Below are 72,089 nucleotides of genomic sequence, written 5' to 3'. Positions count from 1 at the left end.
ACCTTTTTCTTCTACTCTTTGTAGTACAGCTATGGGTAGAAACCGATTCTGTTTTTTTCTTTTTTTTCTTTTTTTTTTCCCCCAGTATAAATAGAAACACATGTCAATGAAGTCTGAGAGGTACTTGTATAAGATCAGAATTAGCCCCAGTATATTTACCACTCCTTTTTAAAAAGTGGAGTGGGAAGCGGGGGGGTAAAGCAGGAAAAAATGTAAGGTGCTGGACCTGCTCTCCCTTGACGAATGGTATCCAACATCTGTTGGATCTGTGGAGGGAAGCCTTCTCTGTTTGCATCTTCACTTTCACATGAAAAGAGAGCAGCCACAACCACATCACTCCCTGGTCCTGCCTTCACCAAGGTATAAATCCTGTCACTTCTTTTGAGCCCCTTCATGCAGTTTTTAGGCCTTGCAGAGATCCTTGTATATTCTCACCCAGGCTGCTCCTAGGCTTCAGGTAGTTTATGGCACAAGGGAGAATTGTTGCTATTTGGTAAATCCTCTGTTAAGTATATATATATGTATATGTGTGTATATTTGAGTGTGTGTGTGTGTGTGTACATATATACATATATATGTGTGTGTGTGTATATATATATATACACACACACATATATACATATATATGTGTGTGTGTATATACACACATATATACATATATATGTGTGTGTGTATATATATATATACACACATATGTGTATGTATGAAAACTCTTTTTTGGCCACTGTATCTTGTATGATGAAGGAAGGTAGACTAGGGGAATGGGCTGTTTATCAGGAGAACAAGTACAGGGAAGTTATCCTGAAGGAATGTGCTCATTACTCAGGTTCCTAGAGGGATCAGCGCTCCAGTGGAAGATTACTATGGGAAATTTGGGGTATTTTTTGAGTATTTTTGAGTATTTTATAGAGAATGGGCATCCACTTCTCATTCCCTACTTCCTGTGTCTACTCAACGTATGCAGTCTCAGCCTGCTGTCTCCTGCAGTGAAGAGTGATCTGAGCTGTGCTGAACCTATTCCAAAAGGTTTTAGCTTCCTTTCAGAGCTTCCCCTCCAGCCTTTGAGGTAGACAGCAGAAAGCAGAAAGTCTTTTGAGGGTCACTTCAACATTCAGAACCTGACACAGGCACATTAATGCCGAATGCCTCAGGCCAGCCCTGAGGTAACATGTGGTTTCATGATCAAGACGTCTCCATTAATTGCTACCAAAGTCAGAGATTTTCTGTGGATTTACCTTCGATGAGTTATATTCAGCAAAGGATTGTAAGTGTAGCTGGTGTAACTTAATTCACAGTGACTCCCAGGGAGCGCTGGAAAGATGCCAGAGGTGTGATAGAGAACATCTTAGTTTCATGTGGCTTTCTGAAGCTCCCCACACACTGAAAAGAATCCAGTTTCTTTTTATTGAAGACAAGAAATATTCTTTTTCCAGCTGTGAAAGCAACTGCATAGGCCAGAACAGAAGGTGTTTGTGGTAAGAAGACACACAGTTTTAGATGAAATATTTTGATCTTTTTTAATCCCCGAATTCTTCAGTGAGCTGTAAGCAGATCGCAAAAGAGAAACCCAGAGCTTCTACCTGATTTCTTAGTTCTGATGCGTGCCCTGGAAGTTGAAGCCATTTTAATCCTGCAAAGCACTGGAGTGGAGATGGGACCTCATTTCCTAGTTAAAAAATTGTGGCAGCCATGGTGGTTCTGGACCTCTTTTGATAGGCAGCTCTCCTCTTCTCCAAATGCTTGAATTTTGGGTGCTGCGACTGCTTTTCCTCCTTCCTTGCCTCCTGCCCTGGCTTCATGCTTGAGCGGGGTTCATCAATGTGGGTGCCAACGGCATCCAAAGATGGCCTGAAGCTGTCATCCTACTGAGTAGGATGAAATTGGAGGGGGAACCCTGTTGTAAGGGATGTTCCTGGGGGAAAGTCTTAATGCATCTCCACATGCATGACAGCTGTTGTCCTCTAGGCAATCAGAGTGTTCCTGGGCTAATTTTATATCTCATCAGTGCTTCACCCAACCTCTTTTCCCTATTGCACATACTTCTCTCTACATCTCCATATTCCCAAAGCATTTCCTGCCAAGAACCAGGGTTGGCTTTACTTCACATTCAGTCTGGCCTCAGCTCGCAGTAAGAGCGCACCCCCATGCATCTCCACTCTAGGTGGCAGGTCGTTGTCTGCTCTACTGCATGCTGCCAGTGGTCCTGCACATCGGCCTTCTGCAAGGTCTGACTGAGCCTGCTCACCTGCCTGGTCCTTGCCTCTGAAGTAAAAAACCTGCTCTTGCTTCTGTCCAAGAGGAAAATAACGGGGCATATTTGATCCTTACTAAAAGTAAGCCGTGTTCACAAGAAGAAAAGACCTGTGAAAGCCTTCTATTCTCACAAGCTCTGTCCTTCCACAGTAAACCGCCTTGTGCAATCAATGATATCTCTGCAAGAAGTACAGCAGAGTGTCTGAAGCCATGGCTTGCATTTACTTTGTGAGGCTGCTAATGACTATGGGATCAAAATAAATTGGGTCCTCCCTGAGGAGATAACATCATTTTATTCTGAGAGGCAAGTCATAACTTAGGAGGTACATGTGCCTTCTTGTGAGCTCTTCACATTTTTTTCTCTCTTGTTTTCTTATGAAAGCTAAGTCAGGAGTTATTCAGACCAACTGACAAGGGAACAAATATTCTGTTTGGGGGGTTTCATAAGAGAGGAAATGGGAATCACACTCATCTTTCCTTTCCTGTAACTCACACGAATAATATCACGGTCTCTTGAGAAAAGTAGTGGCTTTCTTCCAGATGATGGATGCATTTTTTTAGAAAGTTGCAGAATCGTTAGATGCTCAAACTCAACAATAGCAATTTGCTATTGATAAGTTAGAAGATGGGAATACTTTGAGTGATTTGGCAGCATAAAAAGAGCTTGCAGCTTATGGGGATTCTTGTTTCGTTTCTTTCGTCAGCTTGTACAGAAAATGGACAAACATTCTTTTAGCAATTTTGATTCCGTATTAGAGTTCTATGGCTCCATATTTCACAGATGCAATAAAACTGCATACTGCAGTGATGGGAGCCATATAAGTACCTAGCTTGATGATAAAAATATTCTTACTGAGTCCTTCAGGGTGTGCTTTGTGAGGGAAGACACTTAATCTAAAGAATAAGGGGTTGTTAACTTTTACTATATAGCATATGCAATACTAGAATTTATTAGTCTATTGTTCAGTACAGTATCTGATGCACTGTTTAGGTAATTTTTTTTAAAATCCATGAGATAAAAACAGTTCCCAAGCCTCCTATCTCAGTTTTCCTTTTTCCAATATGTCAAGGCTGGTGATACTAAGTGAAAATGCAGTAAATTAAAAACCAGCATACATACATGGCACACAGGTGGAACATGATTCATGTAGGTAATTGCAAAGGTCTGGGTTTTTTCCAGATCAATAAAAGATTGATTCCTAGTTTAGATATGAAAATGTAACTGCTTACAGTGAATATTGCTTACAACACTGTGCAATTACTGTATTTGGAAATATGTAAGAGAGTCAAGCTACGTTTGGGTCAGCACTGTGGCACTCTTCAAGCAGTTTGTAACACAGTTAATAATAAACCCCACCAAACTTATCACCAACAAAATAAACTGCATGAAGGATCAACATGCCCACTTTTTGTGTTTACAGAGGTCCTGAAGCATGCTAGGGCTCATAGTTGCCAGGTGTGGCCAATATAGTGGAGAGCTTACAGCTGGGTGTATGCTGCAATAAAGAGGGGTAACAAATAGAAGGGAGAAAAAAAAAACATAAGGGTCAGAAGAAGGCATTACCCTGCTAAGATGATTCAGCAATGCAATCTCAGAGATCTGTGCATTATTTGTTGTCATATTTAATAGTAATTAGTAGAAAGTGTTACCAATTCATCCTTTCTTTTTTTAATTCAAACACATTGTTTTATTTTTGCATCTACACTTAGTTTCTTGTTTAAATCGAGTGTAGAGTCACAGGTTCAGCTTGTGGTTGCTTTCAGCACCCTGGGAGGGGAGAGATCCACTTCTTTACCTTCCTGCAGTCAGAGGGAAAAGCAGTCGTTCTTTATTACAAAATCTGCATCAGTGGTGGGTTTTAAAGACTCCCTTGCTTGATACCCAAATTCATTTTTTGAAGATTTTGAAATGCCAGCTCTTCTGCAAAACAAGCTGCTTATGCATCAATTGCAGGAACTTCAAACAGTTTACTGACAGCATCTAGACAGCTCCAGCTGAAATAGCTTGAGATGGAGATAGCTTCTTCTGGCAAGTGAGGGAGATTAAGAGCAAAATCCTACAGTGACGAAGATCATTACATTTTAGTCCCTTTCTGCTGTAGATCTCTACACGTCTCGAGGCATGATCGCCACTTCTCATATTTTTTTTCCACTTTGCAGTGAGCGTAGATTGTCAGGGTGCTGATCCACTGCAGGAGCAGTTTGCCACTCTGTGCTCGCTTGGCGCTGGCTCCCGCTGGAGCCAAAGGGCAGCCTGCGCTCTGCCACAGCGCTTTGTAGTGGTTTGCAAAGCCGAAGTGGCTACTTCACTATCTTCAGTTTCTGACGTTAATTTGTCCCTACTCCATGACTCCAGAGCACAGTGCCTTTATACTTTGTTAAATCTGCAGACAACAGGCAGTGAGATGCATTTTAATTATTTTCATCTGAGTATGTGCAGCACAGAGGGACAGTGTGTGGATGTACATCAGGGTAAGACTTTCTGTTTGTTTTCCCATCTCTGAATGAACAAGTGTTTCTCACCCAGCAGCTGTAGGCTTCGAAACTCATGCTCACAGATATTTGTCTTTCCCACTTGACTCCCCTCTCCAGCTTTCTCTTATCCGTTTGCATACCATAGCAATAAACTTCCTTTCTTCATGGCACACAGAAGCTTGAAATTACATAAACATTGAAGTACCCTGTTTGCCAGGAGGAAGTCACTACAGAGTAGTTAGTTAGGAAGCTAACTCCTGTGAGTACAGGGTGTGCTAAGAGGCTAAATACCTTGGGAAATATGAACCCTAGTGACTGCTGCAATACCAGCAGGAGGGACTCTGACATCTCGGTCTGAGGCACTGGTGTTGCCACATCTGCAGCAGCACACTGTGATCATGCCAGTGCCCTAAGACAGACACACCTTCTGTACCTAGGTCCATCACTACCCAGTGCCTACAGAAATGAGCAGTCTGTGTGTCAGTAGATCTGGGCAAGGAGCTTTTATTGAGGAAAGAGTTTTTGAGGGGCAGCTTTTAGATACTGAGCTGCACATATTAGGAGTGAGCAGTGCCTGAACTGACATAATGGTTTCAAGCATCTGCTTGCTGTTGGTAAAGCTCAGATCCTTTTCTGTCTTACCATCCTTGCAGTGGCTCAAAGGAGTGTACATGTACAAGCAGTGGGTATCGTACAAGTATTGCAGGTTTGTGGCAAGCTTTTTGTCTCTTTTTTAAAACAGTACAAGCAGTATCTTAATGCTGCATGTCTAAGGAAAGGGAAGCACCTTTCCAATAACCAGGTCTGTCTCAATGTATTGTCTGTGCAAGTCTCTATTCTTAGGAACTTTGTTTTCCACCTGGCTCAGGGGAAGGTTGCTTTGCCCCTGCAGGTGTAATCTATATAGGTAGTTTCACAAAGCTCCTGAGAATTGTAGGTAGCAGATAGACTGAGGCCACCTCTGACTGCAGAAAAATAATTCTCAAGAGGGATGAAAACACATATTTTGTTTTCTGGGCTTGAGTTGGTAGCCCAGGCTCCCCACTGTCCCCAAAGCCCTGTGCAAACTCCAGCAGCCTCCCCATGGGCTATCTCTTTAAATTTGGAGGAAATGAGCACCTGCAGCCTTTCAGGGCCCATTTTATAAGGGGCTGCTCTTTTCTGGGGCCTGCTTTCTTCTAACTGGTAAGTACTCTTTCCTCTCTGCACCGATGAGTTTATTTGAATTCCTTCCTTTTGCCATTTTAATGTCCTCTTTGACTTAAAAGCACTTGGTCATGAGAAAAGCTGTGTAGGGGAGTTTTCCCTAAGCTCTTCTTCATATGGGAGCATACTGGGAAATCTTTGTAGAGCCCTTTAGCTCTCTCAGAATAAGGTTTGTAAGCACCAAATCCCACTGTTTTACCTTTCACTACCCTTCACGTACTGTAGGGTCCTTGGCATGAAGCTGTACTCTGCAAGCAAAACCTCTTTGCCTTTGTGCCTTCTTTGCCAGCAGCCCTACGTGCAGACATTCCCATGCACGGCACAGCTGGGGCCAGCGCGAGGGAATCTCTGCGCTTGCAGAAGATGGTTCAGCTGTGGCTTTCCTTGCCAAGGCCATGAGTGTGCCAGTCACGAGGGGAAGCTAGCTAGGTCCTGATGTGTTTTCTTCTCTCTTTCTGCCAACTCAGCGTAAGAGATGGTGGTACTTCATGATGTTTTAGAAGCTAGAGTCCTTCTGTGCTCACTGTGAGAAAAACTCTAAGGTGAAATGAGCTAGATGAGCAGTGTATGTCTTTACACATGTAGGTCTACCCTTTTCACTTTTTGTTGTTGTTTTTTGTTTTCTTTTAAGAAACCCATGTAACTGGAGTGTAGCAGAGGAAAAAGGGACAAGCTGAGGAGAAATAAGAGAGGGAGAACTTGGAGTCTGTGGTCATCAGAGCAAAACAAAAAGGTATGGCAGCAGGATTATGAATCCTTCACCTTGTCCGTGAAATCACCGTTGGCCTAGTTTGTGCCGATGTCCAAACTCCCTTATGTGACCCTCTCTCCCTAAAAGTGGAAGGGGACATTAGAAAGCTCCAAAAATCAGGGGGATGAGAGCCAGATTAAGCTAGACTTTAGAAGGACAGTACTCCAAAGGGCTCAGCTGCAGGCAACCAAGAGAGGGGTGGTACCACAGTGTGAGCAAATTAGTTCGTGCAAGATGCCAATGAGCATTATGACCCCTTTGAAAACAGCCCAAATTAACCACCACCTTGCAAACAAATACATGGAAAAGAGTAGCAAACTCTGCATTTATCTGCTGAAACAGCTACCTGCTTTGTGTTTAAAACTGCAGTTTCATCCCATAGTATTATATGGCAGTATGGTGACCTTTAACAGTCTATAAATCAAAGTTGTCAGCTTTTCCACTTTTGTCATGAGCCTTGTGTTTCTGGCCATGTGTTTTAGTTTCTTGTGGTTAGTTGCAGCTTTCTTGCAAATTTTTCCGGTTTGGAAAGGGCCATCGTTTCCTGCTCCTCTTAACTCTAGAGGGCCTCAAGCCAAGGCAACCTTTCCAGGCAGCTCTTCCCTGCTGGGACTGAGGGTGCACTCAGGGAATGGTTGCTGCCTCTCATTGTTTTTAAGAGGACTGAAGTGGGCCTTTTCTTTACCTCTTTATGCTGGTTCCTGCCAGTTGTGGGGAAGTAAGAGATTGGGAGACTAGAGGGGGAAATCAGCCTGAAAACCCGAAAACGAAGAGAAAAAAAAAAGCACAACTTTTTCTTCAGTTATTGAAAAACATCTTATATACTTATGTGGAAATTTTCCTATTATTGTTATTATTTCAGCTTTTAGTTGGCCATGGGAACACTTCCAAGGAAACCAATGCTCTGGGAAACCTTTTGTTTTCCAGAAAGGCTGTTATTCAAAAGCAATTAACATAAAAATATGAAAATTCTCTAGCTTTAGAGACAGAAGAATGGAGGAAGGAAGTGTTTGTGTGTGTGTTTTGTGCGTGCTTGTGTGTATAGGAGGGGATATGGCCATCAGAGTCAAGAGGCAGGAGAGAGAGAGCACGGGGGGGCTGGGTCTGTGCAATGCGTTGCCAAGGTCCATCGGGACAGGAGAGACGCGTGCAGAGAAAATGGGAGCAAGGAGGGTGACTGGGGGCTGCTGTGAATTTTAGAGATGAGGTAAGCTGAGGAGGCAGCAATTGGAGAGGAGAGAGGTGTGAGGTGCATGGCCTGGGATAGTGGGGGAACAGAGATGCCCAGATGTGAGGGTGGAGATGCCCAAGGTCTATCTCTTCTCCAGGCCAGGTATGAATGTTGTTTTCTATGTTTTGACTGTTTTGAGTGCCTGTTGTCAGCCATTGCCGTAAGTGCAGCTTTCTGCATGGGTTTCAAGATCAGACTTGTATTTTGGCAGCCTGTAGCAATACTTCTGCGTCACTTTGCTTCCCTTAAAGCCACCATAGGCACAGGGCAGAGGCAAAGGCAGCAACATGTTGTTGTATTTATTTTATGCAGTTACAGTATCTCTCTTGTCTACCTCTTTCCCCAATGGGCTTTTGACCAGTTGGCTAACTTCAGTCTCACTTGACTCGGGGCATGGGGTCCCTAGGTATTAAGGTACTGTCTAGATTTGTGAAAATTGAGGTTGACCAGAGAGATTTTTGAGCTGGGCCCTAGGCAGGTCTCTGCCTTTCTCAAAGGACACGACTATTTCAAAGCCTTAAGTGCACTACATACAGCCTAAATAAGGGACAACAGTAAACAGGCAATAGAAGTACTGAAGAAGAGTAACTACTGATGAACTGCAGTTACTGAGGTAGAAGGAAGGGATGCAGAAATTGATTTTAGAAAACAAAACAAAAAAAATCCCCCCCAAAAAACCTAGGCAGGATTCCTAGGATTTTCTGCTGCTCTTGGAAGAAACCCCCTACTTCCTAGAAGCATATTTGAAATAGAAATCCACAAAGACCTTTGCTTAAATAAAAGCTTGAAATTAGAAAATTTGTTCCGAACTAGACAGTGGTCTTTCACTCCAAAAAGCCTGCATATGTCGGTAAAGAAACATGACACAAAAAATCAGAAGAAAAGGGAATTGCCGGACCACATTCAAAACAAGTGGAGGCTTGGAAGCGCCACATAGAGATGGCACAGGAAAAAGCTGTCTGGGACTGCTCTACTCTTACTGTAATATGAGACTTCGGGGGTTTTCAAGGCAGTGTTTCTGTGTTGATATTTTCCTCCAAACCTTCTCTTCCATTTAAAGAGCAACAAACTTTTGAGACCATCAGTAGCCTGTACTATCGTGCCCACCCCTTTCCATTCTTCTGTCTCATTTCAAGATCAAATTTTAATTGAAACAAGATGTGGCAGACAGGATGAATTTCTATATACAGATTGTAAGATGTCATCTTAAGAGGAATATATGTGACCCAGTTCAAATACCAATTTAAAGAAAGTGTTAAACACACAGCCCCATTAGACACAGAAAGGTCTCCTTGTAAATTGTCTTGTTCTTTGACAGAGATTTATTTAGGCTGGTTTCAGCAAATGGTAACATTTTCTGATTTGGTGCACAGTAAATGCATTTTGATAATAGTTTCATTCATATTGTACTTTGAATTACAATTGAATTTGTTGCACAGATAATGTGCTCTCTTCTTTCTTTCATTATTTTTTAAAAAGTTTAAGTAATCAATAACCTGGTACAAAGAAGAGGGTTTTTTTTGTTTCTTGTTTTTGTTTTTAAACCAAATCCTCAATTAAAATACCTAAGTTGGCATGATACAATGTTCTGAGTGTATCATTTATTTGAGAAACCTTTTGGCATGTTGTAGAGGTTGTGATGGAGAGTTTGAAAGCCACATGAGATCTTTAAGCTTGTACTTGCATTTATATAACAGAATATTTCAGTCTCCTCAGCCTGCTCAGAAGTTTACCTATGTAAGTAACAGAGGCAGCCAGGATTCAGCTTTTGTTATTTAATCTCTTTCAGTGTATGAAGTGCTCTCAAACAGCTGGTTACGTAAGTAGAGGTTTGGCATGGTTACGTTTTTCAGTACTTGCTTATATATTCTTTTTTTTTTTTTTTTTTTTTTCCCCTCTTGCTTTCTGATGGGTTTCATGTATCATTCTTACTGCTGGTGTTCTGCAGCAGCGTGTACATTTTGAGAAAAATATGTACTATAAATGTAAATGTGTTTTCATTATAAAAAATACTAATTATAATACTATTATATTATATTAATATGAACTGGGATAAGAGCCCAATGTGTCTATTTTTAAATATGCTTATGTACATTTAAATAGAATTACACAAAATCACAAAATGGTTGAGGCTGGAAGGGACCTCTGGAGATAGTTCAGTCCAACCTCCCTGCTGAAGCAGGGTCACCTAAAGCACATTGCACAGGATCCTGTCTACCAGGATTTCCAGGTCCTTCTATGAAAAGCTACTTTGCAGCAGGTCAGCCCCCAGCCTGTACTGGTGCATAGGCTTATTCCTCCCTGGGTGTAGGACTCTGCACTTGCCTTTGTTGAACCTCAGGAGGTTCCTCTCCGCCCAGCTCTCTGGTCTGCACAGGTCTCTCTGAATAGCAGCACAGCCCTCAGGTATGTCAGCCACTCCTCCCAGCTTGGTATCATCAGCCAGCTTGCTGAGGAGGCACCCTGTCCCGTCATCCAGGTCACTGATGAGTTGAACAAGACCAGACCCACTATTGACCCCTGAGCTTGCCTGTGAGGATGTTAGGGGAGATGGCGTCAAAAGCCTTGCTGAAGTGAAGGTAGAAAATAATTAAAACATACTTTAAAACATTATCAGTACCCATTGAGGTTAATGCATTATTGCTATAGGCAATAAATTGAGCCAAATATCACTTGAAGACCATCAACAGAAGGACTAGATTTCTAGGGGGATAATAAATAAGTTGTTAATGAAGTTTTTTTAAAAAAAATTTAGCTCCTACTGCAATGTTAGCAGTGCTGTTAACTGCAGAAGTGCTGTAGAACTTCTCAATTGTTTTCAAACATGCATTATTTCTATGTGAAAGCCAGGTGTTTATATTAAATCAAGGTTAAGAAATGGCACATTCATCAGCCATAAATGCAGAGTGCAAGCTTTATCACTCAAAATATAGGCTGACTTTTTGTTTTTTTTTGTTTTTTTTTTTTTTTTTCCTCCAGTTGACTGATGGGTTTAGACGTACATAACTTCCATTAGTATAAGCAGTGTGACATCCTAGGCTGTCTCTAGCAGGAGAAGTCACAGCTTATGTCACAGAATTGAATATAAGGATTTTTCAAGCCACAACCCACAGACCACCAGCAGTGTGTGTTGATGATGTTTCAGGGGCAGACGGTGGTCATATCTGACAAAATTGATAACGCAGCTCATTGTGACATTTTGATACTGGCTGAATTTGTGCACTAATCTTGCTTTTTTTTTTTTTTGGATACATCTTAAGACTTGTTTTTCAAAATGCATCATCCTGAGTAATAGGAAATCAGGAATAAGGGGTTGCAGTTCTGGAGGAGCAAAAGAGAGGTCTTTAAGGGCACGTGTTGCGTCTGCTGTCCCTACAGCACTCAATCCATGTTCTTACATAGTAAAACACCAAGGGTGGTTATGTCAGAAGAAACTTGTATGTGCATCCTAGGCCACCTGCTTGGCCTTCCAGCGAGTTTTGAGACTTATTTCTAGCCATTCATATACTGATACATAGTATGAGAGATGTGCTGTACAGAAGAAAGCATCACTGTGAACCCTCGAGTTGGCATTTAGATGGGAAAGCAGATAAGTGAGCTGATCTGAGTCTCGCCCGTGCCTTTTGCAATAAAAATTTGAAGGATATATGCACATGGAGAGACTTTGAGTGGATGTGCTGAGTGAAATACCATCTAGATAAGACCATCTGCACATATAGAAAAACACAGCTTTTAAAGTCCAAACTACATCTATGCAACCTAATGTAATGCACTTTCTTTCTCAGGAGAAGAGAAGATTCCTGATTTTTCTAAGCTTGCCTCTCTCATTTAGTACCCTTATATCCCCTTTCAGTGCCTTTTTGATTTTTGCAGCTAATTCTGGCTGTTATCGGAATCTGGTTGGGGGCAAAAATCATATTGTTTAATATGGATGATTTGTCTTGGTGTATTTGAATCCTGAACAAAAATACTTTGAAGTATTTGTACTGTTCAGCAACCCACAGGCAAAACTGTTTTCCCTGAATCTTTTCACTACATGGTTATAAGAGAAGACTCTTAAAAGTGTTTGTGACCATTTGTGGTCAGAATAAGTATCAGATATGATAAGTTATTGTTACTGAATATCTCAGTAATTGGACTTAGAAGTGAGTTTGCTTTAAGTTCAGAATAGAGCTGCAGTGAAATCTTTAGCAGAGATGTAAACCAGTTGTGTAATGGCCTTTTTGCTGCTCATGCATAGTCTTGCTCACAGTCACAAATTCATTATTGCTACTAAGAAACGTGTTCTGTCAAGGGAGCGGAAAATTTAAGTGGCTCCTAAAAGCAGAAGCCAGCACAGCCACTGAGCTATCTGGGATGAGAGCACCATGACACAACTGCGCTCAGGCAGGGTTTGGCCAGGGGATTGCGTGGGAAACCTCTCCGCTGCCAGATTGGTGATGAAAAGGAGAGAGGGGTGAGCTTGTGCAAGCTCCAAGCGGTGAATCACTGCTCACGTTAGCCAGCGGCGGTTTGAGTCCACCACAGAGACAGGAGGGAAGCGACCAGTGAGCTTTGCAGAGTCTACGTTAGGAGCAGGAGCAGCTTCTGCCATATTGGTCAAGTCAGTGATGGGTTGTCGTCTTCACACCTGATGGAAATGGGCTCTCCGGCTAATTTTATTCAGAATAATAGGATTAGCTGCAGAGAAACATATATGGACTGCCAAGAAGAGGAAAGAGCTGCTATTGTTGAAAGACTGACTCGTTTTCTTCTTTGCTCTCAAATAAATATACTTAAGACATTGAACTTTTCTCCCAGTGAAGCAAAATAGCACCAGAACAAGAGAGGGCAGTGAACACACTAAAAATGGGTTTTATTTAAAAATAGATTAAAAAATTGCTGAGGAAGAGAAGTTTAGAACCGAAACTATATGTATATTTAGATGGCATGTCTTTTGTTCCAAAGAGCAAATCTTGTAACCAGCTGCTTTGGAAGTAACTTCCTATTGCAAAAGAAAACATATCTGCCTAGTTCTGTGCTAGACTCAAATGTTTTGCAGTTTAGAGTCAGTTGGAAAGGAGATTTTGACCGTGCCTGGACCTAGTGGAATTGGATGGCAGCCCCAAAGAGGATTCCGAGTCTAGGCTGTAATTTTCCTCAAGTGTTGTATAGTGTTGAGATTTTGTATCTTTCTGTTGCTGGGGCCTGTAGTAATTTATCAAGAAACACTGAGGAGCCATGCAGGTACTGAAAGAATGAACTTAAATCTAATTTAGCTGCAGCCAGGAGCCTGCTTTCTGGACTCCTGAGAAGACAACTGGGGGATGTTGAAGGACTGATTGCCAGAGGTTTGACCCTGTGTTGGAATAGATGGCACCACCTGGGTCTGTGTCAGTGTGTCCACATCCAAGGAAAACAGCTCGCTTCCTGGAGTCTCCGATCGGGGAGGAATATCACTGTGCGTCACAGCCTGGAGCGGAAATTGGATAGCGCTGCCGAGAGCCCACGCTGTGACCGGTTCACGTTTGGGCTTTAATAGTGTGAGCTAATGACAGCTGTTTGCTCTTTCCTGTAGTTGACAGCAGGAGAGAGAGGGGGAAGCAGGAGGGAAGAGGGACAGTTTTTCCCCGGAAATTTGTATTTGTCTGGCAGCTATCAAGTCAAGCATCTGTGTGTCCTGGGAAGTACAGGGAGACGTTTTCCCCGCACTGATTCAGCCCCTGAACTGGCCAGCTGCTTGGCTTGAGGTAGCTTTGGCGAGACAGCCAAGCTACTTGAGCCTGTTGAAAAATAGAGAATTTTTTTTTCGCTGTGTTCCCCAGCTCTGTGAAACTCTACCAAGTCTTGGCCACCAGGAGAGAAGAGGTTTAGAAATATGATGGTAAATAGAAAATGGATGATTCCTACAGAAATACGTAGTTGGCAGCATGTAGGTGAGAACAGATAATGATAAGGCAGGCTGATGAAGTTTGTAAGTCTCTTCAAGCAAGATCAAGGCTCTGCTGTGCACTATGATTGTGGCTTTAATGGACTGTGCTGCCTCTGGGTTGAAAGGAGTGGATTTTGTGGTTCTTCTGGCTGTCCCCTCTTCAGCAAGCGTGGCTTGTAACAGGATAACTTCTTTCCAAGGTGTATGAACAGAGGTGCCACAGCCTTCCTTCTGCTTCCAAAGCTCATTAGCTGGCCGACTTTTTTTTTTTCAGCTTGAATGTTCAGAAAAACATTCTTAAACCGTGGTGTCTCCAGAGGTTTCTGGTAAGAAAACAATGTTAATTTGCCCAGTCTAAATGCAGAAGATGAAAAAACGAATAAAATACACTGTCTTCTTTGTTCTCAATACCTGGAATGAATGTCGCTGTTGGAAAGAAGTGATGTAAATCACTTTAACGTTTTCTATTTTATTTATGGAGTTGTGCAGTATTGCTGCCACAGCGTGGGTTCACTGCATGGCACAATCCATGTATTTTCACCCTTTAATGAGCAGTGACTCTAATTACAGCAGATCTCCCACAGGGTGTGCACCCATGCTTTACTGCATTTGCCTCAGGGGGATTGTGTCATATCAGCTTCTGGAAAAGTTCGGGTGCCTGTGTCATGGAAAAATAAGGGTTGATTAATAGAGGACCTAGGAAGCCAAAGTAAATACTAGAAATGTATACAGTACTTAAGGTGGTGTAGATTAGTGTGTTCAAAGGGGTGTGTAAATCTGAACATTTAGCATGATTATTTGCTTTTGTAGTAAGAAGGAAGTCATTATATTACTACATCCTTAGATGGTGATCCTTGCTCTCAGCCTTGGATTTATTTTAATGTCCCAGTCAACTCAGTCCCAAATACCATGAAGATTTGGGCCCACATTTAGATTTTTACTGACTTGCAAATATGGAAGGAAGGAGAGGGAGATGTGAGACTTTAGAGAGTACACCCATCAGCAAAGAACATTGGTGTATACATGCTGCAGCTCATGACTGAATCAAATACTAACCACTTAAAAAATATCCCCTTGATGAAAGTACCTGGAGTAATAGGACTGTAAAAGTAATAGAAGTCTCTTCATCTCAGGTTTGTGTTCAGCAGCTGATAGAGGGTATAATTCTGTGAATTCTTGCCTTAGTACTGTGTTTACCACTTTTTTCTTTAATCAATGTGTTGACACACAGCACTGCAATATAAATATTGGAGACAAAAAAGCAGGTGACAAACAGTAGTTACGTAAATTAGTCATTGAGGCGCATCCAATGACTTTGTTATTGAGAAAGCATGAGTTATCATTTTCTTGCCCTCATTTGAAGATGTTTTACAGCACAAACCCCATCATCGTGTGTGTATAAATTAAAAAAGGATTTTTACAGCAGTCATAAGGCTTCTAGACTTCCTAAGAGGTGGGTCCAACTTGTGGTTAAATCCTGCAGACGATAGTCTTGCTGATCTCAGGATTTTCCAAAGATTAAAATGCGGATGTCTGGATTTCTCAAAACCCCATGAAACTTCAAAAACCATCAGACCCATTTTACTCTTCTGCAGATATTCGAGATGGCTGTAAACCAGTTCAGCATCCCAGCAATATTTCCTTTAAGAGAGAATCTGTTGAGTAGTTCTTTGTAGCCCATTAACAGCTTTAGGTTTTACATTTTAGCAAGTGAAATTAGTTTATCCTTTAGCTTTTGCTTAACTAGTAGAAATTATTTATAAGGTGCACCCTCGTGCGTGTATAGTAGTTTTTTCCAGTTGTGGTATTTTTATAACCTAAAGTATTGTTTAAAATAGGTATGTGTATGGGGTGTTCTCTGTGTATAAGTATATAGGTGTGTGTATGCGCGTATATATATGTATACACACATATATACACACATGGGCATATATATATGTGTGTGTGTATACGCACACACACACATATATCTGTCTTTCTATTTATGAAGTCTGAGCCAATAAAAATAAGGAAATCTCCAGGTGGAAGCTGGCACTCCTGTGGTAACGGTCATGCTGTGCCCGGCCCTGCTCTCAGTGCTGGTTTTCCCAGTAGCCTGAGGCCGGTGTGTAAGGATTGGTGCCTACCTGCTGTGTTGTCCTGTATGTGGCTTTGCCTAGATAAGAATTTCTGTGAATTAAAACTAACACACTCTAAATTCTTGGAAAAATCTTTCCAATGCTTGTATTTACATTAAAGGTTTGAACATTTATATAGTTAGTATGGCAAATGTCCCTAATCTATGCGAGTTGGCAGGAAAGAGGAAGTGTTAAGAAGAGAGGATGTGCCAGTGTTGTTCCTGCCTGAGCAGAGCCTGGAAGGGCTGGTGGGGCGTGTGTGTGTGTGTTTTTCTCATTTATTTAATTGTTTTAAGTTTCTCAGGTGGGAACTGCTTAGTCTAGGGTAGTCATGCAGTTGGGGAATCAGAAATAAGCTTGCTGATGGAAAACACTTTGCATATTAGGATGGCTGTTTCGATCTGTGGCAAGTCATTTGTGTTTTTCTAGTAAACTCGTTCCCTTCAAAGCTTTGCTCCAATGGCCCTTTTGATGGAGGGCCTGCTGTAGTGGATGCCTCTGGTTTTGGCCCACCCTGGGGTTTCAGTCATCATTTGCAGAAGGCTCCTTCTTTGGCAGCAGGTACCATTAGATATCCTGTTGTACCTTCAGCTTTCCTTTGTGTTTTTCCACTTAGGGTTTTTCTTCTTCTAGTACTTCTTTTCTGGTTTCAGTAAGGAGCTTATGCAGATTTGCAGGTGATTTTTAATGCTTTTCAATGAACACCTTCTTTTTGACTAACATACTTGTTTATTTCCACACCTAATTTTTAAGGTTAGTATCACAGGGTTTTAGTGGTTTGGGGAATTTATTTTTGATTGGTTGGTTGTTGGGCTTTTTGGTTGGTTGGTGGGTGGGGAAGTAGGAGGTAGGAAGGGATCTGCATCCAGGCATAGTGGTTCCAGGTAGATCCAGGAACTTATTTCTTAGTGGGTGTTACTAACTTATTTCTTAGTGGCTCACTTGTAATTGCTACTTGATCAAATTCATTTGTGGTATTTAGGATGAAAGCAAATGTAGTCTCTGTGTTTGTATGACCGGGAAAAAGAAGCTGTAGCATTATGGGGTCAGGAAATTTCATCTGTAATTTTTATGCAACCTGCAATGGTGTATTACAAATCTGTATGTTTATACATGTTGATGTGATGGGAGGTACAAAGGAGGAATTTGAGGATACCTGTTACTGCTGGATTTTGGTTATGTTTTCTGAGATCTCCTTAGAAGTATATGCAGTAGGCCAGGATTTTTAAGTTGTTACATTTGATGAACAGTTTGTCCAATGTATTGGTTTTAGTTTGTGATGTAAGCTTGGAGGTTATTGTTAATTAGGTCATGAAGGTGATAGGGATGTAGCTTAAAGATGAAGTTCTGCAAGAATGACAAGAGGGCTCCTCTCTACAAGTGATTTTTTTTTCTCTCTCCCCCCACCCCCGCCCCCAATAATACATGCACATGCTATCAGCAGTTTAGCTCCAATACTGGCAGCAGTAGCAGGAAGCTTTTGGTGGCAAGAGCAAATCTATACTGGAGCTGGAGCTGGATGTTTTGGGTGTTGAGTCAAAATCCACTCTGTCGGTAAGACTTCCTGAAGTCTTCAGAGAGGAGTTGATGGCCAGAAGGGATCTTGGGCTGAGTTTAGATCATGCATGTCCAACTCTACAGTTTTCCTTATCCCCACACAGCTGCTGACAGAATCCTGGAGGCTCAGGACTCCTGGATGGTTACCCACACATCCAAAGCTCTGCTTCTAATGTGCCTGGAGACACGTCAATGTTGACGGAGCATTAATCTCTGTGTGCCCCCTTCCAGATCGCCCTCTATAAAAAGGCCACTGTAGGGCTGCCTTCACCTGAAATACAGCCAGTGCAGGGATGCTGCTGCAGTTTCTGCTCTCCTTATCCAACAGCTCCAGTGTTAAAATGCTTCCTCCTGCTATTGGATATGGGCTCAGTCTCCTCTTTCACCTGACAAATTCAAAGCCACATCTCCCATTCTCGGGAGAGCCTCTGAACTAGCACAGTTGTGGAGTTGTTTCACACTGGGTGCAATCCCCACTGCTTGTCAAGATTTCTAAAGTTAAAGGGATTAAAAGAAAGTCTGTTAAGCACAGGGAAAAGAGTACATGTGTGAGAAGTGGAGAACCAGACTTGCAGTGCTTTTTCCAAATATTATCCATATGGCTTATGATATTTTATATAAAAGATATAAACAGTCTTGGAGGTGAGGCTCCCAGAGAGGTCTGCATGTCCCAGTGGAGCTGTACTCAGGAAATTTACGGGAAAAATGAATTTTGCATTCTCTATCCCAGTGTGATCCTTCAGAGGGAAAGTCAAGGTTCATGGAGAGTTTGACTTCCAACTCATTATTAGAGAACCTGTAAGAACGTGGAGACAGCTGATGAAATAAGCTGTTTGCAGACAGGGTTTCACTGAAACCAGTGGGATTTGACATGCTATTTCCTAAGCGTTCTGGAAGCATGGGGCAAAAATCAGCACATTTACATGGAATATTTCCTATGGTGGTAATAATTCTCAAAGTGCAAAACTTATGGGAAGGGCTCATGTAAAGGGGTTGCTGGTATTTATCCCTTCAGCTCTGTTTTGCACAGCCTGGTAGGATAGATGAAGCATGACAAACACACACATTCTTGATTTTTAGAGGCCAAAAACGTTTGGCTGATTGTACTTTGCCATCAGCTTCAGTTATGAAAGCCCATTTAATGAGGGGAACAAGGCTTTTGCCTATTAACTGCTACCATTTGTGCTTGTGAGAATTATGGCAGCTATTGAATCTACATCATCAGCTGTGACATACCTTTTTGATAGGCACAATTTAAATTTGTAAGTTATGCTCTAGTTATGCTCTTTATTCCAGATATAAAACCACTATAGTGCCACATTTGTGATCCAGAGGTTTAAGAATCACCCACAGAATGTTTTTCAAATGATTTCTTTGACACAGCCTTTTACTTTCTTGACAATTGATTTTGAAATCCCAAAGCCTGTCCTTAGACCAATCTAGCTCTTGTTGAGGCTCCTAATTTCCCCTTTACTGTGGCTGTTATCAGACCCCACACTCTGCACTAGTTGCCCTCAAAGCAAAAACTGATATCCAGACTCTTTGCTAGGGGCTGCTGGCTTTTTCCACATGAGGGAGGGTGTCTGCATTTTGATTAGGAGCTGAAAGGCAGCCTCCCACTATGAGACTGCCTGCGTATATTCACCCTCACCATGTTTGCTGATGAAGGATGAAGCTGTAAGCGTGAGTTGGGGAGGCACACACTGGACAGGCAGCCCTCACCTGTTCCTGTAAGCCGCCATGGCCTAACGATTTCAAATGATTGACTGCTCTCGTTGTTCAGGTGGAGTTCAGACTGCAGGAGCACTCATGTATGTGGACGGAGTCTTTCTTTTCCTCCCTTCTGTGAGCACACAGGGATTATCAGCACCCAAGTTATCTAGGGTGGAAGATGAGAATTTGGGTAAATAGACCATTATACTAAAAGATCTTTTTCTGTCTCCTGTATCTCCTTGGTGGATTGAATCATGATACTCATGAAACCAACAAACTGAAGCACAGTATTAGGCCATGTATTTTTGTAGGATGTCCTCTCTAGACGCATCTCCACTGCCTGGGAGAAGAGAACCAAAAGAAGCTATCTTATAAATGCTGGCTCTCAAGACACAGCCAAAATCCAGACATTCCCCATTAACCCTGGTTACCCCAGTGCCCAAAGCCTGCCAAGTACTGACAAAGCAGACTGGGCCTGCAATCTCTACTTACAAGGGATTAACAGCTGTAAATTTATTGGGTATATATTGAGACACTGGATGTGCATGGATACCAATTTCATCAGGCAGGAAACACCTTCTTCCCCTGATTGGGTAGGAAGCTATCTTCAGAAATTCCTAAATCTAATACTCAGTGGCTTCCTGTATGTGTCATACAGGAACACCTAACCCCCAAACCAATTTATTATCTAGTCCACTAGTACTACAGTTTTTATGTAGAGATTGATTTTAGGATTCTGTGCCAGGTAAAGTGATGTTCTACACTTAAAATGTGATCTTATAGGTCATAAACCATGAACAATTATATAAGCAATACTTACCAGTAGCTTACACACTGTTTATTAGTTATTATTATGTCTCCCAAGATATTGCTGCTATTGCAGTCTGTAGGCTGTGATTTACAATAGCATAATCATCTGTAACAATTGGATTTGTTAATTTTCTCAGATAAGAGAAAACCAAGTCAAGCTATACTTATAGAAACCAAGTGGACTTACGCAAAATTTTTTTTCTTATAGGAAAATGAATTACTTTATTACAGCCTACCCACCCCTCAGCAGATAGAGAATAGTGGTTTATAATCAGGAACACATACATGAGAAAAATAAGAAGGCACTTCTATGAATTCTAATGTTAATGGCATCATCATCTTTGTGTGACTGAAGTGTTTGGTAGTAATACCAATACTGCCTGACTGCTCTTTCTAAAAGAGCACAAAGTTAGTTATTTTTCCCACAAGAATCTGACATTAAATCTGTGAATGTCTCCCTCCCTGCAGTATGTAACCACAAACACTGCTGGAGATTTATTTAAGAGGCCTTAAAACCTCTTGGATGGTTTTCTAAATAATAAATTGTTGTCTTAATTTATTAAAGATAACTTGCTCTTTCAGGAAAAACATTTTGATCATGTGGGGATTTGAAGCCTTTCTCTTGATAGAATGAATTTACAAAAGCTTTTTAACCCTACTAGCTAGCTCATTTTTAGCTTAATATTCTTCATTAGGGGGAAAAAAAATCCCCTTTTCTTTGCTTCCTTGTACACTGGGTAGTTTTGATATTTACAGATCTCTGTCAAAAGAGATGAAGACACATGTCCATGCATGTGCCTGCTGCTCCTGTCCTCTGTGGAGGCCTGTATGTAGTGCATCCATAAGGATCTAGACCTTTACAGTGAGAGAAGGCAAGGAAATACAGGCCCATGAAGGGGGGGGGGGGGCATTCCTGCTGTGGCCACGACAGATGGAAAAGCTGTGACAGGAAGGTTTCCATGGAAAACAAAATGTGCTGCACAAAACAGTGGTCAATAGTCAAGAGCCTTGGAGATTCAGATCCTACTCTCCCTTCCACTAATGTCAGTGGGAATTCTGCAGGAGTGTAGCAACTAGCATCCTTTGTGCCACTACTGGTGTAACAGTGGGGAATTAGAATATATTACTATAAATGTATGTGAGGCTGAAGCCATGGTTCATGTGAAGTAACACAGTCAACTAATACTTGACAGATAGTTACGGTTGTACATTAAGAAAAGTTCTTTAAAAACAGTCCATTTTACGTATGTGATAGTAGTATTAGTCAAAATCCATTCTCCTCAGGTCTTCAATGGTATTTGTCACTGCTTCTCTTTTCAAATGCCTTTCTATTGTCATATTTGCAGTTTAAATTCAACTTTTTATTTATGTTTATATAACCTTCAATAAGTACTTTTAAATATAAACGTACTTCACAATTTTCACCTCTTTTAAAGCTAGTAATAAAACATGCTTTAAAACTGCTCAGTGGCACAGACTAGCTCCTCATTTACCCATGTTTTTGACTTATATTCAGTGAAGTAGGTAATGCTCAGTTCTCCTCTTGTAGAAGCCATTAATGAGAATAGCAGGTCCACGTGTGATTTCCAAAAAAGAATCAAGTCAGACTGAATGACAGTTACATGTGTTGGCTACTAGATCTTTTCTATCCTAAGCTTCCTGCTAAAGCAAATGCACATTTTGATTGTTCCACACAGTAAACTGATGTTGGTCGATGTAATGTGAATGATTCTAGTGACTGATTTCCAAGTGAGGCACTACAAACTAAGGAAAGAAAAAGGGGGGAGGGGGACTAGCAACAAAGGGAAAAAAAACAAGCAAGGAAAGAAAAGGGAATCTAGCAGCCATTGTATGGATAGAAAGCATTGAGAGAGTATCCATTAATATTTTTGCCAATTCTAAGCATTGTTTACTTTTCTGCTTTTCATTTGTTCAGTAAGACACTTAGGTTCTGAATATTCAGTGAATAAATATTGTACAGAAAAACTGTAGCTGCGAAAAGTAACAATGTACAATGCAGGAGGGGATGGAACCTGTCTGAGCACTTCTGATAGTGAGGGAGCCTGTGCTCCTAAGTAGTCATTCACAAAGAATGGTAAAAACATTTGTGGGAGAGAATAAGGTGGTGAAATCCAATTTTCTGTGCTGCTGTCTACTTATTTAAAACAAAACAAATCTTACAGCTGTTCTATGTGTTTTCATATCAAAGTTAAGCTTATCGTACAAACATGTTTTCAGTACATAAAGTAAGTTAAAAACATCCATTCTAAACCTCAGATGCAAAGTGAATGTGGCTTGGATGCTTACTGGCATGAAGAAAGATATTCTGTCTGATTTTTTTTGTTCTGTGATACAGTTGTAGCATTATCTGGTATCTAGGGCTTTGAAGGATCTATTGTAAGCCTGTCAAAGACTTTTAAAATTACTTTGTTTTTGTAAATATTAGATCACAAAAACTGAGGAATGAATTCCCAGATACACTGAGTAAACAATGTGTCCCAGTATTAAGAGTTTTTTTTTCCTGTTTTGCAGTTGATACTAAACTAGCCTTAATAGTACTCTGCATATTCACTCCTTCAATGAGAAGAAATCTGTACTAATTATCATTTCTATAGAAATGTACATTCCAGATGCAGCTTAGACATTAACTAGTTGCCATTGTGTGCTGCCTCTGCACTGAGAGAAAAGATGTGATTTGCACAAGATGACAATGTCCATGACAGAGCTGGTATCATGCTGTGTTCTCTAGTGCTCGGAGGCTCAGCTCCTCAGTAATCAAGGCAACCTACTAATTAAAAAATATGCGACCAGTCTTCTATTAAGTACTTGGTAGTTTTGTATGCAGGAAGATAGCATTCCCACAAGTGGTAACTTGCCTAGTAGCCTTTCTAACCAATACCCACTGACTCAGAGACTTAAGTGGGATAATTACTACAACTAAAGCATGGTTTATAGAGAATGGGAGTGAATTGGCACAGACAGTGTGACTGGAGGCTAGGAATGGCTGATGCTGCAACTGGTATCCAGAATAAATCAAAACTTGCTGTGTAGCTAAGGCTGGGACAAAGGCACAGAAGTGGGAAGAAAATAAACCAATGACCTCTTGTAAGGAAGAGGACAGAAAGAATGGCAGAAAATCTTTGTCTACTTCCTCTTAAGCTCAACTTCCAGAAATCATTCAGCAAGTCAGCAAGTACTTCTCAACTCCTGACATGGGGATTTAAACTCTCCTTCGTTCTGCTTCCTCTAAAGGACAACATTCAGTTGCTGTCAGTTACTCTTCAGATACTTTGTGGTGTACAGACCTAAGAGGTCTTGCCTTGCTGAAGACCACCTATGTGGTAGAACACCATTGCATAGTGGAATTCCTGTCTTTTTAGCATGCTTTTTCAGAAGTTCTGGAAATTAGTAGAAAAAAAATTAGGTTGTGAAATGAAGCACTTTAAGTGTCACATTAGAGTTACCTTTTGATTTGATCCCTTTATGCATATTCATTAGGATATTTTACTCAAACAAATTTGAGTCTAGCTTTATTTATGCTGACAAGTCTTGTAATTTAAATATCTGTAAGAAGGTGTTCATTTCCACAATGCTCAATACCATCAATAGTCACCACAATAGCAGCACTTAGTATTTTAGCTTCATTTTACAGGTGGGACAAACTTCTCTGTAGCCAAGTAGCAAGCATATTTGCATAGCAGATTTATAAGCTGGCCTATCTTGGTACCTTTGCCTTTATTCAGATGACTTTTTCCTCTTCTGAACCACAGTAGTATCAGAGGTTAGCTATGAAATCCTGGCCCTACAGAAATTAATATAACTCAGGCATTAGGATGCAGGCCTACATCCTTAACATCTAAGTTATTTTCTTGACCAAATCACATTACTTACAAGTTGGCAAACTAACAAATATCATTATTTATCAAAACCATATGTTCTTTCATATACATGTGTCATCAACTACTTCCAGATGTAAATATGAACGAGTATTTTTAAGGCACCTCAATCGAGCAATCCGTTTCCATCATGACTCTGAGAATTAGCATTGTTCACAAGTGATATACAATAACATTCGGTCCATTTAGGAAACAATACTTGTTGCTTTCCTTAGAGCAAGGTATCCTGTAACCACGTCTGAAGGGAGCATCCGAATATAGGCAAATTCTTCAATAGTACTAAATCTCAACTTGCTTTGAGGATCTGTATAATTTGCCTGAAAAAGAAACAATGGCAAAGACACTGTTCAAAGAAAATTTCCAATAGAACACTAGAAAAGTGTCTTAATTAACGTATTTATTTTCCCTGTAATAGCACTGCTGTTCTACCATGTGAACATAAGTTAGCACTTTTTTCCTTTCTCTTCTTGTGGCACAGCTTATGAGAAGTTAATAGGTGCCTATAAAATTACATTTGAAATGCACTAAGAAGGCAGAGGGCTAAAACAGCTTCATACAAAATACAGTGCAAAAGAAATTCCACAATTCTCTAAACTCACCCTAGCAACTCTGTGTCTTGTGCAGTCTCTCAGAAGGCAACTCTCCAAAGAGTCAGGCTGCTGCCAATAAATTACCCACAAAAAGGCTGAATTATGGGTGCTCTGATGGCTTTGGACTGATTTTTCTCTTCCTGCATAAAACTTAGCTTTTAATTTACTTTAAAGTGGTTATTAAAGCAAAGGAGTCTCAGCTTACGGTTCTGTGACTGAACTGATAAGAAATTTGAACTCAACATTTTGCTATGCTTCAAATTTCTGCTTTCAGGGTAGTAGCCTGGCCAGCTAACCCTGGACTGTGCTTATATCCTCTGCTGTATTTGGCTCTTGAGTGCCTGGGAGCAGGGCCAAGTCCATTCCATTCTCTGTTGCCACAGAAACCTTGAGATCGGACTAGCACGGGGGGCAACCCAGGAGCTGGGCTGGAAGAAGGCAGCCTCCAGGGCATCTGTCTCTCCATTTTTAGCCTTCAGGAGACAGTTGTGACACTTTTAGTATTATATTCCAGATGCCTGCCAGTGCTCTAAAGGGGTTTATTTATGTTTCCTTAACAGGAGATGGTGGCAGGCTGCAAGGCACAGGCAGTATAGATCCCTTAAGAAGCTCCTACTGAAAAAAGAAAATGCCGGGAAGAACTAGAGCATTCTCTCCATTTGTAGTCTTAGTGTTGAGCCCTCTACCATTTTTATACTGGAAAGGATCTATTGTCCATGGTAAAACAATTTAGAGAAGATTTTTGTTGTTTTTCAATCCAGTTGAAAATCCAGCAGAAAATTTTGAGTATTTGTAGCTTGTTTCTTTACAAAGAAATGCTGGAATGTTACATTTAATGTGGCCAACTAACAGTCCAGTCACCACACCAAGTATAAAAATATTCTCATTTCACACTTTGTTTCACATTCTGGCCTCATATGTCTAGGAAAAAACTAAACAAGTAGACTGCTTTTCATGATTTTGTAATCAATTAGCCAGACAATACCTACAATCTGTGTTGTGTACCAGTCTAGGTTAAAAGAATTATGGCATTTCTTTACCAATCTCATGCTACTTATCAGGCAGTACCATTAGATGTTTGTACGCACTAATGTATCGTAATTAATATATAGTAAGATTTGGTAATTTATGCTATGATTTCAGTCTGAAAGCTTTACTGCTACTTTGGCAATAATTAAAACAGAAAAGTGAAATAATGCAAACTTTCTCATATTTAGAAACTAAGTCAAAGGCCACAGGTGCATGCTCTTCAAATCCAGTAATTTAGTTATCTCAGTATGTTCCTATAGTATCAAGGCTGATCTATTTTCAGGAAAGGAAGAGAACTTTAAATATTTGAAGTTTGTTTTAATCTTTCTTAGATTAAATTACTTTGTTTTGCATGTCAGTATATCTAAATACTCATCTTGCAAGTTTGGAAATAATACTTTTATTTTACGATGTCAATATAGTACATAAATAATAGCTTTTGGGTTCCAAGCTGCCTCAAATATAAATTGGCTGCTCTGCTTAGACCATTGGTGAACTTAATTTCATTTGTTTTACCACACAGATAGAAGAGAGGATTAATAGAAGTTAATTGTGGCAGTTAATATAACTGCAGATATACCGATGAGTGTTCCAATAAACTTCTCTCTTGCTCACTTTTTTTTTTTTTTTTTTTTTACTTTCTTTTCCATGGGGAATCCAGCATTCTCATAGAAAATATCTTTTTACACAGATGCTTTCAGATTTCACATAGAAAATAGGGATTTTTTTTTTTCTTATTTGATTTATAAAACATTATTTTATCCCATATATATTCCTATTAGGAAACGATCTTGAAAATAAACTTAGTGCTGCTTATGAAACATTTCTGGTATAGCAATTTAAAGGACAGGCCATCTCAGTTATTATATTAAAAAATTAATTATTTTTATCATAGTCTGAAGAAACCTCACAGGCCAGGTAAAATAGGAAACTTGTCCCAAGGTGCATTTAGAAGATGGAAATTTTTTTAAAAAAGCTGGAAGTGGAAAGACCAAAAAAAAACCAAAAAACAAAAAAAAACCACCAAACCACAGAAGTAGTGCTGAATGGAATGAGATGGAATGAGATTATTTGTACTGAGCTAGAACACTAACTATATAAATCACTGATGCAAAGGAGGAGCTGATAAAGAAGAACTGAGGAGCTGGCAGGAACACCTGTACTTCCTATGGCTAAACTTTAGCTTCTTTAGCTGGTGCAGACACAGTCTTCACTTACATTTTGCCATGTACCATCATTTCGTTATAGGTATAATGACTGATCACTTTTGATATATGTTGAAGGCCAGCTCTGTACAAGATTGGTTATTTAGAGAAGGGGCAGTGAAAAGCACTTACACGCTATGCCTCTGGCCCCATGTAAGCCCTTCAGAGGTCAGAGATGTTGCTGCAACTCTAATAACACCTACTGTGAATGTTATTTATACTTGCAAAGTGACTTTAAGAGAGAAGGATGGGGAATGGATGAAGAAATATAATTTCATGATTTTTTTGACATTTTGCTAAAATCTACTTCTTGTCCACCTATCCCTCGTTGCACCAGGTATTGCATCTTTATACTGAATGCAGATTGCCTTATTCAACTGATCCTTGTCTGAAAATGAAATGTTGTTACAACAAAGCAACACTCTTAGGAGTACAATACTGTGAGTCTATCTGGCTGGAGAGAATTCTTTTCACTGGATTTGGGAACTGTCAATCTCCCCCATTTTTTTCTCTCCCAGTTCATCTGTGAGGGAGGTACTGCTTTCCCAATCCCTCTTCAAAGCTATGGGAGCAACCCATTCCATTTCCAAATCATGCTCAGAAGCACAGGCTGGGAATATGCCATCTGCCAGATGCTTTGTATTAAGGTATTACTTCAAAAGTAAGAAAGTCAAAGAAAATGCATTTTGTCAGATCAAGAACTCAGATGTTAGGATGTGCAGAACTACAGTTGCCTCTGTAGCCATTCCCTGATCTCTTGCACTGTATACCCACTATAAGACAGTCCTTTAAGTGCTCATCCATAGTTTTCTCAACAAGGACTTTCACCTTGTTCAGTGCACAGAGTACACTGTGCTTGCTTAGATGTTTAACCCTTTCTGTCTCAACAGATGCTGTATATTGAATACTCATATTTTATGCACACTGCTCAAATTTCACTTTGAAGACAGAATTGTTTATTTTCTTATGAGCTTTTTTGTGTGTTGTATCAACATAACAGCATGTATATTTATAAATATTTCTATGAGGTGATATCATCCTTGTGAGGCAGGATAGTGCCCGAGAGATGAGATACAGATAAAGTGGGAGAAGGGACCCAGAAATTCTGCTTGGGGCAATTTTAAGTATCACAATTTTCATTAATGTAGTTATTTAGTATAAACACTACTTAATCCATATTATAGTCCAAAATACAACATTCTCATTCATTTTAATTGCAACAAATGTATACGCTTCTGCAAAATAAATCACTGGGGTTTGAAAATGAGCATCCATAAAGTGAGAATATCTGATATTATTAACCTTTGTTTTAAGTGAAATTTTTCATGTCACAAAGAAACAGTGACAGCAGGAGCAGCAACAAAATTTCTGATGGGCAGAATTTGACAACTTTACTCATCTTTGCAGAACTCAGGTGCCAAACTATAAGTATTGATACCTTTTTGAGCATGTTCAAACCAAAATCTTTCAAAAACTATTTTTTTTAACAAAAACATATAAAAGAGCTTATCTGTAACACACAGGCTATGCATCTGCCAAAACCCCAAGTTCTAGCTCTGAAGCATGGGGTATTTGAGATTCTTAAATATCCATGCCAAGTGTCTGTCTCAGGCTGATTTGTTTGAGGAAAAGTTTGAGTGCAATTACTAGAAGAATTTTTTTTTTTTTAACCTGGGCCAATCAATATAGTTTTGCCTAATCTCATCCTTGGAAATTGCAGAACCTTCTTTTTGAATCTTTCCCTAAAAGATGTAATGAAAAAAAATCATCCTCAGGCAAATGCTCAGCATGGAAAGTTTCACTCTTTGTGGTTAAAGTTTGGCAAAGTTAGAAGTGATGGAAACTATAGGCCACCAGCTCCCAATGTAACACTAGAGAATCAAGAATGATGGCAAACTACACAGACCCAGCAGCTGGGAAAGTGATGTGATACAAGCCACCTGGCAGAACAAGGTATTTAATCCGTCCTGGCATCTATTAAGATCCTTAGGGCTTTGTGGTATAAGGACAGTATTAAGGTTTTGGCCCTGAATCACTGAACTGCTGTTAAGTGTAAGGCTGAACTGGAGCCTCAGCAAGCACATCTTTTACAAGGCAAGCACCATCTTTATTTTGTTGTGGTAAGTAAGATGCCAGCTTTGATGAAAAGAAATACTTACCGGAAGTCCTGAAATGTCTGAATATTTCTTGGCAGGCTTAAAGGAGGGAGGAGCATCAATATTAAAATCTAGATAAAAACAAAAAGTTCACTTTGTGATATACATGTTTTAGAAAGCAAACCCAAAACATAAGGAGGTAACAAGTACTTCTTTAAAACATTGCCTTTACTTTACTTTCTGAGGTCTCTATTAACTAGCAGCACTAAGGCAATAAACATGAAGCAGAATTACCTCTGAAAACATTTAGCCTGCTGGCATTGTAACTAACAGCCTAATTCTGCTCACCTAACTAATAAGAGTTTAGCAAGCAGAGTTGCTTTCCCTGAAAGGAAAATTTCAAGAGAGCTATTTGAGCTGTACTATAAATACATTGATTTTCTGCAAATCTTAATGACAACTTCCCTTGCAATCAGTTATTTGCAAAGAACAGCCATTAGCATATGCATGCTGAATGTTAAGACCATGAAACATTGCTCAAGACTGCAGCTCTGAAATACTGTAATCCAGGAAAGCAAAGTAATCTTTTAAATCAGATAAATCTTTAAGCATGTACCACTTTAAGCCTGGTCAATGACCTAGAATATTGTTTGAATGTTAAATGATAGCAATTGCTGTTCATGTCCTTTAGATAAAAAAGCAACTACTATTACTTGTTTTTTTAAGATACAAGTGGTATGTTTCAGTAGTTAAATCCTCAATTTTTAATGTTCACAAAAGTATCTTGTACTTGCCTCATTTCCTTCCTGATCTCCCTTGCACCCGATTCAGCTTTTACAATAAACTGAAATTCTCCATCTATATCAAGTATCTAAATCATAATCCTTTAATTCAAAAGAAACAAATGCCACAGACAGCTGTTTTTAAATATGCAATTGAATTTGTTTTCCCACCCTCTTAAAAAAAATAGATTGTAAATTTGTTGTTGCAAATACAATGTAATGGAAATAGCAACATCAGCAGATTGTCAGTTACAGTAGCCAGGAGCACACAGTAGTCTGCATTTTTCTATAATAGCAGTGTCTAAAACACTTACAAAATGGCAAGTTATTTTTGGATAAAGCACCAAGTCTAACAAAAAATATATGCATGTACTCAATTCTAAAATGCCTCCAATTGCTTAAGTAAAATCCAAGGATCAGATTCTGCCTGTAGCTATGTTGAATAGTATCCCACTTTATAAGTAGACCTGGATATATCTAGACTAGAAACACTGCTGTAACTTTGCTCCTGTAGATGTACAGGAGCTAGCTGTAAATCAGTTTCAGCTATGCTGAACTAAGTATGGGATGTAGGATTAAAATCTTCCATGAATCTGAGATAAGGAGCTGAACAGGAAGCTTGGGCTGAGGGCTGAGCTACTGCAAATATATTGGTAGCTGAAGCTCCCTTGGAAACAGTTCAAATATAGCTAATCAAGTAACAGCCACCACAGTACAGACTTACCTGTCAGGAGACATGAGGGTTATATGCAGAGGAGGAGGCTCCTCAGCAGTGCTGAGGTGACAAATCTTGATGGGAATAAGCAATTTATGATCTGTTTCTGATAAATATACTCCTTTGTTAAATTATCTCCCCAAATGTATTTGAACTTTCTTAAAACACTTAATTTGCTTCCCCTTACTTTCAATTTAGTGCTGCTGACTGTAGTTGAACTCATCTTAAATGTATTATTGGACTCTGTTAAAGTAGGATACTGCATAGACTGATAAAATAGTTTAGCTTTGTTTTAAGGAAAGTTATTTGTGTGGATTTTATTATTTATAAATAAATGCAAAGCATCTAAGCAGCTTACAGCTAGGATCATTTAGTTGCCATGGCAATGCCCTTTCAGAAGCAAGAATTTGTTTTAGGTTCTTCCAAGTTCTGTTCTTCTTGCCAGCTGCTGCTCCACCAATGCCGGAGTGCTAGAATTAAAAACATGATGTTTAGAAAAAATAAAGATTACTATTTCAGAATGTGAAACTTTTATTTCATAGTCTTTCTGATATGTCTCATCTTGTCATGAAGCATTTGTTATCACCACTTCTTTAGTCAGTAGACTAACATACTGTACATTTTAATCTTGCTTGCAAGAAAAACAAAGCTTTTTGAACTGTTTCAAAGCTACTATGTTTTGGATTAACTGAATGAAATGAAAATCTCCTTTTTATATAAAAACAGAAAATCAATGTGGTTAGCTTTAGTGTGAGATTACAGGATTCTGTATGTACTTCCCATCATATTAGAACTTATTGCTATGAAGTTGTGTCTAAAATTGTGATTACATGGCTAAATTCTTTCTTTCCCTTTTATGGCATATAGAAAATTACAGGTGCAGCTGTATCTCTTTTAAGTTGTCTATGACTGTAGAAAACAGCTGATCTTGCAAAATGTGATGAGTACTATCAGAAGTTTCAGAAATTTTGTTTTTCTTCCAAATGATAGAAGACAGAAGAACAGAAAAAAAATCAAGAGAATGTTGACTAGCAAGACAGTTTTGCATTTTGAAAGCTACACTAACAGAAAGCTTGCTAGATACTATAATGATAATTTCAGTTATCAAATGTGATTGCTATGGAGTAATTTATTTATGTCCCTCCAGAGGCAGAAGATGTACAACATGCTGTACTACTTTTAAATGATCAAAGGACACAGATTTTCAACCTTACTTCAGAAAAGAAAATGTTCTTACAACTGGGGAGTTGTTGTTATCTCTGTTAATAATTACTACCTGCCGCATCAGTCTTACCAAAACTTGGCAAAATTCTGCAAACACACTTCTGCTGTGATTGTTTTATAAATTAGCATATAAAGTAGTTGATAATGAGAGGAAGAAGGATTCAATGAGAGAGATTTTTCTCCGTAGAAGTAATATATTATATCATATTCAGAAGGATGCTTGTGAGCTGATCATTTTGGCAATGAATATCTAATATAGAAAGTACATCAAAATCCTTGCTCTGTGAGTAACACTCAAGTAATCTAGAGATCATTGTAAAAGAGAGACTGCTGGAATATGGGAAGAAAATAGATGTATTACTACATTTCTAACCCAAGTCCATTACATGAATTTTCCCCCACATCATTGCATGATTTTTTTTTTTTTTGCATTAATCTGTTTTCTCAAAAACTGGCACTTACAGCTTGATCTGAAGCCAAATAGAGCTGAGGAAGCTGACAGGAAGAGTCTACTTGACTTCAGTAAGCCGTGAATTAAACACAAAGTTTGCTACCAGTTTTATTCTCCTTGTTTTTGATAATGAGAAAAAGTTGGTATTGTCCTCTGTACAGTAAGGTAGAAATGATTATTTACAGAAGAATCTACATGGGGGTCAGTGTGTCTGTTTAGGGGAATGAAAGAGGCAGATAAGAAAGGAAGCAAGATCAAAATTCGTAGCTACTGTATTTCATGCTGTGTATGAGTTAAATGTGTGACTCTTAACAAGCATTTGAAGTTACATGAAAACAAAATGAGATGTGCTGATTAAGTGCCTGGAAATTACTTTCAGTTGTTTTAAAGAAGTAAAACAGGTGAGAATATACAGATTAGATTGTTTACATTATGTTTGGAGCATTCCACAGCTCAGTTTAGTGCTATGTGTTTTCTAAAGGCAGGGGAGGCAAGTAGTTATATTGCTAAAGGCAGACTGACTATGGAGCTGTTTGCTGAGACAAAGCAGCAGGAGGCTCCTCTCAGTTTAGTTCCATCTTTCCACAAGGGTTCTGGAGTTGAAAGTTTACTGACAGGAAATGTTTATTAGAGGCCTTGATAGCATGTACTGTGCTCCTTTATTTAGTGAAGATGTCTTCATTTAGCAGGTAGAAGGAATACTTTGCTGCAGTATTTCTTCTGTCCAGGACTGCCAACCGTGGGTTTTATAGGCACTTATGTGCCCAAGGGCTGAGTCCCCACTCACAAACCTACAATCAAACGGAACAACTGCCAAGTGCAAATGAACCAAACTACCTCTGCACTGGGGTGGTTCAGGGAAAGCTCTGGGCAGTACTATTCCTTGCTCTGCATGGTTCTCAAAAGATACTTTGCTCCCTCCCCCAAGAGATGTGACTTCCAGTCAAGTAATATTTGGGGGCAGGTTTAGCTCAGTTGGTTAGAGCGTGATGCTGCTAATGCCAAGATTGTGGGTTCAATTCCTGTATGGGCTATGCTTAGGGTTGGACTAGATGACCTCCAGAGGTCCCTTCCAACCTCACCATTCTATGATTCTATGAGTATTGCTTAAAAAAAGGTGATTTCTTCCTCCTCCTGTTTTAAAAGTAGATCCAAAAAAAAGGGTATCCTCTGAAAAGAACTAACTATGACTTTAAACTCAGGTATATTTTTAAGAGATGCACATAATTTGATAAAATTTCTTCCTTTTAATATAAATCAGGCTGGAAGGATGCAAAAAGTCATCACAATTGTTACTAGCAGTTCATGCAGACAAAAAGCTAGTTAAACCTCAATGCGTTTTTTCTCAGATTAGTTATTGTATTGGGGAGGACAATTTATTGTCAAGTTTTTATTACAACTTCTTATGATTACTGGAACAGTTGTCAACTCTGTATATTCATTGTTATTTCAAGTATGCAGACAGTACTGCCTCTTTGGAAATGGTGATGTCCCTCAGAAATGAGCATAAGGCTCATGGCTATTTAAATTCTGTACAGAAGTGACATGGGCTGCCTCTGGGCACAAATGAGCTTTTCCATAAGCCCTCTTCCCCAAAGAGGCTAGTGCTCCCTGTAGAATTAGAGTGAGCAAAGTATACAACAGTTTGAATACTCCTCTTGTGACAGAAGAAGTCTGTAAAGCAGACACAGAGCAACTTGCAAATCAGAGATGAATTTTATATCCCCTGACAAACCCTTGCTTAGTGACCTATACAAAGCCTGATTACTCAGGTTTTATGCTGTGGGATATTGTATCTTATTCATACAATATTAAATCTGGGATAAAATGCTTCTTTCTAAGTACTGACTTAGAGCCCGCAGTCTGAGGAGTTTACTGGTCTGGAGAGCATTTGTACAGTGTTCCAAGGAGTTGGCCCTGGCAGGGCAAGATAAAAAAATATATATATATTAAAGACAAACCCAACAATGATCGCATTATTAGCTCTAGTTTGCCTTCTCCTTTCTCCCAGTTTAAACCTCACATTGTTTTAGAAGCCTGTATTTCATCAGCTGTCAGAGTTTAGATGACTTCTGAATGCTGAAAGGTGAGACTTCTGAAAAGTACAGAGCATTTGCTGCTAAATCTAGCAATTACTGAAAGAACAGACACTAAAGATCTGTTAGAGTTTCAGGGACTAGGAGAGGAGCAAAATGACAGTTGCTAATGACTGTCACTGATTTTTCGTTCAATTATTTTGCAGCCTGTCTTGGCTAAGAACTAAGAGATGAGATTCCTACATTTACAGTAGTATAAAATGTCCCTTTCTAGCTATGGAAGTTTGTGATATATCACACCATAAAGCTTCTGCACATACCTTGATTTAGGTTTGCTGGCTTTGTTCCAGAATTCAGTATTACAGTTCTACCCCTGGTTCAGTGCTGTTTTCATGTTATACTATAATGTGCACTTTTGATCATAACGTGCCATGGACTTGAGCTGAATTTCCTAAAAACTGCTGACCTTCTATTTGGCTGTTAAGCTGACTTTTTTAATATTTACATTAGCAATATGATTGAATACAATCCCAGTTAAGGTTTTATTTGAAGAGTTTAGAATGTCAGTATTTTATAATAATATACTTACGATGAAGTTTGGATCTTTAAATGGTAATGGCTTGATGGTTGCTTCCACTGATCCTGTGCTGGAATCTGTGTTCAGAAATTTATTTTCATTCATGGCCTCTCCACCTGCACTCTGAAGAAAGAATACAGTCTTACTGCTTGTTAATCTGAGCAAGTTCAACAGGAGACTGACCCATTTGCTTTATTACCTATCTGTTGCCTGCTTGGTCTTTCTATCTCTCTTGAATCTTTAAAGAAGTTACATGCCAGTGATGGGGAAGCATGAAACAGAGTTATCTGTCAAGCAGTTTACTACTGACACATAAAGGGAAGAGGAGAACAGAGTGGCCAGAACCCACTAAATAAAAACAGCATAGGTTTTATTTCACTGTTGATGAAAGCTATCTCTGTAAAGTGCAAGAGAGTAGATGAATCCAGAAATAGGCAGAGGGGTATATTGGATTTTTTTACAGAAAGCTCAGTATTAAGGCATCAACAATAATAAATAATATGAAATTTATAAATCTGAGTTCAAGTTTCTACAGAATAACTGAGTAATTAGTTTATTCTCCATCCTTGACTTCACTCATGCCTGAGGGAGGACTGAGAGGAAAAGAATGCATTATATATTATTGTATACAAAATATATATTTTATTACACACAAACCTTGCATGGGTACTGGTTTGTATTTTCTGTTTTTCTTTACACTTTGTTTATTTAGAGGGAAAAGTAGTGGGAGCATGTGTGTGTGTGTATTTGGAAAGCTAAAAATGTTGTGTGACAGTGTAGCCAATTTCTGATAGTTTTGCACAGCTGATTACATGCTGTTTTTCATTTTGACAGTGCCCTGTACATATCTACACTACTAGAACTAGCCCATTCTACATACACGAATGTTCCTAGTGAAATCCTGACTTATATTAAAGCCAATGAGATTTTTGCCATTGAATCAATAGGCACTGGGATCAATAGGATTGCATACCCTGATGCTTTTTCCTTGGAAGAATAAAAAGCCTGCATAAAAATTAAATCAATATTTACTGAACAGATGGTTAAAATGTTTGTACTTTTGCCTTCAGACAGATAATACGCTGAATTTTTTTTCTTTTTTTTCTGTGAAAAACCTCATTGCAAAACCTTTTTTTGTTGGTATATACTCTTCTAAGTAGGAAAAAAAGAGATAATTAGTATTAGTGAATTATGGGAGTACTCCTGGAAAACAAGAATATATAGTAAAGGCTGTGATCCAGCATATCCTTCCCTGTGTGATTACAAGGGAAGTGTTTGAATTCTTAACTACGTGCATAAGTAATTACAGGATTATGAACTATGCAAGTTGAACACTTCTTTGGGAAAATACATCAGTTAGTTACTCAACAATATCTGTTTTTAACAAAGCTAAAATAGCGGTCTTAAATATTCCAAGTATAGTATAAAGAATCATTCAAATAAAATCATCACGTTTCTGTTATCTTATTAAAATATACTAATGCAAATTACCTATTTTCAAAACCAAATGCACTCCTCTATAAGCCCATGCTACTGGGAATACTGTAATAACAACATCACTGGAAGCAACATAGAAGTCTGCAGCTTAAACTTGATCCTTCCTTTGTGAAGGACAAGACTGACAAAAACAGAAAAGAAATGCAGATGGATGTTTAAAACCATGTGCATGATGTGACATTGTGTAGAGAAAATATTATTTTATGCAACCCTCAATAAAGAGGCTTTATAGAAGCCTTTTTATAAAGTTTTACAGGTTGCTAGGTTTCAACCTATGCCCAGTACCATAATCTTGCACATGTCCAACACTTCAGATTTCAACTGTAAACAATACTCTAATCTTGAGAAAGTCAAGGCTGGAGATACAAGATTATTTCTGATGACTAAAATATTTCTTTGATACTCTTCATAGTAATGTAAAGTCTGTAAGGAGTAGTCAGCATGGATTCACCCAGGGGAAATCCTGCTTAACCAATCTGATGGCCTTCTCTGATGGAATGACTGGCTGGGTAGATGAGGAAGAGCTGTGGACGTTGTGTACCTTGACTTCAGCAAGGCTTTTGACACTGTCTCCCATAACATCCTCCTAGGCAAGCTCAGGAAGTGTGGGTTAGATGAGTGGACAGTGAGGTGGATTGAGAACTGGCTGAAAGGCAGAGCTCAGAGTGTTGTCATCAGTGGCGTGGAGTCTAGTTGGAGGCCTGCGGCTGGTGGAGTCCCCCAGGGCTCAGTACTGGGTCCCATCCTGTACAACTTCTTCATCAATGACCTGGACAAAGGGGCAGGGTGCCTCCTCAGCAAGTTTGCTGATGATACCAAGCTGGGAGGAGTGGTTGATACACCTGAGGGCTGTGCTGCCATTCAGAGAGACCTGGCCAGGCTGGAGAGCTGGGAGGAGAGGAACCTCATGAAGTTCAACAAGGGCAAGTGCAGAGTCCTGCACCTAGGGAGAAATAACCCTAGGCACCAGTACAAGCTGGGGTCTGACCTTCTGGAGAGCAGCTCTGCAGAGAAGGACCTGGGAGTGCTGGTGGATGACAGATTGACCATGAGCCAGCAATGTGCTCTTGTAGTGCCAGGGAGGCCAATGGTGTCCTGCAGTGCCTTAGGAAGAGTGTTGCTAGCAGGTGGAGGGAGGTGATCCTGCCCCTCTAGTCAGCTCTGGTGAGGCCTCATCTTGAGTGCTGTGTCCAGTTCTGGACTCCCCAGGACAAGAGAGATATGGAGCTACTGGAGAGAGTCCAGCGTAGGGCTACAAATATGATCAGAGGGCTGGAGCATCTGCCCTATGAGGAAAGGCTGTGAAAGCTGGGCCTGTTTAGCCTGAAGAGAAGACTGAGGGGGGGAATCTTATCAATGTCTACAAATACCTTAAGGGGGGGAGTGTCAAGGGGATGGGGCCAGACTCTTTCCAGTGGTGCCCAGTGACAGGACAAGAGAAAACGGGTACAAACTGAAACACAGGAAGTTCTGCTTGAATATGAGGAATTTCTTTCCAGTGAGAGTGACGGAGCACTGGAACAGGTTGCCTAGAGAGGTTGTAGTCTCCTTCTCTGGGGTTATTCAAAACCCACCTGCATGTGATCCTGTCTAACGTGCTGTAGGTGACTGTGCTTGAGCGGGGGGATTGTACTAGATGATCTCCAGAGGTCTCTTCCAACCTCAACCATTCTGTGACTCTGTACAACTGAAAGACTCAGCATTCAGCAGTTATTTTTCAAAGCACTCCATTTATTTGGTACCATTTGATTGGTTTTAAATTCAGTCCTTGATTAATTACTCACTTTTGCCCCTTCAAAGGTCTCCTAAATATTCTATTGTTTATGAAACAGCTTCTGAGTAGTATTTGAGCAATGACTTAAACAGTAGCCGCTGTATTGAGACAGAGTGAATAAAAGTGGTTAAACCGTAAAAGGAAAGATGCTTCCTTATACCTGTAATTTCCATATACATATAACTAATTTCAGCAGCTGGATACATGTAGGTATTACACTTGCTGTCTTTATTGTTTTTTTCTGTATAGATTCAGTACTAATCTTGCTGGCACATTGGGAAGGAAAGCGAGGAACAGCTCCCGGCAGGACAAGCCATGAACGTAAATTCTACGTGTAGTTTCTTTTCCAGACTAACCCCTAAGGGATTACAGGTATTAGCGCTTCTGAGGGTTGGAGTAATGCACATTACAGGCCAGAAGTTCTTAATTTTGTATATGCTGGTATCACCCTTGCAGTGGCGGAGGCAGCAGGAGCTGCTGCACTTCTAGGCAACATGAACACCCAGCAAACCTCTAGTCCCACTGAGACATAGTGACAGTAGTAGCTTCTGTATCTGTTTCAGACAATTTGAGAGGAAGTTGCTTTCTCCAAGAAAAAGGCTGGAGTACAAGACTGTAAAGTTGCCTGCATACCATAGTAGTGTGCAATTGGTATCACGATTTGGGAGCCCTGTGATACACTGGGAAGCAAATAAAACTGAGAACTATGATCCCAGCTAAATGCTGGAAACTGATATAAAGACATACTGGGGAGGCCTGCTGGTTTTACTCAAAGTCTGCACTGCTTGTATGAAAACAGTTGATTTATAGCAACACCATTATAAAAGAGTGAGATTCAGCTAGTGTTCTTTTCTTTCTGGAAAAACATTAGAGAGTTCCATAGACGTGCTGCTTCCTCAAAAATGTGCTACTGCACAGAGGAGTGAAGCCCTGTAAGTAGAGAGGTTTGAAACGATCTTTTACAGTGCAGAATTCGGAGTTGAAATCTTTAGGAGTTTTCAAGCTCAAACTGCAAGTTTCTCAACAATTCTACAAATCTGTCCAATATGTTTTTTAAAATGCAAGATTTAAAACATAAGAAATCATTTAATGTTTCCCCCTTTTTTTAAAAAAAAAAAAAAGTTTTTAAAGAGATGGGGAGCGATGCCAAATGAATTTTAAACTGTATGGCTCTACCTTCGTACTGTAAAACCCATCTTTCTTGAAAGTGAGCAATACAGCGATAAATACGAACATTATTTAGAGCCTGAAAGATAATTCCTAAGCAGACAATAATTTCACAGTAAAGGTAATAAACTTTTAACATTAGTTGAGCAATGTTGCTCAAATATGGTTGTTTGCTCAGTCTTTAGTTGTGAGTTAGTTCATACTTCACTGTCTTATGTTAGTGTGAAAAAGCAGGAACGAATTGAGCTCCACTTTGTAGTCCTCGATCATAGTTTTATCAGCACAGTGAGGAAGTTTATGCCACCAGGGAACATATACTGTTCAATGTGTGCTGTAACCCTAAGTCGTGTGGGGTAACTTCCCTTTCCTGCTAAATTCACATTTTCACTACCCAGGCAGCCACTTAACTAATTCCCTCAACCCACAGCCTCCTAAAATAAACCCAAATCTTTTGCCGTAAGGCTTAGAAGTGTAACCATGGGCTAAGACTCTTGATAGCTTCTTTAAAGCTTCTTTTTAACTGATCTTGTAATGTAAACATCCTTGATGGGGAGCTTCATACACACTTTAAGAAGAGAGTGAATGAAGAAGCTTTTAATGTGCACTTTATAACTGAACTGTGGCTTTTAAACTGTGGTTTATGTATGTAGCGCTACACGGAATTTGTGCAGCAGTAGTCACCAAACAGCCTGTATTTGTCTATAGGGTACATCTATACAGCCAAATGAAGATGCAGTTCTAATACAGATGAACATGCTTGCCATAGTCGTACTCCCAAGAGTGGAAAAAGTCCATGCTGCCATCACTTCTTATTCTACCTTCCTCTTCCTTGCAGTACGCACCTTAGCCAGATGCGGAGCAACCTCGACTGGAACTGCATGTTTTACAGGGTGTAGAACAGCAGACAAAAGCTTCTTATAGGATCACTTGTGCCATTTTATTCCTTCTATTAATTGTATTTGTGCACTTTAGCTGAATTTTAACTACAACCACAATGTGACATGTTAGCAGCATCTGCCCTTTAGCCTTCCACTATGAATAGATGGTAATGATCCTGAGAAACAGTGGAGGAGTAGAGGGAGGGTATTTCTTCCTTTTCACGTTTTTTTTCATAATACCATCTATCAAGCATTTCAGTGCATTCCAGCTGAACAGGATGCTGCCCTCCCCTTTCCAGCCTAGGACTGGACTGCTGTTGCACAGTAAAGAAGAGGGCTCGGCCCTTCACTCAGTTAAAAGGCAGCGAAAATTCTCGAGCAAGAAAAGGCCTATGGCAAACACTCTGGAGTCCTAAGAGATTTGCCATAAGAGCAGCCAAGGGGAAGAGACCCGAGTTAAGCTTGCTACCTTAACATTGGTTTCTTTTGAATAAAGCCAAAACCCCAGGAATGAGTCTAGTTTGGACTCCATAGTATATGCTGTCTGAACTGGAAGAAAACTCACACTGGGAGGCTGCCTATTCACATATTAGTTTCAGTCTTAGGTTTTGGTAGATGTATTAATTTTTCGGTATATTTTGTTCCAGATTCCCTACCGCAGATGTATTGGTTTTCACATAATTCCTAAAGATTTCTCCATCTGTCTGGTTTTATATACAGAGAGGACAAGCAAAAACTTGTAGAACACGGAAGCCAAATTCTTTGTTTTGGCTATTTCTATGTAACATCAGCATTGTGGGGTTTGGGATGGGTGTCTGTGATGGGACTAAATACCAGGTGGAATTAGTTTATTATGAAATTGCTTGTCTGAATTGTCATTCTTGCTTTTTCCAAGGATTAAAACTGCATACCAATAACTGATTTGTGCTGAGGAATCATTTCCTATCTACTTTTGCATTACATTTTATGATCTTGCTTCATTATAATAGATTATTAAAAAGTACTTTTTATACTCGGTAAAATCTTAAAACATAAAAGCCAAATTTTAAATATGTATTTTTTTGCAATTCTGGCATCCTATCAGTGCACAGAGTGCCCGTCATGGTTTAGGAAAAAAAATGACCTGCACATCACTGAAGGTACAATATGATTGTACCTTCATAATGATCAGTGGCCATTTTTGCTAGATACTACAATTACATATTTTAGAATTTAAAATAGAAGGTAAAGTAAACAATGTGCTGGTGAAGTGTAACTTAAGTGCATTAAAAATTCCATAAGAGCTGGAAAGGGACTTTTGAGTTAAAGGAGCAAAAGCAGTACTGTAAAAACTGACTTTTCTTCTTTTTTTTTTTTTTTTTTTTTTTTGTCTGCAAAAAAGTTGGTCAGTCTTAACACTATATTTAATAGGGCAGATGTAGATGAAGATTATCATCTATGTAGTTTTTTGGTTTTGTTTTGCATTGAAATCCATTTTAATCAGTGCTCAATACTTCTAATACTTCGTTTCTGCCTTAAAGTGATGACTAGGGTATTGAAGGTCACTACTGAAAAGTAAGTGAGAGGTAAGAGAAGTCTGCTCCTGAATCAAGCCCTTGAACTTGGTGAAAATTTTGCGCTACAAACAAAATCTGGCTTGTTGAGGCACTCATTTGTCTCCAAACATCGTATGTGAAGGTAAATTAAATATTTTACTTACTTTTGGCAGCTGATTTCTATAATCATAATAATACCACAATGAAATTCTTGATTTTATTGACACATTTGTTTTATCTTGGCCTCAATATTGGTATTTGTCTGATTTTTCCCTCTGATAGGTTATTTTTAAAACAAAAATATTCAGCCTGTAGCAACTTACTCAACTTTGAGCTTTGTTTCAAGTCCTGTAACATCCCAATGAAGCTGTGGCATCTAACCAGGGAACAAAATGATAATGTCTGCAATGGATGGGTTAAACCCATATTTTTACTAGCAGCCAATTACAGTGAATGAAAATTGCATACGGAAACATACCACAGATGTCACTAGATGACAGTAGCAATGATAGGAGCAGACTTTTCCAAATAGGGAATAGACTTTGAATGTCAGCTATTTAACAGAGTCCCAGCTAATACTGCTCATCCTAGAACATATATTAAGCTGTTTTGATTAATATATTCACTCCACTATATAACAAGCCTGGCACTGGCACATTCTGAATATTTAATTCATTTAACTTTGCATGATGACATGAGCCATTTAAAAACTTGAGCACATACAGTCTGTCAGACAAAAGTGCAGCTCTTTACACTGCTAGGAACAATTCACAGAGAAAGGTGTCAGAATTAATGCGTTTACTCTCAACTTAAAATGATAGCTAAAAATTTCCCATCACCGGCATTATGAAAATAATGTATTTCCAAAAGCAAATTCACTGAAGACTCAGTAAGACTGAAGACATCACATTCTCTCTTGACCATTGAGATTAATTCTATCTACTTCTGTGATGGAAAAACTTGCTGGAAGGAGTTACTCAGTAACAGGTATAAACGTGTTTTCCCCATCTGACTGCATTTATTGGTTCTTGAATTTGATGGGAAAAGGTTTCCCCTCCTTCTTTGCATACACTAAACTGAAGCCTGATAAATTTCCCCAGTCATCTCTTTCAGCAGTGTTTTAGGAATGTTCTCTCATCAAAATGATGAAAAGTTTTCACTTGCTTATGTTGAGAAAGGATAAAAAAGATTGCAGCTTGAAACTGTTTAAAGGTCAGGAAGGAAGGAAAAAAAAAAGAAGTCTTGCAGCAAATTTTGAAAAAAATACTGAAAAAAATACTGAAAACCTCTATTTACTAAACACAAAGAAATTGAGTAGTAGCTAGTCAAAAACAGGTATTAAGTACAGTGTACAACAACAGTCTTGGAAGTGACCAGCTAGTAGAGTGAGCAAGATATTCTGCCATGGATACAGGGCAAATTGGGAGTTAATCCATTTAAGTCAAAGGGGTTTCATCGTTGCCGACTCAACCTCTAACAGAAAAGACAACGTTCAAGGGGCAGGTTTCTGCTTCCATTGACAAAAAAGGTAAAACCTAAAAGCCTGACAACAAAAATGTTTTTTGTTTAAATTATGACAGTTTTCTCAAATGCTGCTGCTCTATTAATTATAAAGAAAGCAAGCTGAGGAAGAGCAGTTAAAAGCAAACATAGCAACATAAAACTTGAAATGAGATTTTTAAAAATTATTATTGTAATAGCTTATAATTCTAAGTATGTTCAACTAAATTCATCCAGCCAATCCTAACCACTCCCCAGAGGAGGAATGGTGAGTAAATCTGGCAGCTCAGGTGTCAAAGTACTTTGCTGAGCGAGAGTTACAAGGAGGCTGCAACGGTTTTGTACTCATTGTTTGGCTGTGAATAGGTACGACTTTGTTAGCTATTTCAACAAGTACCAGTAACCCAGAGAAAGACTCTTATGTGGGGAGCAGGTGAAAACTAACTTACTTGTATAGAAAAGTTTTAATTTTGTAACTGATATTCAAGTATCTTTTTTGCAAAAATTTTGAAATTTTGAGTAACAAAAAGCTTGCCCTAAGATACCAGTTCCCTTCTAACTAACTATATAGATCCACTGAGCATTCAGAATTAACCAGCAATGCAAATTAACTCCAAACATATGACTAAAACTTAGAAATAATCCAGTCTGTTGGTTATATAAAAAAAGGGGGGGGGGTGGGAAGGGAATTTGAAGCCGACCATGGAAAATAGTTAAACTACAATCTAAATAACTAAAAGTAATCAAGGCATATACACTCTCCAGAAAGCAATCTATACCTTATCTTTCAAACTTTTATACTGATGTTTTGAGATGACTTAAAACATCTTATAATCTAACTGCCTTAGAAAGGCTGAACAAAATTTTGCTCATGCACTAAAAGATTGGACTGTCACAAGGTGATGGATGGCTTTGCTATGTTCTCTGCAGGGCATTTCAATACCATAGACTCCAAGTGCTCTTGATTAAAGGGTGACATTCTCATTTAGGGTCCCGTCACTGCCTCAGTTTCAAACTATTATCATTCACCTGCACTGGTGCTTTCGGTGACAAAGTACTTACCAAAATGTATAAAATACTAATTACTTTAGTCACTTTGATAGAGGTATAAAGCACCCTAAAGCAAAGCTCTATTACACTGCGTGAGCGCTTGAATTCAAAATTAAAAATGCAGCCAAAGGGAGGGTAAGATTTTAATTACATTCCTACCTCTCAAACATTTCTTGAAAACTTGGAGGAAGAAGACCTAGCAATTTCATGATGCAAGAAATCCCTTTTCCACAGGTACAGCTCACTTAAAAAAGAAAACAATCCAGTAAAACTCTGCTCTACTTTGTTCTCTTCAAACTTATTAAACTTTCAAATACAGAAACAGACTAACAATCTTTAATGAAAGCTTTGATTTCTTCTCAAGAGATTTAAGATGCCAAACATATTTTTCCATTTAAAAACTTTCAAGTGCTATGACAGACCAAGTTTTATAAGTTACAGATGTTTTAAGGAGGAAAAAATACTATTTTCTATGGGGAAAAGCCTCAAATAAAATGTAATTGGGACGTAACTGTGAATAGCTTCACACTGTTCCAGAAAGGCCTGGTTTAATTTGCATTGCCACAAAACTCCCCTTGGCTTAAATAATTTCAAATGATCTCTCACTTTTAGATTTCATTTGATGGATTGGGACTATTCTTTGTTTATAACATTTCAGAGTTTTCTGTATTTAGAGGACTGTAACTCAAATTCAGGAGATGAATGGCATACTGAAGCAGCTATGGAGTAAAAAAATTAAGTATATATGGAATGAAAGAGCACATGTTAGTTCATATTAACGGTAAAACTGAACTCATTAAAGAATATCTGGATTCCTTATGAGAAAAAATCTTATAAATTGATGACTTTTAAGACTGAAAATGTATAGAAGCATAGTAGCAAAAAAGAATGTTCAAGAAGAAAATCAGAACTGAAATTTTATAAAAACTGCCTGTAGCTTTCTCTAATCAGAAAAATTCAGTTCGGTTAAGGATCCTGGCTAAACTGCTTCCTAAAGGTTAGGAAGTGTGGTTAGCTGTGGACTAACTGGTAAACTGGTAAGGATAAGAAAGTTTTACTTTTGCACACTTTGGGCCTTCCTATTGTCTGTCTCAATTATCACTTTAAGTAGATAAAAAATTCACATTCTATTTCTATTTTGTTTCTGCTAGCTATACCTACTGCTGTCATAATGCATTAGAGATTGTAACCAAAGTTAATGCAAAAGCTTAGCACTATAATCTAAAGATTCTCAGAAGATTTTTTCATTTGTATACAGGTACTTAAGACTATCATACCAAACCAACATGTCAAAAAGGCAAATGTTTGACACAATGACATATGGAATATTTCACTATTCAAGCAATTTAGAATAAAAGTATTTTTCTACTAATAACCAAAACTTCAAAAAGTGCTTAACGAAGGTATACCACATCAGAGTAATAATTGCATCAGATGTTTCATAGATTGCTAGAAGAGGATGAAAAAGAAACTACATCTTTGTTTTTAAAAATCTTCAGACTAGAAATGTCACCCTTCTTATTATTTGTCCTATATTATGGGACCAAAAATCTTGCTGTACATGCCCTGAATACTGTATCTACTTTCCTTCAACTAGCAAACTCAATGCCAACCATTCTTGTATTTAATAGCACACCAGGTCTCCTGTACTCAGCAAACCTGAAGGTATATTATCCTACAGCTATCTACCTTTAACTGGATAATGAAAAAAAAAACAAAAACAAAAAACAGTTGATTGTATCAAAATAAACAGAAGGTAGATTCTAATTTAGATGAAGATAAGGTAATATAAGTCTTTACTGTAGACTTTATTAGATTGCGTAGGATGAAAAGGGAGGAGAGAGTTGCATAGTAATGCTAATTTCGCAACAAATTTCTAAAATATTTCCACAGGGAAAAATGTTGTACAAATATATAGTTGCTTATTATAACAATGCATAGTTGTTATATATAACGGTATAAGCTTTATAGGAGTATACTTCACCTTGATATTATATACTGAAGCTGAGGAACTGCTGCGCATTCTGAAAATAGCCAGACAATTCAATGTTTTATATATAAACTTGTACCTGGCTTTTTTTGCTGGACTTAGAACTATTAAAAGACTTGACTTTTCCACTGCATTAGAATTAGTGACATTTTGGTATCACATCTGTTACTGTAGATGAGAAAGAAACACAGTATTTAATGGATTTAATATTTTGTGAGGGGTCTAATGGGATATTTTAAGAACATTTCCACAATAAATTATTTAGCAAACCAAAAAATACCTTCTGGACAGATGGAAAGGAGGAGGATTAAAAAGGGCAGACAAAAGGCAATTCTGGCTGAAACAAATGAGGTTTAACAGGAACATGTTTCTTTATTCTTTTCCTGACCCAAGGATAAAATTTGAGATTGCTAATTTGAGACTGAAATGAGCATTACTACTTCTAGGCTAGGCAAATGAAGAGAATCAACTTAAGCAGAGCAACTAAAATGGAATAAGAACTTTCCCAGCTGACAACTTTAGACTAGGCTGAAGAAGCCTGAACGCACTGCGAGGTTTGTCATGACATAATGATTTTCTCCTATTCCAGTTTGTTCATTTTAAGAATTATTTTTGCTGTGAGAATATTGTGCTGTTCTCCATAAAGAAAAACAGTTCTAGTAAAACATGTAAATATTGTTACAGTAAAGGGAGAATTAATACTGTCTAAATGTTGTCATCAAGTTTTAGACTTCATTAATACACTCCAGGGAAAAGTACCTAATTTAGGTGCCCTGAACTGGCTACTAAATGAGTGTAGTACTGCCCATTTAGGGAGAGAATGCATCTGTCCTAGGCACAAAAATCAGATGTCTACTGAATCATTACACTAACACTGAATCACAGAATCATTAAGGTTAGAAGGGACCTCAAGAGGTCTCTAATCCAGCCTCCTGCTTGAAGCAGAGTCAACAATGAATTTAGACCTAGCTGCTGAGAGCTTTGTCCAGACGGTTATTGAAAATCTCCAGGGATGAATATTCCACAATTCTCTTGGCAACCTTCTCTTTTCCTATTTAGAAATCAGTATCTTATACTATAGAAAATATTGTTTTTATTAACAAAAAGCTCCTTTAGCCATAATCAGTCAAATAACTCATATTATTTACTGTCCTAATTTCTGCATGTTCAGCATTACTTTGCTGTATTCCTGATAGTTTAAGGACATAAAGCAATAGAGTTTCTAGGCAGAGCAGTGATCTTTTCTTAAATGTACCCATGTACCAGGACAATTAAGATAAGCTTCTGGATGGACTGCATACCAAACCACCACTGACAATAGAAAGACTGGTTTTATGGCACGAAAGCCATTCTTTCACTCTGTTTTACATAGGCTTTTACCTCTCTCCTTGCTCCTGGATGATACCTACTTTGATAATACTCTCTCCTATCCCTGACTAATAGCCTCTCTACTCCAGGGATGCCATTACCCTTTCTTTCAAAGAGGTCTACTTGATACATATCTAACTAAATGCTAAACAGTTGTTCTCAATCTGTAGTTAGCTTTGAAAGTTGCCGCTTTGTTTTCAGATTTCAGATTTGCATGCTTGACAGCTAGTTGATTTTTCCAGCTGTACTAGTTAGTTCTGTAAATGATGCTATTCCTTACTTGCAAACCTTGTCTAATTTATGCAGAAATTATCATATCTCTCTCACTCCTCTGTCTTTCTCTAACTCAGAAAAGTGTGAATGTGAGGAAGCAGCAAAGGTGGCTGTCATGTGAAAAAACACATATCATCCTTATGAACACAAAGCTAGTAATGCTACAAGCATACCATCATGTTAGAGGCTGAAAAGTGAAAAAGCATACCTTGCTTAAAATTGCCCTTGTGTAGAAAGATCCACTTCTAGGTCTGTGGACTTTTACAGAACGAAGTATCTGTTAAAGCATGTTTTTAAATGATATAAGAAAAGCACACGAAGCCCAATATTTTGTCTGTTTAATGAAAATTAAGGAAGTGTAATATATAAATCATTTTTTTCTCCATTTAATAAATAGCAAAAAGGCAGATCTGATAATGGAAGCCTCTCTTCATATGGTAAATTCTACTAAGGGCTTGTAGTGTTTTACAAAAGATTTATTTATTTTTTTTAATTTCCCAAAACGCTTCTCATTCACAGGATAAGCTTATAATGAGCAAGGACAAAATTTCTTCCTGAGTGCAGCAAGCACTTACGCCCTGAAGCAGAATGATTACAAACCACATAACTACACAATTGCCTCCTCCCAGACTGACAGACTCTGTGGAACTCTCTGCTACAGTTTGATCATATATTACTCAGAAAATAATTTCCTTCTATTCATTTCAAATTTGTTTCTTGACTTAATAGTGATCCGTTTTTATTACAACATAATACATGTTATTAGATGACATGACTAAATAGCTTTTTGGCTATTGGTTTCAGAAGGAAAGGATTTTGAATCCCTCTTCGTGTAACTATGTATTTTGCATTAAAATATCATTAGACAAAGCATATAAACAGGCGTTGGTGCAAGGGAAGAAACACCACTCCCTCATTCTGACAAGTGTTTCAATACTGGACTACAGAGTCATTTTCTTTGGAACAAACAGATCAACTTTGCTCCTCAACTGTAGAGAAGAAAACGTTTCCATGTTCCTCTCCTACCTTGCTAGACTGGCTTCCAGACTAGCAGCTGGGTGTGCTTGTAGAAAAAGTGGCTTTGAATTCCCTCAGGCAGAGGCAGGAGCTGAACTAGCTTCAGCTGGGGAACAAGTGTTGTAAGTGTGACTTCTGTTCTGCTTTTGAAAGAAAGGATTTAATACCTGTTTTCAGAAAGGCAGATATTTATGGTTCTGAAATCCAAGTGGAGACACTTACCTAAATCTGCAGGGAGAAGCAGAATTATGACCAGGCCTTAGCATTTCCTACTAGCTTATTTTGGTGGCATCTCATAGAGCTTGCTGTGTTTTCTAGATTCAGTTCTAAGGTATTCAGAGACTGGCAAACAAGCAGTAGTGGATTAAAATAAGACAGCTGAAGCTGTTACCATCCCCATCCTCCCTAGGCAGGGATATTGGATCTGCTAATGAATTACATTGTGAACTGCTGAAGTTTTCATTTAGCTTGTTAATGACAAAAGACAGAATAATGAGTAAAGACAAAATAATGAAACCTCCGGTTTAAGAGTATCCAAGCTGATGAAGTAGCTCACTTGCAATAGAAAAGTGGTTTTCTGCCTGCTGCATGGTCCTGGTCCTTCCTTGTGCTAGCTTTGTGCTAGCTGTAGCACCAGGAAGACTAGCAGCAGGAGACTCTGGTTTTCTGGGAAAGCAATCAGGTTTAGTAAGTCAGTTTTCTGACTGATAAATTCTGTCAGCAGCTGGGCAGGTCTGGTGAATAGCAAAGCTGGGGCAATAATGTAGGCAGCAGAAGTGTGGAGCTGAGAGTTGTGGAGGAGGGGGAAGAGAAGACCTTTGATCATGATAAACTACTAGACTGGTTAATTGCATTTCTTGATGCTGTAGATAAGCTTTACAGTGAGACAAAGTATGCTGTTGATGGATGTGAATTCTGCTATGAGGGCTGGGTGTATTTCACAGTGCTCCCTGTCACAACTTTCCTGGCTTGCTGCCGGTTGGAGCCTAAATGAATAGCCAATGATGTCTCTATTCTGTTTCCTTGCAATGCTAAACAAATGCGTTCAAAACCCTGTCAGGCTACCAAGCTGACGTTTCCATTAGTCTTTCTAATCCAAAATTAACATATTTATATAATTACCAATGCCTTGCTAAAGCAAGGACTGAAATATTATCTAACTTGAGCATTATACATCACAAAAATGTGAAAAATAGCCTAACAGTTATAAAAATTCTGCAATAGCTGGACGGTTAAATTATTCCAAGTTTTCTTTCATTAACCTGAACCTTTCAATGAGCTAACTGGGTTCTGACATTGCATCTTAGGAGCACTACCTCTCAGACAAAGCATCTTACTAAAGAAGATTTTATAAAGTACTTTATATTATTGTTTCTTTTTCAAAACCTGGTTCATCCTATTTTATCTCTCTATGATAGAAGCAACCAACCATTTTTATTCTCTCAAGTTTCTTGTGTGTTTATTATAAATACTGAAATTAAGTACAATCATAATAAGACCCTCCATTGGCAAAAGGAAAAATCAAAATGCTCTTTTGGAATAAGAGAAGGCTAAAAAACATGACACCAGCATACCCATAGTAAAAGTCAGTACACACATGCTTTTGCCTTTCTTTCTGCAACATAGCACATCTGTGTTTACTCTAAATCTCAAATCTAATCACATTTGGTTGGGGAGTTGGTAGTTCTCAGAGACTGGCATCAACTGATTTGGAAATTCACATACTTTTGTGATTACAGATCATCTAAAGCTTTCAGCATGTGATAAACGTCAAGTGAAGTCGGTTCTTAGTCCTCATTTTTTACAGTCTCCGTTTTAATCTAGACCACTATATGAAAAGATTTCCCTCTTTTAAAAAACGTTTTAACTTAAAGGACTCATATTATAATTTTAGCCAGATTTTCCTGTAAAATCTGATAATTGTTTTCTAATTATTCTTTTTTCCTCGCCAGGGGGTAGAAGGATTCTGGTCTTTTACAGATTTGACTTCAAATATGCAACTCACAAAAGTTGTTATCTCAGAACAATCCTGGTTCTCATTAGTGGACTACTTGGAAATAAACAGATTTTTGGAAAGGTCCAAAAAAACCTCCTGGAGGAGGACATGCCTAACACTTCAGCTGTTCACTGTCTGCTGTGTTTCAGAAGGTATTTTTGTGTTCATGTGCATTTAGGAGAATTAGGAGATTTAAGTAGCGACCCTCTGAGTGCTTTACATGGAGAATCACAAATTTGGGGGATTTATGTGTGGCCTTGTGATATGCAGTGTGATATCAGAACGTGCTAACCATCTATTTAACTATCCCAGTTTAACTACTATCTTTTAAACTGTATTTAAGGCAAGGTAAGTTGCTTTAAGCTGACTGAATTAAAGACTTTTTTAGAGCTAAGACATTTTTGGTAGTAATGTGAACAAGTGTGGATGTGGCTGAATTTGAGCTCACTTCAGCAATTCATAACAGTAACTAGCAATCTGCTGTGCCCTGTTATATCTATGCTTTATGAGTGAAAGAGTCATTTAAATAGATTTAATTAGGTTTGAGGTAACATCTCCTAGGAGCATGTTACATCTTTTAAAGGTACTGCTTGAGGTGAGCAGTAGCTTCAGATTGGCACTGCTTCACTGTTAAATTCATATATTTTCAGTTATTATCATAATCTTAAGGCTGAGACATTTAGAAAGAAAAGTATAAGTAAGTGTAGTCTAGAGCACAATGACATAACAGCTTTCTAATAAATGGGCAAATATGTATCTACTTACACTTCCTTAGTACTATGCTGTATTAGGATCCTGCTGTCTCTCTCAGGGAAGGTGAACTGGTGAGAAACAAAATTTGCTTTTTTAATTTCCAACTACAAAGAAAAAAATATGCTTTTGTGTCATGGCAAGTCTTATACAGAATACTGTTATATTAATTAAAGTAAGTTTAGTGTTGTACTACTGTAAACAAGGTCTGAACTCAGGAGCAGTCAAAATTAACTTCAGAGTAGAAAGCTATTATAGTATGGCATGCTACAGGAAGTGCTTGTCCCAAAACATGGTAAAAGCAGTAGTTCAGTTAAGTAGATGCAGTGGAACTCACTGATTCTGTAGTTAAACTCTTTCTCCCTAATCTCATTTTTCAGGAAATTAGAGTCAGATCAAATGGACTCTTTAAAACAAAGTTACTTTAAAATTGATTTGATGGTTTCCTACTTAAGAGTGAAAGGTTTGTGGAAACAGCAAAACAGAACAAATAATTAAATTTAGTGATGGTTTAGAGTCTAATTCCATGCCATTTATGTGCTAGGGTAAGCTCTCTCCATCTTCCGTGGAAAGCTTCTGAATACATAACAGTAGCCATTTTTAATACATATATATTTTTAAAAGTAATGTTATTGAGCATACAGCCATCTAGTAGATCTAGGTTACCAGTAGCACTGTTGCAACATTCACCGTTAGAGATAAAAATCTATGTATTTAATAGTTTAAGTAAATAACTTTAAAATACCATTGAAACTTAGCAGAGGAGGAAGCTCAGTCTTTATTTTCTAAATTTATTTTCTAAACCTGTTGCTGCAGCAAGAAGAGAGAGAGAAAGGAATCTAAGCATTTACCCTGTATTTCTGTAGTTTACTAGGTTTTCCATCAATTGAAATGTAAGACAAAACAGCATATCATTCTCAAAATGAGGCATTTGTTCATACTTCATCTCTCATGTGTAAAGTTGCTTCACAAATAACATAAGCAGAGATGCACTTACTGTAATATTCAGCCCTGTTTCTCTCTTCAATTGTACTGACAAAATCAGACTTTTTCTTTTTTTGAATCATTCTCTTATCTATACTGCAGATTTTGTCTTTAGAGGTTGCTAGCTCTAGTGGGCAAGCATTTTGTTCTATCAATTACATCTTGATGTAGAATACACTTTTTAAAAAGCTTCCTGCTGCTGGCTTCTTGCTGCTGTAACAATTTGTAAAAATAAAGACGTGAACACTAAGGTAGAGGAACTAGTGGTGTTTTAAAATCTGTGTCTACAACTTATTCTATCCTAGGTTATGTGATAGTAATTAAAAAGACGAGAGCTGGAGACAAGACTGTACTTGAGCTTCCTTTACTTTTGCCAGTATGGAGCTGAAGCAGCACACCAGCTACTGGGAAACAGCTATTGGCAAGGACAGCTAACTGAATAGCGCTGTATCAACCACAAAACAGCATAGTTCTTGTCACATTAAAGTCACCACTGTCACCATATATATACATTATATACACACACATATATACCTATATACATATTCATATACACATATATTTACATGCATAATATGATATACATACATATATATTTTATGTTACATATATATAATATAGACATATAGTATATAGACACATATTATATGTAATAATCCTAAACATTAAAAATCCCTTGCTGTAGCAAGACTTAAATATTTTTCAGTGGCACAACAATATGGGAGGAATAATTGTGCAAGGCTAATAAAAGTGATGTAATCAATCTGCAATCATGCTTTCCTGTAAATGCAAAATGCACTTTTACATTTGGTAAGTACAAGTATTATATCCAAAAAATGTGTGTCTCCTTATGTAGACATGAATGACAAGCAAAATATGCACATTCTTCCAAAACAAACATGACTCAATACCTTTGGGTCACCAACTCATACAAAATGAGACAAACATTTTTTGTTAAAGCTTTTGAAATGTATCTTAGAGTTGCTGTTCACATGCTAGTCCATGTGTTGATGAAATATAATCTAAATTGAATTTTAAAAAAATTTGTATCTTGTGTCATACTGAAAGTACCTTGTAGGATACCCACAGTGGCTCAAACTAGTTGATTACATTGCTGTACCAAAGTGAATTTGTTATACAAAAAGTCCCTATTTTTAGAGATTCTTTGAAACCTATAGTTTTACCAGACTAGCCTTCTTTTCAGTACAAGGACTGTAATAGCTATTTGTGAAATAAACCATGCAAAAGAAAAACAAGATACTGTAACTTGTGGATCTTACAAAAAGGACTTTTTGTTTAATATCATGATGGAATCCCAGATGTGGGAAAGTTCAAAGTTGGCACAATGTGAAGTATACTTTGGAGTAGGCCAGGCACAAGCTTCTCAGCAGAAGTTATCAGTTAACGTAATAGCCAAAAGTATGCTAGGTACAGTATGCTGGAAGACTAGTTCCTAGACCCTCAGTTGACCCTGCAAATAACTGTAAACCTCTTGGAAGAGTTCCTCTTTCCTCCCTTTAGCTTGCTAATTAACTAAGGAAATCACTAACTATTTCTCCATCTGTTTCGCAATGTCAGTTTCTTTAAAACAGAAACTATTCCACGCTAAGCTATGGCATGACATATTTGGCTTATTAACAGCTGTAAAAAAATAAGATCAAGATGGTTAATTAGAAAAGCGAACAGTAAGAATAACAACAAATGTTACCTTGAAACGTGTGCTGAAAGTGCCACACACAAAAGGTAGATGTTCCTATCAGACTGCCAGATGGAGAGTTCTACTAATGTGGAGTTTAAAAAAAATCCCACAATGATTGGATGGTCAGTACCTACTATATTCAGAAAAAGTATTAAAAAGTTTATGGATGAACTAGTTCCTGATTAGCTGAGCCACTGAAAGACTACATAAATCATAAAATAGAGCAGCAATTGCTTGTTGACTGGCTGTATTCTGAATAGGTTGGTAGACTAGAACTATTTCAGTATTTCATTGTATGATAAGCCTACCTTATCCAGAAGATGTATATTACTCAGCAATTAGCTAAGGCTTAAATAAGGACTTCTGGAGATTACAGATTGAAAAAGGTACTGCAGAAGAGTATCTCCAGTGATCACTCTTTCTAACTCAAAAAAATGCAAAGCCCCTATTTTGTTTTTGTTTAAATTGCCTTGCTCCAGAGCTAGTCAGCACCACTGACTGTGGTAGCTGGAAGATCAATGAGCTGTTTCTTCTCCCACTCCGGCTGCACATTTTTGAGCCTTTTTTTTTTTTTTTTTTTTAAAAAAAAGTTATCTGCACTGCTGAAGACAGTGGATGTATACGCTAATCAATGTTGAGAAATTACTTTTTTCTCCACTAAAATCACTTGTGTGAAGAAAGGCAAAAACTGTTTACCGCACACTACCAAAAATGATAAGAAATTATAGAAGTAGAGAGAGTGTGTGTATGTATGTCTCACACATTTATATACATATATGGCAGACCATTTCATGTTGGAAATTAACAGGCCTCAAAAATAGTTGTCATGTGATCATGCCAGGCAGTAATTTTTCCACAGTTGCTGTGCAGTTTGTTAGCTACATTAATCACCACAGTTCATACTCCCTCTCCTAGGAATAAGCCCACCAGAAAAGGAAAAGAAACTATGTAAATGCCACAGGGTGAACACAAGAGTACAAGAGCATGATTCAGAATCAGGAAGAGCCTGTTCCTGCACCCTGGCATGAGCGCAATGGAAAGGTCTGTGGAAAAATGCAGAAACGTTCCTCTGGATTTGACGGCTTACGTGAAAATAAGCAACCTAATTTGCAGTAGTGCCTACTTTGTAGCTATGCTACCATTACAGTTCATGAAAATTGTAGAAAATAAACATTTCGGGGGGGGAGGGGGAGAATCCAGCATTCGATTTTGTTGATTTTGTTTGAACCAAAGTTCTTTTAAAAACAGTCCAAAACATACCACCTCTGAAGTCTATACAGATGTTATACAAGCACTTCAGGAACTTCTGCTATATGGCCCCTCTGCTGAGGGCTTAGTTTTGGAATATGAGCTGCTACATCGTGATCAAGGGGCACGTCATCATAGTTTAGGATAAGGTCTGTGGAACTATGCGGTTATGTCGCACAATGCAGAAATGACGGCTGCACAAGCTAGTGCTACTGGAGGTAGGAGATAAGAATAAATACACGTTAATTCCCCTCCTCCCTGCCCTGTTCCCCCAAATCAGTCTCTGAGGTTTCATCTTAACTTCTAATTTAACTCTTATGTCCACCTAACTCAAGTGAAGAGGGCTGTAATGCAAAGTAGTATTTGAGCAGCACAGAATAGCTTTAGCAGCTGTTGAGCTGTGCTAGTCTCTCCTCTGTGACAGACCCACTACGTCTAGTTACAACCATCATCATGTACAAATTGGAAGTCTGTGTACATACATGTCCATATTGGATTCAACCATGCCATAATTTAACATAAGTTACAGATCAAGCTACTAAAAGGAGGTGCAGAAAAAAAAAGGACAACTCAAATATGGTCTGATGAGGAAGAGTCAACACATGTAGGAACGGCTGTTAGTGATTTTAAAGACTGCTTTTATCGAATCTAGTAGAGTGAGCTTTACTTAAGCCTGGAGCACGCCTAAGAAATACGTTGTAATTTTAACCATATACGCAGCCTCCGCTGTGCACGAGGGAGGACGATCACAATGCCTCTAAGCCCGCTGGCCGAGATTCGGGGGCAGTTACACGGGCGGCCAGTCTGCCCATGCCGCTTCCGCAACCACAGCGTCTAGCCTGGCTGGGGACCAAGGTGGGACACCACGCGACACTGGGCGCGGTAAGGGCCGGCGGCACCGACGGGTCCGTTCAAATCCCCAACCGCCCTCCGCGGGCGCGCGGCACACGGCGCCGGCGCGGGAGGGGAGAGCGCCCCCTGCGCATGCGCGCCAGCCGCCCCGCACCCATTACCTGAGGGCCGCCCAGCCCCGTCATTTTCTTTTTCTTGGTGGGGCCGCTGCCGGTACCAGGGCTCGCTGGGCGCTTCTTGCTACGGGATGGGGCGCCGGCAGGAGAAGAGGCTGCCGCGGGGATCAGACTCGCCATCTCCCCCGCGGCCCCTCTGTGCCTGGGCTGAGGGTGCCGGCAGGGCAGCAGCAGGAGATAGTACCCTCCCCCCCACTCCGCCGCGGGCCGAAGCCGGTTGTGCACATGCGCAGTGGCGCCGTGGGAGCTGCCGGGCGTCTCGTTGCGCCGCCGTGGGCCGTTAGTGGGCATGCGCAGTAGGCAGCGCGGGGGCCTACCTTCTCCCGTGCCCCGTGGGCGTTAGCAGGGAGCGTGGGCGGGCGAGTGGGCCGGGGTGAGGTCTTGGAGGTGCTTTGGAGGGGGAGATGGAGGGCGTTATGGTGGTTTGTGCTGTGTGTTGTGAAGGTTTGTGCCGTGCCTGCGTGAGGGTGGTGGTTCATTAGTTGTGATGACTCTCACAGGAAGGAGCCTGCTCGCTCCGCTTTCTGCTCCGTGCCTTGCTGCAGTATCTCGGGAGCCGCTGTGGGGGGGGGGGTGGGCCCGTGACAGAGTGAGCTCAGCCCAAGGCCGCATGAGTGGGAGGCTGCAAAACTAGCTGTATGTTGGCTAACCATAGGAAGTGTTAAGTGTGTGGTGTTGGAAAGGAAGCTATAGTTGTGCCTCGCATATTGCAAAGACTTTAAAGTACTGCAGTGTGCAGTGACTTGGGAAGTGGTTTAACCTTGAAGTAAAAGGCAGTGTAAGGCCTGACCTAATGCAACCTATAGTTTGGGGGGGCGGGGAGAGAATCTGGCCCAAATGTAATTTGCCCATTGGAGTGCAAGGCTGTGTTTTTGCAGGCTGTTACTGTCTTAAGTCTGCCCAAAGTGAAATAAGGTGTATGGAAAACATTGTTAGATCAAGAGAAGGGGATGTATGTGTTTAAAATGTGTTGGCTTTTCCAGTCATGTTGGTTGCTTTGATTAAAACATACAGCCATTTTTAATTATTTCCTGAAGTTTTAAGATTATGGCATCCAAGAGGCCTACTAATAGGTCTTCGATGTTACTGACTTCATTTTAACTGTATAATCTTTCAAAATGCAAACTGCCCATTGTTACCTTTGTGATTAAAGTTTCCAAAGTATGACTTTACAGATAATTGATAGTAAATGTCTTTATTGGAAGTTCACACAGATAAAAGGCACATGGTGCAACATCTGTTGATGTGGCTAGTGAATTGGTCTAGAGATCTTCATTTTGTTGGAATTGGGAATAATTTTGCAGTGGATCAGCATATTAGAATAGATTTGGGGTGATTAGGGCTATGATACAGATGTGGTATGTGTTTTGGCAGTCCTCTTGTGGTTTGTGCTGTTTTGTCCTGTGCCCTGGAGAACTAGTCCACGGTGACATTGTGTTAGAGACTGCTCTCAAGCCTCCTTGATGACTGATGGAACTGTTTTTGGCTTCTTTATGCTTGCATATGCTTGAAATCAACATACCGATCAACTTATTACCACTTTTATTTATTTATTTATTTATTTATTTATTTATTGCTGCCTGTATGCAGTGTCTGATTGTTAGGTTTATAGCTGCAGCTGAATGAGACCCTGTCCCAGTGCATGCTTTGTAGACAGAGGCAGAGGTCCAAGAAGTTGATACTCAGGCATAAAAATTAGGTCAGATTTATAGAGAGTGCTATAATGAGGATTGAGCTAGGTCACAGTGGGGGTGCCAGGCAGTGCAGTATAAAACAAAAGCCTTGAAGGTGGCCTGAAAGGGAGTTGAGGACAAAAGCCTGGACTTCCAGGCTTTGTTCCAAGCACCTGTGTATACAGCAGAAAAGCAGAACAGGATTTGCTTTCCAGGAGCATAATAAAGGTCTTACACAAACATCCAAGTCCTATCATCTCCTTCCCAACTGTAGTTGCTACCTTTCTGTCTGTGAGTGCTTAGACTACCAGCAGCATTGCAGAGCAGACTGGTAGAAGTTAACTATGTTTACTCTTGTTTGTGATAGTTTTAGGCTGGTGTATGCTGTGTAGTTTGTGTTTCTTCTCTCTTCAAATGACAGCCACTTGTCATGTGCTCAAAATGGTCACCTGAGTTTGAAATCAGCTGGGATAGTTAGAATTGCAGGAGAGTTATGTCCCCTGACAAAGCTAAATCTGCTTTCCTGTCTTATCGCTGCTGTTCTTATCTCAGTCAGCCTTTTTTCATTCGCAGGGCTGAGTCTCACTCATCTCTTTCCCACACATGTGCTCTGTGCTTAGCTCCAGGCATGCCCAGTTAAAGAGGAGGCATACTATATCACAGGAATGTTTTACTGAGAGTTCAGCATCTAGAGTAGATGTTGCATGTGAATAATGTAGAGATTTAGTCTGCTGTATCAGTGAAAGTTTATAAACAGTGCTCAGCATGGGATTTTCTTTTCTGTACCCATTTTTATGCATCACTTTACTAACCACAAAATCAAAAGGCACATATGTATTGTAGCAATATTGGGTACAATGCAATTTTATGAGATACCAAGCATTGTAAAGTCTCAGAAGGCCTACAGCTCATTGGAAAATAGCAATAATGGCAATGTAAATTTCGAGAGTGTGCACAGGGGATGAATAATTGAATTATGGATGTGGAAAGGGCTTTAGTACGGCCCTAGAATTGCAAGGCAGTCCTTGAATAGCTGCCTAGACCCAACCCTGCAGAAAATGAAGCGGTACTGTTCTGGTAAGTGCAATACATATCTTGCTAGGCTTAAATGAATAGTTTCTTTGCTCTAGAGAAGAGGACTTGCCAAAGAAGTGCAAATTGAAATTGCTAGTTTGGTGTCAGTGCGATTTGGCTCTTCTTGCTGTTCGTTTTTTAACTAGGCTCATGGTGAACACACTTCCCCTTGCTACTACTGCAAGATCTATTTTTGAAGAAAACTAAATACAGCTTTGCAATAACTCTGCTGCTCCTTGCTATGAGCAGTAACCCAACCACCTATTAGTAATAGCCCTAGTGAACTGGGAAGGTTCCTTGTACTTTCCACAATAGTATGGGAAGAAAAATGCATAAGGACCCCAGAGACTCCTGAATTGGGGAAAAAGCCCTCAAGCTGGTATCCCAAATTTGAAGCATATTTTTATCTTTTTTTTTTCCCTTTGACTTGATAAAAATTGAATACTAAGGTAATTTTCTTATTGTGCGGAGGGGATACCTCCAGTATGAGCTGCTGAGGCCTTTGAAGGATGATACTGCCTCACAATTGGATAATTTAATTTCTTTTTCTTCCTTAATAGGAGGAAAAAAAGTAATGCAAGAAGAAAATATTTAGAAGCCTAGCAGAAGGGTCTTGAGATGAAATAGGCAGCCCAGAAGTAGAGGTGTTTCTGAGGCAAGAAAAAGCAGGAGTACAGAGAAAAACAGAAGTGAGCACCACAGAGACCCAAGAGTCAGTAATAGTGGGCTCACTTGAGGCTGGCAGGACTGAGGCTCGGAGTAGCTGTGAAGAACAGAGGAGATCAAGCAGCCTGGGCAAGCAGATACAGAAGCCTTAGCTGTACAGTCTTATTACTGGAAGAGTCACCCCAAGGTCCTACAGCAGCATTACTTGCTCTACTGGGAGTGCTGCTGAGCACCTGCACATGCTGTCAACCTTTGCCTCCCTGCCGTGTTTGGCAAGCAGAGCTGGAGTCTGGAAAGGCCACTGAAGTCAGTCTCTAGTCTTTCCTTCTGACTTGTATGCAGGCTATTTCTGTACTTAATAGATAATCATCAGTGGAGAGCAAATCAAGGAGAGATGTGATAGGATTCTGGGAGGGCTCTACCTTCTACTGCAGAAGCACAGGCTGCTGTGCTGCACACAGCTACTGCACACCAGATGGCTGTGGTGTGGCCTGCAAGATACGATGCGGACTGCAGGGAAAACAAGGGCAGACTTAACTGGGTGAGGATAACCTATGATTATAAGTATTGATGTATATCTGGAGGTGCAGAGACAGCTGACGGACAAGGTCCATAGGAAGATATCACTTGTGAAATAAGCTTCATCAAAGGTGTTTGCTTTTTGCCATAGTCCTAGTATCAGCTTCACTCTGTAGCAAGTACATAGTTTCTAAGCTTTGACTGTTTAAAGAGGCACTTAAAAATACTATTTTACTATTATGTACAGGTTAACTCAGTGTTCTCTCTATAGAGGTTCTGTAAAAGAAAAGATTGAAGTTCTTAGCTTCACCGTTCTATCAGGTAAAAAGCAGGGATATTTTTGCAGAGTAGCTTGTGAAGTCTTAGGGCATTTTGTACATTAGTCTTTAAAAGTACTTGGAGGCTTTGATGACTTTTCAGAACCTGCGGTGTGAACTCTTGTGATTTGCATTTGTTCCCTGCAATTTGCAGCTGCAGGCACTGCACTAGCTTTGTTTAAATATAATGCTGAATGCCTTTAAGATAGGTATTTGAACTTTGGATTAAGGAGACTACTTTTGTAACATTAAAGGCTTTTTTACTGCATACATCAAATATCTAACTTTAAATGCAATCTTTCTGATAGAAGTTTTGAAAACACCATTTTTAAGTCCTTAGTAACAAAAAAGGGAAATGGGTTCTTTAGAAAGGTCTTTTGTGCAGTTTTCCTAGTACTCTGTTCTTCTCCAAGTTTATTTTAAAGTTTGAAGTTGAGAAACAAGCAGTAAGAGAAAATTCAGAATTTTTTTTAAGTTGGACTTGTGACCAAAAATTGTGTGCATACTTTGTCTAGCAAGTTTAACCAAGATAGTGTATAGACAAGATAAATCTAAAACAAAAGGTTATGTTAAATACAGATTTTAATGTAGTAAGATGGGGCTCTACGTTGGAAAAAATGCTGATGTAGTATTTGATTTTGATTTTAAACTGTATTCTATTTGCTTAGGCTGTGAAGTAATGAAACTTGCCATTATTTAGTTAACGTATTCTTTATATCCTGGATAGTTATTTGATGTGTAATATTTAACATATATACCCACTGTTTCAAATGATTTATGGGTTTACTTATTATATGAAATTTAATCTCCTCTTTCTCAAAGTGAAAATTGGTTAAGAATTTCCCTATTTAGTTTGCATTCAGATTCTGATTTCTGAAGTTATTCATGTGAACAAGCTCTTGGTTTCTGAAATACTCAGATGAGAAGAATAAAAATGTCCTGATAGTCATTTGCTTAATTTTTAATGCAGAAACCACCTTGAAAACCCTGTAGGTTTGTAAACTGAGAAAATGTGGATTATTTGAATAAGTAATCCAGTTTATGAATTTAAGATTCTGATAGGATGGTGAATAGCTTGCAAACAGTCTAGAGGCTTAACATATACATCCAATCAATTTATTAATAATTCTAAATAAAGAATAATTCACATGAACAGAAGTGTCCCCTGGAGTTTATTAATAAAACAGGGCTTGAAGTCATTGAATAAATTGCTCAGAGATTAGCTCATGCATTCTACTTGTTAGGGCAAGTCTGCTATTGTTAAAGTACTTCAATTGCTTGTATATTAAGGCTGTGGCATTTTGTATGTTGTTTGCTTTATTCACTTAGTATTATTTTTCTCAATGTCAAAAAAAAAAAAAAAAAAAAACCCAAACAAAAAAAGATGAAGATGTAAAGTAGGGGAAAACATGTGGCACATGCTTGGTAACATCTTGATTTTGGTAGTTACTTGTCAGTTTCCTTCTTTCCCTGCCCTGCCCCCAAATGCAAACTAGGAATGCAAAAGGGCTAGATACAGCTACTCTATAGTGGGCACAGAACTGGTGAGACTGTACCAAGTACTGTGACCATGGCTGTTCAGTGAAGGTCTGCTCAATTGCTACTGTGCAAACCAGATTATGGGGTAGACAACAATTTTTAAATTTGTGGATAACAGCAAGTAGTTGGAGGATAGGATTAGAATTCAGAGAAAAGATTGGGGTGGGAGGAGTATAGACGAGCACAAGTTCTATGCTTTATTTTTACAGCCAGTGATTTTTAAGTGCCTGATCTATTGATTCTTGGAAATCTGTAGGATTTCTGTGAGTTGACAGACAGAAGCAAATTGATACTGCTTAGCATCAAGGTAATTTTTGTGAAATTCCTAAAAAGATCATTTATTTTTAGAGGAAAAAAGTGTTCTACAATACAGAAAAGAATAAAAATGATTGGAACTACATAAATCATAGCTCGGGATAAAAATGAGTGGATAACAGTTGCAGTAGAAAGCATTACAGACAGAGTGAATTACCAGCTGAATATGAATCAACAATATTGCAATGCCCTGAAACATAAATGTCACAAACAGGAAGCCTGCAAGGCACATGCAGTAATCCTTTCGCTTGTCAAAGCTTTGGTTAGGCTCAATTTGAATGCAGTGTCTAGCTTTGGGCATTACACTCCTGGACTCTATCCAAATGCTTCATATCTTTCTTGAAGAGAATAAGAGAATTGATCTGAGGTCTACGAAGCATGATCTGTGAGGAGAGGTTGAAAAATGTAGGTTGCATGTGTGGCATAAGGGAGGAGAAGGGGACTGGAGAAGATTTCTGCAACAAAGGAAGGGATAAACTGTTCTCTGTGCCCATTGTAGAGTAACTCAATTTATTAAGCAACATAGGCCATTCTTTATACGTGGTCCATATTCTGTAACGTTATTCTTTTTACTAGTAAACCTCACTAGAGGAACCTCTTATTTTCTGTGATGCACTAGGGTGGGTAATATGTAGAGAAATTTTGGTTTTGTTTTTTGGGGGGTTTTTGTTTGTCTGTTTTGTTTTCTCTCAGTGAGTGGTTGACTACAACTTGGGAGAACTTGTTTTTTTCTTTTCAGCTTTTGGTAGGTAAGTCCAAGGATATGAAAGGCCACTGCAAAGGGGAATGGACCATCTTTCTCCATGTCTGTAATAATGAAATAAAGGGCTTGATCTTGCAGCAAGGAAGATTCAGGTTAGATATTACAAAAAGCTCTTCTTGAGAAAAGGCAAACTTAGCACTGAAATAGCTTGATTTTGAAGGTTTTCTAAAAAATAGATATCTGCCATGAAAGATCAGGTACAACTGATTCTTCCAAGAGACAGGAGAGTAAATTACGTGACCTGTCAAGAATTTTTCCAGCAGTTCTGTTGTTTTCTGTGATTCTCTCAACTTGATCCTTCTTCTTCTTTTATATATATATATATTAAAAAGCAGATGGTCTGACAGAAAGCAAGAATGTAAGACTGGCCTTCCAGGGTCAGCCTACTTAACCCAGAATTCCAATTTTAATGGTGGCCAAAAGATGTGTAGGCAAGACTATATGAACAGGGCAGGCATATGTGTTACTTGCCCTCAGTGTTTTCCCAGGCTTTATCCATCTGTAGCTCAAGCCTTTCTTGAACTATACGTGGTTTCTGTGTGCTTATTAAGTAACCTACCAAGTAACTCTTGGTAGATTCCTGTTCTGTGTCCCCTTGAACTAGTCTGAGCTCATCTGCTCCATTACCGCTGAAGATTTTATTGATTTTTACCATATCCAATCTTAAATGTCTTTTTTCTAAACAGAGGAATTGTAGCTTGCTTAGTTATTTGTTATCTAGAAGAACATCCTTGGATATTCCTCATTGCCTCTCTTGGAACATTTTCAGTTCCACTGTATCTGCTTTGAGCTGGAGGGGAAAAAACGGCACACAGTATTTAAGATGTAGGTACTCCGTAACACTACACAGTGGCAAGACAATGTTCTCTGTTTTATTCTCAATTCCTTTTCCAATAATTGCTTATCTTTTTGGACTGCTGTTAAGCACTAAACTTGTAATCTGCCTGTCATGACTTCAAGATAGCAATCTCAAAGTAATACTGGTCAGTTCATTGTATATGTTAAATTATGGTAGTTTTATTTTCCTGTGTGTCATCTTACATTTTTCTATGTTGAATTTCCTGTGCCAGTTTATTGCCTATTTGCTAAGTCTCATAATGTAGTTTTTTCTTGTGGGCCTTAATCTTCACTACCTAAATAGCGAAGTAGCATCAGCAACTTTTTTTAACCTTCCTACTTACCCCTTTTCTAGTTTGTTTATAGATACAATGAGTAACACAAGTCCCAGTACAGATCTTTGAGAGGACTGTTTACTTTCCTAATGCTATTAGGAGATTATATTCTCCTTCATTGTTTCTTGAAAGATGCTTAGTTTTCTGAAGCTCTTGGAAAACCAAAGAGGCTGTATCAACTGGATCTCCATTGTCCATACACTTATGGAGATCTTTAAAAAACAAATGACATTACTAGTAAACAATGCAATCTTTTTCTTACATGAGAAACTGCATTCTCCTCAGCGAATACAGATTTGCTACTTTCATCCCAGTGTTACTGTCCTTGTTTTGACCCATAGATTTGGTGTGCTTTTTCATGCTTGTGATACAATGATTTCATCATCAGTGCCTTCACTTTTTGGAATACTGAAATTATAAGTGAATACATTTTACCACTTGAAGAAAGATTTTTATGAAGAGCATTGTTAACAATGTGTCGTTGAACATGTCATGCTATGCAGTAAAAAGATTTGCAAATGCATTTGAAGCTTTTCAATATGCATGATTAATATTAAAACTGGATTCTTTTTTCAGTATCATTTAGTGTTATATTACTGCTGAGATTCTTGACAAACTATAAATACGTCAGCCTGTTGTGGTGTCACTTTTATTTCTTAAGTTGCATTTGAAGATGGCTCAGCAAAGTTGAATAATAGGGAAGAGAAAAATTAACTTCAAGTTAGAGTTATGCTCTCCTAGTCATAGCAATTGCTCTGACTTGGCCAAAGGCCTGAATTTACTTGCTTGCATTAGGTGGATATATGCAGTCCTTTGTTAAAGAATTTTCCAAATGATCTAATTGGATGAGCAATGAAGATCTCTGCTTTGTTAATGGAGTCAGTCATTAAAAAGGTAATGCATTTTTTTGTTTTAATAAAATGTTGTGCCTGACTACTTCTCAAGATTTTTTTTCCCCACCCCAGATTCCTTCCTTCCTCCCATACACTACTAGCATGGGGGATGTTGTTTCCTGTAGCAAACATTAAATAATAATATGAACAGAAGATATAACTGTCTTTACCACCTTTCATCTTTCATGATTGAAAGAAATGTTTTCTGTATTATTTTGATTTAAAAAAAGTCATGTAAATTCCTCTTCTGAAAGGTTCTGAGAAGTGCCTTCCCCATCTAAGGATCTGAGAATGCATGTAATTATACCTAATAATTTCACCACTGTCAGATTAGATTGATTTTTAGTCACTTTTGTGTAGATTAGATTCAAGTCAGGTGCTCAAAGTGAAAGAAGGTGCATTAATCTGCAGTGACATTCTGTCTTTCTCAATTAGTGAATTCTAAGAAATGTTAGATAATGGAAGTTTGACTGTGTGAGGTATTCTTGTTCTCATTTGGTCTTAAGTTAAGGATGATCAGCCCTTCAAAGGCATCCGTCAGCAACTTAAGCATCGGACCTGCAAAAGAGCATGAGAAGTTACTGGAAATAATACTCTGGACAAATTTAAAGGCTGGAGGACAAATTATGGTTTGTAAACTGACATTTTGAGGGAGACTTTTATTAAATTACTGTAATGTGTCTTGTAAAGTACTACATCTTTGTGTAATCAAAATGTCTGTTAAAATTTTGATTAGCCTATTCACATTTAACATACAAATTTATATGTAGTGTTTTTTCTAGTGCTATATAACCTTGCTATTGACATGTTTGTGATTCTGTATAGTGTTGCAAGGTCATGCACTAATTTCTTCAAACTGCATGTGGTCAGACCATAATTATTATCAGGAATAATACATTATCACTACTGGAAATGAATAGTCAAAGACAAGTATAGAAAAATGAAGTGCAAAATGACTTATCTCTGAGTATGTATGTCTTCTGATTTGGCAGAATTAATGCTGGCAGTGCTTTGCTGTAGCTCAAAGTATATGCTTATTCCTTAATTATCTCAGTTACTGAATATGCTCATTGCATAATCTGGGGAAGCAGTAATTGAGTCCATTACTGTAGATAAACAATTGCCAATTTATAGTACTTCAAATAAAATCATCTTGACTGTAAACAGATGTTACAAATTCTAAAATATTGATGCTATCTTATTTTACCATGATGAAATCTTAAGTGATTTTCTTAGTGTGCACTCTGCCAATGCTCTTTGAAATTTGCCAGTTTCTTTTTATTTCTTAGATAGATAGTCTACTTCTATTACAAAAGGGAAAAAAAAAACTTTTTTCTTGAGCTATTTATCTTTGTTTAATATTGGCATTAGTTAATGTAAAGAAGTTAGAAGTTAGTCCTTTTTAATAATTTAATAAGTTTGCCTTTTAAATCAGAGCAGTATAGGATATAGCTTTAGCTGATGAAGTAATAATAATTTTGTGGATGTGTAGCCAGTTTTCAGTTTCCTCTTTTAAAAAAGATGGAATAGGCTCATCCTAATTAAGGAATGTTTCCATAAATCCCAATGCAGGATTAAAACAAAATGCCACCCTTGGTGGAAGCTTAGTATTAATAGTAGAAACTAGATTGAACAGCACAGTGATATGTAGGAGTTGTTGTGCAGCTCACCATACATAGTAATTTTTAGGTTTAATTCCTTATATTTTGTCAGGCTGTTAATCCACCAAATGCAGAAGCAGTGGTCAATATGAAGTTTCCATAAAGCAATAATGGGTTATTTAACACTGTACTACTGGTTGGAAAGAATTTTGCTGCATCTGGAAAAATCTATGTAAACAGGTTTGGTTGCTTTCTTTCTCAGCCCCCTCATCCCCCTCCCCAAATTGGTGATTATAGGACTATCCAGTTGTATAAAATGCGCAACTGCAAGACTGACTCCAACATCAGTCGATTCACAGTATGCTTGTCTGAATGATCTCTCGTGATGGAGCAAGACTTGGTCTAATTCCTCTTGGAAGCAGAGAAAAACTCATTGACCGTAGTGCAAGCCAGAACTTCTCCGGAAACACAAGTAACTTTAAGTTACGCAAAGAGAGTTATGCAACTGTGAAGCTGGAATTGGGACCTCTAACTTCTTGCATTAGTGAAGTTTCAACCTGTATGGAAGAATCCATTTAGGTTTTGGCTTTTGTGATATTTCAAACACAAAAGCATAAGAAGTATGTGGCAAAGGACAACAATTGAAATAGAATTATTCCAGAATTAAAATATTTGAAGAATCTGAGTTGACTGAAATTTTTAATATTACCTTTTTGAATGCTGCTTCAGGGACTGTAAGATTGAGTTTTAATTGGAAAGACTCTTACAGCTACTAGGATTTTTGAGAGAGGAAGGCTTGTAGACCCTGAATGGAAAACACTCCAATCTGCTGATAAACACTGATAGTCAAAGTAACTCTGGCTTCTACATTGCTGGGAATAAATACAGAAATACAGGTTAGCTCCAATACTGCAGCCAAAGATATCTGGCAGTGTTACCATTGAGGTGCTCTGATGTGTATTCAAGTCAATAGCATGCTTCTGATTGACTTCATCAACTTCATGTGAGTCTTTCTTCCATAGCTGACCATTTCTGCATGTTTCCAAAAATCATATCCCTAACATAAGCCTGCTGTAGGCTGGATTTGATCTGTAGATTTAATATGGTTTAATTAGGTATTTATTAATAAGCTATATTTAAAGAGCAATCTCATTTTAGATTAACTGAGACATCAGTTTTTCTTCCCAAACGATTTAGGTTTAGGGCAGAGGAAAAATTCAGCCTTGCCAGAAGAGTTTATAAGCTTTCTAAATACTAATTGATTTAGTTAGAACAGCATTTCTTCTTTGTAAAGCCATGTCCCACACTGACTAGAGCTTAGTGTGAGGCCTGCAGTGCTTGATTATGTTCCTTCAGCAGCATGCTTTGAAAGAATTCATGGGAAGTTGTGCATGTTTTAGGTAGGTTTTTTTTTGGGGGGGGAAAGTAAAAAAAATAGGAGGAAGAAACAGCAGAAATAAATAGAAATGTAGGCAATAAAAATGAACTAGTCGAGCGTCAGAAAATTATGGGAGATTAGATGATTTGCCTATTGGTTTTCACTTTGAAACTGTTTAGAAAGCACGTTATCTACTGCACTGGTTTTCAAGTTTAAAAAAAAATGGTACTCTGGCTCAGCAGTGCTGTCAAGAAGTACAATCCCATCTTACTAAGTTGTTCTCCATCTGGCTAGAGAAGCAGGGAAACTAGTTTTCAAACAAAAAAAAAAAATCAGTTTTGTACGTTTCCATTTTTACCTCTGTATCTGTGTTCATCTAAAAAATACAAAGAAATTTTCAGGGAAGTGCTTCAGGAGCAACAGTTCTAATACAGGTGCCATTCAGAACATCAGTATTTTTGTTTGGCATGTAGCAAGGTGATCAACTGTGAGAAATGAGAGCGCCAACAAATAATATTTTGGATGTGCTAGGGAAAAAAAATCTGCCTATTAAATAGAAATGCAAACTGTAGTTGATTGAGAATGTAATTGGAAGAAATAATAGGGAGGCATTTCCTCCTCTTTTTGAATATGTGAACAGCATTTCATCACTGGGCACACAAGTGTGCTACTTCATGCCTAAAAGTATGATTTACATGGAAGGCTATAACTGAGCCATATAGAAGAGAAGTGATTTGGAGCTTTTTTAATTCACTACAGTACTATTCAGATCAAGGAGCTGATCTGCCATAATAAAAGAATATATTGCGCAGACACCAGCAAACTACAGATGTGGCTTTCTTCTTGGAACTAAGAGGAAAAACAACTCCAAAAGCTGTGGGAGTGGAGGAAACAACAAGAGCAAAACCACCAAAACATTGCTTATGTTTTGGGGTAATTGCTTTCATTGCCACTGAGCTTCTGGGAATTCTAGCATTCTTCAGGTTAAAGTCATTCTCTTCATGGGTTGCACATCATTTCAGTATCCTTACACTTTACAGCAGCCACTCAGAGGTCCTACAAGAAATTGGTTTTAAACCTGTGTTGTCTTTATGAAAAATATTTCCCAAGTCTGAATGAGGGGTTTGAATGTAACTCTTTTCTTTCAGAGACCTCAGATCTTACTGATACAGTCCTACTATTTGGAGTAGCAATGCTGAATGAATAAGCAGTATGACTTTAAAAGCTCACTCCTTTACAAGAAGACAGTGTGTTGTGGCTATTGGCAGAAGGTGGTTGCACTAAAGTCTGGGTAGAAATCAAATTGTATTTTGCAACTGAGGTAATACTGGAGGATGTGTAATGGTGTGCCAATGAATATTATTTACAATATAAAAGAAGCAATTTTTAAAAAGTAAATAAATACAGATTCAGAAAAGAGCAAATAGGCTAGAATAATGTGTATTTATTCAGTGCCTCCTAAAATATTTACATCTTTAGTTCTATTGTAGACATAAAAGGTAAGAGAACTCAGTGTGTAACAAAAGAAATGAGCATGCAAATCAATTTCTGACAACAGCCATCAGTTAACAATTTGCCATTAGGTGATGTTTAACAATCTGTGAGTAATGAAAGCAATTTTCTGAGAGAATAATTTACTGTGTTCTGGACTAGGCATGTGATAAGGACTATGTTATGTATTGAAAGAATAACTGCGGAGCATAGTTTTTCAGATAGAGATTTAACATCTTGCAAGGTGTGAGTGTATCTTTGAAGAAGTCACTTCTCTGAGCATTTTCTTTATGCAAAGAAGGTTATTTCAAATAGTAAAGCAAATTTTACTATTAAAACTGCTGAACAGTGATACGCTGTAGTGAAAAGTAAGAAGCATGTAATTGCGTATTAATAATGAAGCATAGGAGTAGGAAGTAAGACCTTGGATTTTCTTTGGAATTTTGTCACTGACTTGCTTTGTAGCCTTGGGCAAGACCTCAGTTTGCTTCGCATAAAGACAGGGTTAACTTTACTTGTATTACAGGGTCCTGTTTGGTTAGTATTCAGAGTGGCATCTACCAGCCTCAGTGTAAATTCTGTCACTGGAGGCTGGGACTGAGACAGTTGTGTTGGCAAGAGCTTTGAGAACCTCAGCTAAAAAAAAAAAAAAAAAAATTGTCCAAAATTTTCACTAACCTAAATGCTAGTATTCCTGGTATTTAGTAACACTCAGATGTTATGTATATTCAGAAAATCAAATAAAAAGCAAGACATCGTTTAGATGCAAAGGTGCAATTTTTAAAACACATTTGAAAACAATGATACTGTGCTTATGACCCCAAGAAGGTAATACACCTTTTGTGCCTGCTGCCACAACACTGCATCTTCCCATTGACCTCATCAGACTGATGAGTTCACACAAAGATTGTCTCCCTTCAGGCACTGACCCCAGAATGTTTCAGCAGGGAAACTTCACATTCCTACACTGTCTCTGACATTCATCTATGAGCTCTGTTGGTAGATGGCTTCCAGATCCCATTGGGACTTGTGGTATTTGGGCATTGTACTAAGGACTTCATCTAAGCTCTCTGGAAATACTTCCTTATTCAGCTCGTTGCTGATGCATGTCTGCTGCTTGCTAGGATTGGAAAGCACATAGCCTTTTTCCCTTTTGCATTATGGGAACACATCTCAGAAATGGCACTCTGGAGAGTTAAACCCTTTTTACAAAAGACTTGAGAAAAAATATGAAAATAGATTCATTTAAATATATTAATTTACTTTAATGCTGCTGTGCTGGTTCTAGACCATAAACTCAAGCTTTTTCTCATCTTCTCGGAAGTGCATAGCTTATTGCTTGCACAGTTTCTTTGCTTGTAATACTTGATGAAATAATCTTTCTGTACTGTCCACCTGTGCTAGGATCTCTGAGCATATATCCAAAAAATAGCTTATTTTTAACTTAACAAGAATTTTGTATGAAGGTGGACGAGAGTGGGAGAGGTTTGCTGTGGTTGTATTGTGTAATATAGATTAAAATAGATTTACTTTTTCCCCTCTCCTGGATCCACAAGATTCTGGTAGAATTATTTGCACTGCATAAGGGAAGGGTTAAAAAAAATGCAGGCAAGCCACAAGATGGGAAGGAGTAGATGAAGATCTTCATTTTGCCCATTCCAAGCAGTGTTGCTTTGGCTGTGGCAGCTGCTGTAATTCTAATGTTGAAACAGCAGCTGCAGAGTATTACTTTGGGGTGCTGTTTTTTAATCTCTGTAGGTTGGCCTCATGCTTAGCCGTGGTGTACTCAGCTCTGGTGCAGGATTTAGGAATTGGACAGTAAGCATTAAAATAGTTCCACAGGGAGTGATTTTTATCCACCTTGTCTAAAATCAGTGCATCCCTGGAAGGAAGACAGTCTACAACTATCAAAGGTCCTAGCAACACAGCAAGAGAAATCTTCTCAGAATCCCTTTATTACTCAAATGTATGGTAGATAAAAGTCTTTATACTTGGATATATTTGAGACTGTGGAGTAGAAGGACTTAAGAATAAGAGCAGAACTATATGAATGTTAGATTATTTCATAGTATCTGAAAATTGTCAATGAAGTCTTGAGTGATGGCTTATTCTATGGTTTTACAGAAAAGCCTCTTTATATGTTGGATAAACCATTTGACACTCCTCCCCCTGCCTGAACCCCCAACATTGTCCAGGAGTTCTAGAAATCAAAATGCTGGGGAGAGTACATGGATTCCTGTGGTCTGGACCAGGTCATAAGGGAGAAACTGAAATAAGAAATAGAGACTCTTGTTGCCATTTGTCAGCAT

At 38.7% G+C, this 72,089-nt stretch overlaps 1 protein-coding gene across 1 annotated transcript; it reads right to left on the bottom strand.

Annotated features, from left to right (window-relative positions):
- Positions 1-23,526: 23,526 nt before the first annotated feature.
- INO80C (INO80 complex subunit C) lies at positions 23,527-56,583 on the bottom strand. The gene is made up of 5 exons (XM_062569646.1): positions 56,365-56,583; positions 34,638-34,748; positions 30,696-30,807; positions 28,904-28,971; positions 23,527-24,237 (listed from the first exon to the last, which is right to left on the bottom strand). The coding sequence occupies exons 1-5, from the start codon at positions 56,497-56,499 to the stop codon at positions 24,106-24,108; spliced, it is 558 nt and encodes a 185-aa protein (XP_062425630.1). The 5' UTR covers positions 56,500-56,583; the 3' UTR covers positions 23,527-24,105.
- Between the last annotated feature and the right edge of the window lie 15,506 nt (positions 56,584-72,089).

The sequence above is a fragment of the Rhea pennata genome, chromosome 2, assembly GCF_028389875.1.
Source record: "Rhea pennata isolate bPtePen1 chromosome 2, bPtePen1.pri, whole genome shotgun sequence".
Lineage (NCBI taxonomy): Eukaryota > Metazoa > Chordata > Aves > Rheiformes > Rheidae > Rhea > Rhea pennata.
Note: the sequence above shows the minus strand (reverse complement) of the source record. Positions and strands in the feature narration are given on the sequence as shown.

Excerpts from the sequence above, each read along its gene's own strand:
- INO80C (XM_062569646.1), bottom strand. The coding sequence starts at position 56,499 with ATGGCGAGTCTGATCCCCGCGGCAGCCTCTTCTCCTGCCGGCGCCCCA. Across the intron at positions 34,749-56,364 it reads CGGGGCTGGGCGGCCCTCAG|AGTGCAGGTGGAGAGGCCAT; the intron begins GTAATGGGTGCG and ends TTCTTTCTTCAG. Across the intron at positions 30,808-34,637 it reads TTAAAGATCCAAACTTCATC|CACTCCGGCATTGGTGGAGC; the intron begins GTAAGTATATTA and ends TTTTAATTCTAG.